Genomic DNA, 72,089 nt, shown 5'->3' on the forward strand with positions numbered 1-72,089 from the left:
TGTTTTCTTAATTTGCAGGTGTTTTTTCTATTTGCATGTGTTTTCTTCAGTTGCAGCGCATTGAGCTCTCTCGGCCACCGTATGATAGTGATGAATACATAGTTCCCACATGACGTCACAACATACGGGCATTTGCCGACCCGGCGCCATTTCTGTGGGCAGAACATTAGATGAAGAAGCTGAAACGAGTTAATTTCGTGATAAAAGTGAAAATGGTCATCTCCTGCTGGGTCAATGGATGTTCAGTTAAATTTGGATTTTACAGTATACCCGTCATTAGACTTCATGAATGTGACAAGACGAAGCTTTTGTCAGAACAACGATGGAGGTTATGGCTGGCGAGGATAAACAGGAAAGAAACTCCCTCAAAACACGCAAGAATTTGTTGTGTTTTATTGCGAGTGTACACAAATATAAGTTAACACTTTGCAGTTTGAATGATGTCCTGTATGTACAAAATGACGAGGTATTAAAAACATACAAAAACAACATTGTTTCCACTGTTCGATCGCGCCTGCGACTCTCTCTCTCACTCACACACACACATTACAGCCTTGCAATCTCAGATTATGTCCCTAAAGAACCCGCGTATAAAGTAGTTCCGCATTAACTGTTACATTAATTTGCACGCGAGTTTTATTTATTTTCATACCGTGTATATTCATATTCATGCACATATTTCCAGCCTCGGAATTGCTTACATGTGTTAAAACTCCTAGCCAATACCAGATAATGGTACACATGGATAATACTGTATCTGAGCCAAAGCTGCAAAATCAGTGCTCAGTTTAGCGCATACGGATCCACACACTGAAATTTTCGCATTGTACCTCTCTCTGTCTTGTGTTAATAGAGTGTCTTTATAATTTCTGTCACTTTGTCTCTTCATGATTTTCGTAACATTATAAATAGGAAGAAATCTTCGAAATTTGCTTGTAAAACTTTGTAAACACAGCAGCTTATGCCCTCAAAGATGGCGTCTCCGGGGAGGTCACGTGACATTAATTGGCCTGTGGGAACTATGTATAGGGTCCTTTTGTATCACATGATTGCAGTTGTTTTACAGGGTAGCCTTCATTTTTTCTTGTTAATGTGTTTCGGGCAACTAGTTCATAGGCTCAATGGATATTACCGGTAACTTGTATTGTTCAGCCCATGGCTGTCACATCGTTTCGTTTTTTTATGCTGCCAATAATCTAAAGGGGATCACACACCGTACGAGAAGCGCAGCGCCGCGTCGCGTCTATGACAACTCGAGGTATCACACACCGGACGCGCACTTTGTCAGTTTATGGCCAGCAATATTGTTATGTTTAAGGATATTATGGAATTAAGATCATGTCTGTACTATGTTATGATTGTACTGTACAATAAATACAATCGTTGCTTAGTCTGCAGTCTGAATTCACTTTACCTCAGAGCGTCCGTTAACTGAATGAATTGAGAATATCACCTGAAAATCCGATAACATCAGCAATTTTCATTCAAGCAGCTGATTTCTGTAAATGAGTGTAAAACTGAATGTATATTGGAGCACAGGGTAAAGTCAGTATATACATTAATGACGATTTGATACTATGTACACTTCGAATTTTAAAGACGTGGCACTGCGCTTCTCGTCTGGTGTGCGACCCCCTTTAGACATACGGAAATATAGTAGGCTAGGCTAATTCTTACATTAACAGATTTGTTAAACACAAACACAGATTTGGTAACCTCCTACTGTCATGCTTTCCGTCTATCAGCCTATCGGATCGTTATCTCTATGCCTACACTCAATGAACAACATCTCAACACTAAATTAAAGGCCTGTCTCATATAACTTAGACGCCTGTCTCAAATACAAGCCAGTAGCCTACAGTTCGGCGATTTTGGGAAAATAAAAGCCCGGGCTATTATTTGAAGTTTTACGGTAAAATGTTTTAAGACAAAACAAGTATTAAAATAAGATAAAACAGTTGTTCCCACAATCTTGGAAAGCCTAGATATATTAGGTGGTCTTAATTTTAAAAGTGTGATTTCTAGACCTGGAAAAATCATGTAAATTAATACAATTTTAAAACACCGTAGGCATTTTTGAATGAATATACATTTTTCTACTTTTTCCAAGCTACAGAATATTTTATTAGGTACAAACTGTGAGTAAAACATATTTTTAAAAGTCCTTATCCTGGATCCTGGACAACTGGAAAAATCCAGCAATTTTTTTGTTTAAAAAAAGAGTGGGAAATATCTTCTTTTATGTTTTACTGAAGAAATAAAGTCATACAGTATTGGAATGATTGAGAGTGAGCAAATGATAACAGAATTTAAATTTTTGGGGTGAACTGTCCATTTAAGGTTTGCCAGGTAGGTACAGAGGGCTTTATTCATGAAACAAATGTAGAACAAATTTCTGTCTATGTAAATGACTCATAAATTCAATCTTAAGTAAGCTGTCATGTTTCATGAATAATGCTTATGAATAATGCCCAGACACTGTTTCCTGGAGCACAGGAAAGGCCCTACATAAATATTAAACGTATTATTATGACACAGTAGGAGGAGTAAACGTCGCGGCTTTGGGTCAGATAGATGCACTTGGGGTTTCCACCCATTTTCACCCCCATTGTGAGTGATAATACCCATGCCAAGAAGGTACATTTGGACAGTTATTCAGCATAGCTAATCTCCTAATCTGTGTCTGATGGCGGGTGGTTCTTTAATGGTCGGCACACCTCTGAAAGAATGACTTGTTTGCCACTCTGTGGTTTTGAAGAACATATTTCATTACACAGGCTCAACCGCCGACAATGGAGTGCTATTATACAGATTTACAGAATACAGGTAACAGTATGTGTGTGCATGTTTGTGTGTACGCGTAGGTTGGCAGCCAGGCCATATCCTCAAACCGCTAACACTCAAAGTACCATCACAGCTGCAGGTTAATGCAATAACAACAAACACTCCACCCTCAGAACCACCACCGTCACACAACCTCTTTCTCTTCCAGATAACACAACACAAGCGACAGCTCTGAGAGCTTATGTCAGACTCTTGAGAACCAGTTTCTGTGTTCTCCATGTGCAGCATAACAATAATCATTGACATAAGAACAATAGAATATAGTGTGCAGCAAAAGTGAGTTTGCGTGCCTTAACACAGAACGATCTACCGCATCAAAGTCCAAACCTCAGAACAGTAAGTACTTCAGAAACTGACGACCTGAGAGCACATGCAGGGGCATATAGATGAATCTCAGATAGATCATGTGGAACAGGTCCATGAAGAGCTATTATCCTCACAATTATAACTAAAAGTTTTCGTAATTTAAGGGGTTTGTTGCAGCTTGGCCTTGGTCTTGACCAGATTCTGGAACAGCATTTTTAAAAGGAGGCAGGGACTTGCAGATATTGGCTTAAACATATTTCATATTTTTCTATCATATTTCTGTAACAAAACTACCAGTGTTTTTCCATAAATCTAATCAGGTGTAAAAACACATCTCTCTTTCTCTCTCTCCACGCAGCTATCAAGTTACTACATAAAATGTTGTGTATTTTCTGCACTGCAGCCCATGAGGTCTGGAGGGTTTGGAACATGGACTCGATTCATATTACATTCATCTAGCTCATTGTTATTGGAGTGAGTGAGGGAGAGAGAGAGAGGGAGGGGGCCATATTATGCATATACCATATTGTGTATGTAAATTTATCAGATTTTTATTCTATTGTATTTCTTTATTTTATTTCTACCTTGTCATTTTCTTTTATTTTCCCATCCTTTTCCATAATTTTCCATTCAAAATTAACAAAAGTAAAGATTAAAAATAATTAAATTTAAATTTAAAAAGCAGTCACACTCACAGAGAAAAAAGTCAATGAACAGTTAAATAAAAAGTACACATTGAAAATGATTAAAATTGACATAAAAATTAAATTGAAACAGAAAACAGCAGCTGATGTTGACTCAGAGAGAGAGAAAGAGAGGAGGGTGGGGATATGTGTCTATAATATCTCTTGTTAAGGACAATAATAGCATTACACACCTCAAACATACCTGACATTGTTCCTGACACAAGGGACAAAGGAACTTTATATGTCTTGTAATTAGAAGTCTCTCTCTTTTTAAGAAATGCATTACGTGGCCAATTTGGCTCTGTAAATCACATAAAAGAATTCAAAACACACACACATCTTATTCCATACAGGAGAGTGCAACACTCAAGAAACCAATGCATGTGCGTGTTCAAAGAAAAAGTTGTTTGAAGGCATACAGCACATATCTATGGTTTCGCCACACCTGGTTCATGTGTGTGTGTATGCTGTCTGTGCACATATGTGCTCTTTAACTACACAGAGCTCTCAGCAGGACTCAGGCGGCTGCAGGTGTCAAAGAGACTTTTCTCGAGTACTGGTGTCTGTCACAGCGGAGTGACAGCATGCAGAAGCTCACTCACACACTGATGAGGAGATAAACTCACAATGACGAGTACAACAGCCACAAACTCCAGATAAGCAGGCGGTGGAGTCATGCTTCAGTGTTGGGGGGGCGCGGGGGGTGGCGGGGGTGCACTGTATGTTTAATGGTTACAGTTATGAACTTGTACCTTTGTAGAGACATACAATGGTTATCTCAGTTCTAAGATAGCCCTTTAGCAGAAATACAGATGTCAAAAGGATGTAACTAAAAGTCATGACCCCTAACCGTGGTTGACTCATCACCAGACTGGTGGACACAGACGTGTAGGAGGCAGCAGTAACACGCTAAATCATCACCATCTGGTGATATGTCAACCTCTCCCAGAAAGTATATAGTAATGGCCATGATAAAGAGATAAAGATTTTCTCATCATGTTGTTTCATATCTGCAAGAACACAAGAGATGATATTGTGAAGAACTGTTTTTGTCCATATAATGAAAGGACCTCAGTGACTTTTCAATGTATGGACATTTAAAAAAAAAAAAAAAAAAAAAAGTTTTGATTTTTGTGCTTCAATGCTCCATGTTCTTGATGCACCTACGCGATCCACAGTCACATTGCCTCTGGACACTCAAAATATTATTTTGCCAATTTTATGTGCTTATTCAGTATTCACCATGAAGTCAATTTTTTTAATGGGACATTGCATTATTTATTATAAATGATTTATCTGTGCACATAAATATATTTTTTTATTTAAGAAGCTGTTTCACTCGGATATACATCACAATAGGGAAGAAAAGACTAATCACAAAGTCTGTTTAACGCCGACGTTAAAGCTAATTCTCAATAAATGTGCTATTGTTTCATAAAGTTATAGATTTCAGAAGAAAATCAAAAAGTGAACAGCTGTTGTTGTATTTTTCAGCCTAATTGGTGATGTTTGTTTGTTTGTCTCAGTTAGCTGTTAAAATTGAATCCACTGAACCACAAATTGCTGTAAGCAATGTTAGCTGTTTTGCTAACTTCCCCCAGACTTAGCCACTGATTTAGACCGCCTCCTCCCTCCAAAACCCCGCTCTTAAAGACGTGTCAACAAACACAGAGAAAACGACTGACAGACAGACAGCACATCAAAGACCTCCATATGGCTATTGTGTTCTGCTACATTTTTTGATGTTTACAAGAGTCTAGGGCTGTCACAGACTCAGGATACAAATTTCAGTGATACTGAAATATTTTCCATAAAAAATTATTTGTCACATCCTTAGTTTACCTATACTGTGTTAAAATGTTTTGTCAGGAAACCTAAAAATGTCAACATTTGATTTTATTCTAAGTCAAAGTCAAAAATACAATTTAAAGGGATCATTCACTAGTTCTTTTTCTCTTTCATCTATCAATGATTTCATTGTTTCAATGTAAATTTTACTGATAGTGAGTTTTAGAAAATGGTCTACACAATAAACCCTTACCTGTCCAACAAAAAAAGAATCAACAAAATCATTGCATCTTTCCTCCTTGTGAATGCTGTACTTAAGTTTACACTCGTTTATCGTCTTTGTCTGTCTTTCTGTCTTCTGGCTTCAGATCTTTTCTGCTTCTTCAGCCATACAGCCATACAGGTACTGATTCTCCGGCTGTCTCTGCTGGTAAAGCATTATAAAAACTATCTTCCATTGTCTAATTTTTGCTCTTCGCATCGCCAAACTACACTACGCTACTAATGTATATACAGAGACGGCTGCCAATGAATGTAAGTCATTTCAGCGTGACAAAATACATTGAGAGGGATGACACATACCAGACATTATTACAATGCATTAAACCCATGCATTAGGTTATACCAACAAATGTACATTTTAAGGGTCAGATTAGGTAGAAATAGCTCCTTAAGTGAACTTCTTACACTATGGGACACAATAATAGCAAGCATTATATCAGTATACCCATGTTCATTTAAAATCCACAGCTTAAAGCACCCTCCACATAAACTTTCCTATGTGCCTGTCGAAAATCGAACTACTTACGCTCTTGACAGATAACCAAATTGGAGAAGTGTTATATGACAAGAAAGTGTTTTTTGGCAGGCACTGAGTGACCTGACAGAAGGGATAGAATGGAGAGGAGAGGAGGCAGAGAAATTGCATACTTGCAGGAAAGAGGAAGAGCAAAAAAGGAGGGATCAAATTCAGTCGTGGGAAAGCCCATCTCAAAAGCTCAACACTAACTGCTCAAACACGAAAAGTGAAAGTCTGTTTCAGTTTCTCTAACGGTTCAAGCCTAAATATTTCTGGACACAGATTCAATTTCTAGAGGTTTTAATGTCTCAGAGCACCCTATTTACAAGAGGGAGCAAACAGAGAGAGGAGAAGAGCAGCATCACGGCATCTCCTGCTGAAAGAGACTAGTGTGAGAGAAGCTAGAGTTTCTTTTCTTTGGACGTTTAATGCACACCTCGCATCCAAACTGCACTCTCTCCCTCCCTTCTCTTTTTTTAGCTCTTATCTGCAAGTAATTGCTCTCATAGGTGAGTGGACACAAGGTCCAGTGTTTAGCTGCGCTAGTGTGTGTGTGTGTGTGTGTGTGTGTGTGTGTGTGTGTGTGTGTGTGTGTGTGATGTTTTGGGATGGGGAGGACAGAGGTGGGAGCAGACGGGTTCTTGTGCAGCTCTGGATCATGTGCATGTGCGTGTGCGTATGTGGGGGAGCAGCGTTATGGGATTTGGTTGACTCTGGCCGATTACGGTTGCTTTGTTTTGGCTGAATAGCAGCATTTTTGGAGGTTAACATGTGATTCCCCACGATAGTAGCTTTTCTAGATGCCAACTATAGAGGTTCCATCAGCCATTATAGAAATATATAAAAAACAAACTACTCTGGAATTAAAGGTTAACAGCATCCACCACACTCACACATACACACACACACACACACACAATCCCTTGGGTGTAGTAAATGGACTAAAAACAGACTGAATGATGACAGAACTGTATTCCACAAACAATGAGAATTATTTCGGCTGATAGCACTTGTCAGATTCATATATTTACTTACTATGACACACACTTACACACACATGCATGCTCCTTGTGTTACTGCTTTACATCCAATATTTCCTGGAGACTGGAAGACAAATGCTCTAAATGGAAGAGTAATATGAAGGTCTAGTGGAGTATTAATACAGCAGTCATTCATCATATAGGCGACCTGGTCCTGTCTTGGCTCAATGGGCCCTCACTAACTCATGCTGTTAACAACAGGACTCAAGAGCTCAGTTCACTTAAGACACACACACACACACACACACACACACTGTATATATATACTGTAGAATGGTAGAATTAGAATTATTTTTGTGAAGTTTAGGTCTCAAAATAAGTAGCAGTTGGGTAAACAAGTAAACACGGTAAAACCACACCAGCACATTCAGACAAAGGTCAACTACATAATGAAGATACATTTTAACTGAGATACTGAACCCTGGTCGCAGGTCTAAATCAGCTCTTTTTTCCTTCATTTTAATGTCAGGTTAGGGGAAAATTGTCACATTCAATTTAAATGTTAAATAATAAGTTAATTTATTAATTACAATATTTGTTTGCCAAAACAGCTATTTGAAATTTTGACGTATGTCACCTTTACCATTTAAAAGTCAGTAAAGAGAGTAAAGATATTAAAAGACAGTAAGAGGTTTGTTTTGTTTGTTTTTTTTGACAAAAATTAATACATCAAGGAAAATGCATTAAATTGATCAAAAGTGACAGTAAAGACATTTATAATGTTACAAAAGATTTCTGTTTCAAATAAATGCAGTTATTTTGAACTTTTTATTCATCAAAGAATCCAGAAATAAAATGTATCATGGTTTCCACAAAAATATCAAGCAGCATGACTGTTTTCAACATTGATAATAATTAAATGCTTCTTGAGCACCAGGATCATGTGACACTGAAGACTAGAGTATATACAATATCTTTTAAAAGTTATTTTAAGTTGCCTTGGTGAGCATAAGAGACTTTTTCAAAAACATTAAATAATCTTACTGACTCAAAACTTTTGTTAGTGTATATTTGCTGTTTTATGAATTGCTTCACAGTTTACATTTTATTGAAAAGCCTATAACGGACAAGTTCCATTATGACAAAATACCTCATGTAATGTGACAACATGCCCCACTACTAACATTCAATTTCCTTAAAAATAAAAAAATAAAAAATAAAAATCTAACAAATCAAGAACATCAATAGCTTGTTAATAAGCATTTACATAGGAATGCTGCTGGTCTTTGCTCAGTTTCCTGTAAATGAACCGTACTAATGTATGCTAAGATTTTGCATTAATTAGTGTAACTTAACATTGGAGATCCCCTTTGACACTGTTCATAATAACCTAAAAATTGTCCAGATTCCACAAGTGCCATGTTTTGGTGGTAGGGTGCCATGGAGAGAGGACTGAACATCATACACTATCACAGTATTTGTGTGTGTGTGTGTGTGTGTGTGTGTAGGCAGGAATGTGAGGGATTTGAGGGGGTGGAGTGTTTTAAGAGGTTTTAGGGGAGTGGCATGAGACCCACACACCCTGAGATGAGCCAACCAACAGGGTTAGCTGAGGAGAACCAACCGACTCTATCAATCACACAAATGCTCAAATACTCACACGGACATGAACACACTACAATCACAGTAAGGGAGAAAATACATATGGAAAAGAGAGATGATGAGAGAGAACGAGTATCAATAAGATGTTCTTTAGAATGTGTTTGTGTTTGCTGTGTGTTTGTGGTATTATGGTATTGACAATGAGAGATGGGGGATTATGGGAGTTTTCCTTCTCAACTATCATAAATCAAGGAGAATAAGACATGGCACCACACTGCCAACCAAAGCCCTAAACCGTAATCTCACACATGCACGCACATAAACACACACACACCACAGGGAGAAAGAGTGCTAACTGATGGAGCGATCAGTCTCAGTATTGCTCTCTCTGACACATGAACATTCAAACAGCCACAAACACTCCCACTCGTATCCTATTTTTCTTGAAATACACAAACATCCAAGACGTGATCTCACAGCGGTAACAGACCAGCTTCAAAAGGTCTGAGCCTATTGTCTTCATAATCCTCTAAATCTGCCGTGCAGCAGCCAGTCAGACCTGATCTTGGTGTCGGGACTGATTGCAGTTTCAGACGTTAACTGGAAACTCCATATGAATCAGCAAATTACATGACAATATTACATCAATAAGCAGTCATATACACATCAAGCACTGATTGGACAGAGAGCCAGTCGGGCAGCTCTCGTGTGTTGACCTGGATTTCGGTTTGTGTGACGGTGACGACAGCAATCGTTTCTGGGAATTTGGGGTGTGCAGAGAAGATATTACCTGTAAATGTATTGGTCAGAAGAAACAAAAAAGGGCAATTTTTAGAAAGTACTAAATTCTTTTGTTATATACTATACAATACTTTAAATGCTTCCATAATAGCAAATATTCCTTGTATATATCTTTTAAATTATTCATTCATTACAACCTTTATGTAAAATTAAGACAAAAAAAAGCTAAAAGAAAGAGATTGATCTTACTGGTCAAAAACTCATACACAGTAATCAGAATGCAAGCATGCTTGAGGATCAAGTCAGAGACAGAAGCAGAAGTATATCGATTTCAAAAAAATTTAAACAGAGACAATAAAAAAAAATCTATTATTTTTAAAGCCATTATTCACGCTTTTCCAAATAAGTTATTTAGCTTCAGGCACATCCATACAGGAAATTGTTTCTCTGTGCATGAGTGTGTGTGCGCTCACCACTGAGAATTCATCGCATGTCATGTTACTTGTATGACAGACTGGCTCTGAGCCTAGATTGCCCTTTTGAAGAATTATGATCTGTTGCCTGTCTTTTATTTCCATTAACCACCCCCCAAAACCCACGACTGTTTCTTTCTCTTTCTGTCTCTCTTTGTTTCTGTTCTGGTTTCCGCTCTGGTCTCAGCTGGTTGGTAGTGATAGCATCTCCAAGGCTCTGGACTTCCTCCTCTAAAGCCAATGCACTCAGAGAGTCTCTGTCTGGACGGTTGGTGGCTGTGACCAGAGCCTCATCTCAGCACTCCAGACATGCATTGATGAAGAAGGGAAAGTGGATTGGGGGAATGGTCTTATAATATAGAAGAATTCAATGTGTTTTTGACTAAATATAATGGTTAGTATGAGAAATGTGTTCGAGTATGTTCATGGGTAAATATGTCTTATTATGTCAAGGGATATGCCACAGACTCAGACAATTCAGACATTTCCACTCTCCTCCACTTTAATCTCTCTGTCGTTCTGTCTGTCTCTTTGTCCATTAGTTTCAGTCTGAGGTCTGTTGGCTTTTACAGAAGCAAGACTGTAGTCTGGCTTCAGTGGTAAGTCAGATTCTGATTCAACAAGTTTCGGTTTGATGAGTGAAGATGAAGATGAGTTCAGTTTCCTCTGTGGAGTAAAATAAAGCAGCCTGATCTCATTGTTAATACGTAGGTATAAATGCGTAATATTTTCAGGTGCAAAACGTACATTTTTGTACGTTTGGATAGATGCTGAAACGTACAATATTATTACGTATTTACAGCTAAAGAAACGCAAAATATTTTCAAATCTTTCAAAGATATTTGTATAACTGCCCTTTTACCACTTTTATAGATAAATTATATAGATTCCTTACCTCTACCCCAAACCCATTGTAAAGATGTGGATTACAGCTCACAAATTTTTATTATTACTTTTGTGAATTTATGACGCGTTTTTTGTGTGTGCGTAATTTATGGTTCTCAGTCACAGCATAGGACTATACTGAGAAAACGCAAACAAAATAAATATTGCATGATAAACAAGACTTAAATGATTGCAGAAATGCTATTCATTTTAAGGGTTTAAAGTGTAGTCTAGTCTTTCGAAACGAGTCTGCAGCAGAAGTCACAGAAGAGAGCTAAATGTTATGATGATTTCATATAAAGTAGATGAGTAAACCGCACTTAATAAATGCGACTGAAAACATAATGTGAAATTAATAATTTAATATGACAATTGAATACAATTGAATCAAAATATTAATACCATGATTTTAATACTGTCAATATTGTACGTTTCAGTGAAAACGTAAGTAAATGTACGTGTGGTAGAACCACACTTTATGTAAAAATACACACGATTACTTGTGAAGAATACAGTATCTGCTACACCATCCAGGTTCCGATAGCTAAAATAATCTGAATTTGAAATTTGTAAATGTTTCCATTTTAAAATCTTATAATAAATAGGCAACCATTGGTAAAAATAGGAATCACATCAAAATTTTGAGTGTGTGTGTGTGTGTGTGTGTGTGTGTGTGTGTGTGTGTGTGTGTGTGTGTGTGTGTGTGTGTGTGTGTGTGTGTGTCTTGTTCTACTGGCATGCAGCAGAATTCCTCAGCATGCTTTCCTGGCTGGCTGGGTGGACATTGACCACGGCTGCTAAGGATAAACTCCCACTCGACAGCAGAAGGACAAACACATTCTATTTTTCTTGGTTAGATTTAAACACTGTGTATAATGCTTCTTGTGTTAATGATTGAAAACATGAGCTCTCTTGGTCCACTCTGAGGTTGACCAGTACTGAAAAGTACACACAGAAATTCACACTTCCAGGCATACTCATATTGTCATTCACACATGCAGAGTTCAACAATATAAGCAGGAGGACTGCCTTAATAAGATAAAGCAGAAAAAAAAAACATTATGGCTGCGTTCACACTGCAGGGCTTAATGCTCAATTCCGATTTTTTGAAAAAAATCGATTTTTTTGCAAGGCCGTTCACATTTCCAATTAAATCTCCTGTGTGAACGTGAAATGACCATAAATGACCCAGAAGTGACCCGCATGCGCAGAAGAGTACTCAACGGTAAACGACGTCACTTGTTGTTTGCGGAAGTAGCTAAACTTCAACTAACTGTGATTCTCACACACACACACGAGCGCGCGCAGCGACCGTTACACAAGAGCCAGACAGCAGCTGCTGACCTATCTAATATCAGCACAAATAAGTGAACATAACGTTAGTCATATATAATGATGGTGGCCGTGGGCTTTTATTTATTTTTTTAATTAACGGGCTCGTCGAGGTCGATCCGTTCGGCAGATTTACCTCAGCTCGACGAATATGTAGTCCGTTTTCAAACCGACGACTACTTCAACGCAGAATTATGACGTTTTTCGCGTATCAATGACGTGCGGGTCGGATACATGCGACTTGGCCGTTCAGACTGAAGTCGCATTTCAAAAGATCGGATATGTATCGGATTTGGGACTACATACCCAAGTGGCCTGGGTCGCATTTCAAAAGATCGGATCTGTGTCGTTCAGACTGTCATGAAAAGATCAGATACAGGTCGCATAGGGGCAAAAAAATCGGAAATGGGTCGTTTCAGCCTGCAGTGTGAACGTAGCCTGACACACACACACACACACACACACACACACACACACACACACACACACATATATACACCTTGTTCCTGAGATACAAGACATGCATTATGATGTTATAATGGCAATGTTATAATGGCAAAGATAGAGTATAGAGTTATTCTGAAAACTAAACAGGCTGCATGTGAAATCACAGGTTTGGAGTGGTATGTCATCACACTGAAAAATTGACTGACTCACTAGAGAGTCTCATATTCTGGTCTTTTATTTTACTGTGTTCACTTCAGCTCCACTGAGGGCCTCGCCTGGCTCACGTCTCTAACCTGAGCTGTGCGAAAGTCTACTCGGAGCATAATCGATGTGTGAACAGAGGACTAAGCCTCAGCCAGCGCTGATCAAACAACTTGGCCGTGGAGGAATTGTCCTCACAAACAAAGGTTTTAAAGTCTGTTTTGATATTTGCAGCTCGGGACTTAATGTTTGGACTTTGGACCCCGTTGTTCCAAGCCCCCTTTTTGGGCTGCGTCAATTGTTATATAAACTAAGTTTGAAGTACACAGAAATGAGCAGTCTGTTCTTGGACTGAATGGCGTCTTTATGCACTTATGTAATGACTGGACAGCTTGAACAGCACAGACTAGGAAAAAAAAGAATGGGTTGTGGTGGAAGTTGGGTCACAGGCTGACACCAGTTCAGCTAAGGATGACCTTGTGCGCAGGTGAGGTCTATATGGCTCTGAAGGCACACACTACCTTATCTGTGAACTTTGCACAGCACAGTGGAAGGAGTTTATGGAAAAGAGAAGGAACAGAAAAAAATAGACAATGAATGAGAAAATGAATGAGTGTATGCATGAGAGAGAAAGAAAGAGAGGAAAGTGAAAGAATAACAGTTGCATGTGAAAGTATTGTCTGCACTAAGGGTGATCTTCAAAAGGGAAGCCAATGGTTTGGGTGGTTATATGAACTTATGTTGAGTTTGTTCATCATTAGTGATGTTTGCTCTGAAGGCGGTCCAGTAATGGGTATTAAAAGGTTGTTTGAAAGATCCTGGAGCAGAAGGAAAGTGTCTATATGCTGGGTTGAACTCACACAATGGACACAGTGACTGAGGCTCACATTCACCCAAACACCTTCGTGAAAACATGCCACCACATCCTAGAGACAGAAGACACGTAAACACTGAACATGGCCTAAGCTGCTAGCAGTGGGTTTGTCACCTTGGAGAAAATATCTTTGTAATTCTTTTAAGTAAAAATATTAAGACCAAATAAATAAATAAAAAACAGCTAGAAAATCAAATAATGAGGATCCACCAAAAGAAATTAATATATGATAAAAGACTGAGCAAAATGGGAAATGGTCACAATGCTTGCGTGATTGACTATGATTAGTGAGGTCGTCTAGTTTAATATATATATATATTTAAAGTTTTTATATTTTAGCAATGGTGCTGTAATCAGAGTTTTTGAATGCATTCCCTTTAGCACCTCAGTTACACTACCATTCTACCAAGTTTGGGGTCTGTATGATCTTTTTTTTTAAATATTATTTATTTTAATATTAAAGGGGACATATCATGCCAAATGCACTTTTTTAGCCCTTAAATGCATTTTGTTGTATATTTGGAGTGTTTAGAAGTACAGAAAATATGAAATTATTCTCTTCAGGTGCTTCGTTGATATCTTTATATTCTGTTTTGGTCATATTTTTCAACCTGTTCCGATTTTTCTGTTATCTATGACGTTTTTTGAACTATTACGTCACAGTATTTGCAGCGGAACTGCCAAATAAGGACATTGACTTCCAGCCCAACACTTCGAGCAATCCGCCATTTTTATTTCTCGCTGCAATTTTGTAGTCCAAGCTAAAGGATGCAGAAGTTACGAGAGGGTAAGTTAAAATGTTCGGTTGTTGGATGTAGTAACCCACACGCTTCATTACACCGTCTAATGTAGATGAACTGCCGCACTTGTGACAGGGCGCATGTTTAACTGAAAGAACGAGCAGAGAGAGAGACCCGGTCGCGCGCGCGCTCACTCTCTCTCTTCAGAGCCAGGCGAAAGTGTAAACAAGACATCATCGTCTCCAAACTAGACGCTGTCTTGCTCTCTCTCCCTCGCACATATTAATCAAAATAAATTAACACAGTGGTAAAAGGTCGGAAGACCAAAGTTTCATGTGCAAATACAGTACACACCATTGCGATACATCCATATGAAGACGTTGTTCTACAGGTTCGTCGTCTTCATTTTCATCTTGCTCCTGCTCCGACTCTGGCTCTGGCTCGAACATGTAAGGCTGGCTGGACAAGTCTTCCGTTGTTGACATTTTGTTAATAACGTGTGAATAAAAAGTTTCTGTGCCGCTAGATAATCGTATCTCTGCCATCAAACTACAAAAATGGCCGAACGGGGTGGAGTTGAACCGAGTGTGGGCGGGGTATGAAGTGTCTCAATTGAAGGGAGTCAATTGTATTTAAAGAGACCGCACCAAAACGAGTTGCTCTCAGACGCACATCAGAAAAGGGGCCTGTGGAGCTATAATAATGAGGAAATCAGACCCAAGCATTGCAGTTCCGTTTTATATAGACTACAAATGTATGATTTATATGTAAAAAGGAACAATTTAAAAGCATGATATGTCTCCTTTAAGGAAACATTGAATTGATCAATATTGACAGTAAAAAACATTTATAATGTTATCAAATATTTATATTTCAAATAAATGCTGTTCTAGACCTTTGTTTTCATCAAAGAATCCTGAAGCAAAATGTATCAGTTTCCACAAAAACATTAAGCAGCACAACTGTTTTCAATATTGATAATAATAAGAAATGTTTCTTGAGCAGCAAATCAGTATTAGAATGATTTCTAAAGGATCATGTGACTCTTAAAAACTGGAGTAATGCGTTCAAGTCATGTCGTAATTACAACAATTTGAAATTACAAACAATTTGAACTTGTAAAAAGCGTTCACGTCCTCGTAGAGGTCGTAATTACAGCATGTAAGATAGGAATTGTCTGAGAGCTCCTACTTTGTACCATGTGACCGCTGTACCACCTGACTACTGCAGTTTAATTTAGCCGTTGATAGTTGTGCCATAGAAACCCAGAATTCCCAGTCAGGACGTGAACGGCTCCGAATAGAATGTCACGTGTTGTCATCTTGAATGCAGCACAATGGCTGCTGAAAATACATCTTTGACGTCACAGGAATAAATTACATTTTAAAATGTAAAAATATTTCAATTTAATTAGGATCAATTTTGATCAAATAAATGTAGCCCTGCTGACATTGAAACATAAAAAGATATCGCCCCGACCCCTACATTTGAATAGTGCAGGAGATCATTTTGGCCATTGAATTACTGTTTTAGCACTGTGCACATGTCAAGTTAAATACATGTTTTAAAAACGCATCCCAAGACCTCATGCATTCTGGTCCATTATGTTAGATGTTTATGTTTCTTATATAAATGGCCCCCAGAGAAACGCATCTGATGGGTGTGAAGACAACCTGAAACAGCTTAATTACACAGGGCTTTTGGTCTGATTAGATGACAGTGTTTTTTTGCACATCCCTAAAAAGATATCACAACAATACCGGATTTCTTTTGAAGGTGTCTGTGTGTGTGGTCATCTTTGACTAATGATCTGTAGTCACACACTCACAGACCCACTTCCTGAGATATTTGAAAATGTATCATTTAAAAGTGTGTAAGATATAACACTGAGATCTGTGAAGATTTTCTAGTAGATGTATCTCAGAAGAAGTGTCTCTAAAGTCTGGGTTTAGAATGAGCACTACACTCTTAAAAATAAAGGTTCCAAAAGGGGGGCTCGCAGCAATGGCAGAAGGAGAACCACATTGGGCTCCCCAACGATCCCAGAGAAAAGTTCTAAAAAGAACCTCTTTTTCTTAGTGTGAAGAACATTTTAATATTTAAAAAAATATTTAAAAAAATAAAAAATGTCACTATAAAATAACTTTTGTGCAATGGAAAGGTTCCATGGATGTTAAAGGTTCTTAATGGAAGCATAAATGCCAATAAAGCACCTTTATTGTTAAAGCTGTATGGCCATTGTTATGATAATATACAGTGATTTACTACCTGCCTTTTAAATGCTGCACAGTCAGCCTAAATGCATTTACATGGGAATCAGAACTGCAGAAAACAACTTATCATGCATTTTTGCATTTGTTGAATGCTGTCCTGTCATCAGAACTTATTAGAATCGTGTAATCACTTCCCTCTTGCTTATGTCATGATATAATGATTAAAATGTTAAAACTCCAGAGCTATAACCATCCTTCGTTTACTGTAAATGACAAATCCTGAAAAACGGACAGATAATATTTCAGCAATGAAAATGATAAATAAAGAAAGCAGTATTTAAGAGGAGACTACATTTCCCAAAATAACATCACTGTCTCTCCATCAATGATAATAGGGGCTACTATTTGTGGGCGGGACCCTGTCTCATGCTCAGCAGGGGGCATCCGGGATTTGCGGTACACCACTAAGTAGAAGTTGTCAAATCAAATGATCACACTTTAAGCTATCATCCATCCTGCAGGAAAGAGTTTCTATACTGTAGTTCTCTATCTTAGTGACAGCTGCTTGGCTACTATATAGACATGCCCTTTAGTGACCCTCTTGAAAAACAAGATCTCTGACGGCATAATAAGATCCTTCCTTGCCATGTTGCTTGTAAATACAGTCTGCCTCTCAACGGAGCGTCCCAGACAGCGGAAAATAGGAGATCTGAAACAGGAACAGAGTTACACAAGATACACGCACACATCCATCTTGTAGCTCAAATAAAAAGATCCCAATTACCAGACACACTTTGAAGAGCACAGGCTCTTCAGCAGAAAAACAAATAAGACATCCAGAATCATGGCAGTCATTTATGCAGTATGCCTTCATGCTCAGCCAATCTTGCGTTTGCAGAGCATATTAATTCAGTAATTCAGTTCCATTTTAACAGACCACAGCATTTGCTGTGCGTCATGCTGAAATCAATAGAATATTCAATATAAATGCAATAAAATATTTATAATATAAGCTTTATGAAGCTAAATAAAATAATGTTAATATAATGTTAACAGTGGAATAACGCTAACTATTAACCACTTTTTGGCAAAATGATGTGAGGCTTACAATACCTTTCAAAAGTTTGGGGTCAGTAAGATTTTTTTTTTTTTTTTTTTTTTGAAAGAAATTAACACTTTTATTCAGCACTGATGCATTCGATTGCATTAACAGTGACAATAAAGACATTATAACTTTACAAAACATTACTATTTCAAATAAATGCTGTTCTTTATATTAATTACACAATCCTGAAAACAGTTCCACAACAGGTGTCAACATGTATAAGTAATGTTTCTTGAGCAGCAAATCAGCATATTAGAATGATTTCTGAAGGATCACGTGGCACTGAAGACTGGAGTAATGATGCTGAAATAGTTTTTCCATCACAGGAATAAATTATATTTTAAAATATATTAAAACAGTTACTGTTTTTATTTATTAATAAAAATAAATAATGTGCAGCCTTGGTGAGAAAAAGTGACTTCTTACTGACCCCAAACTACAAAACAGTAGTGTGTATGTTAGACTATTTTAGCAGTTCAGCTACAGAACACTTTTCAGGTAAATTAATTACTATTAATAGTTAAATGTGGTTTCCCTCATTTGAATTAGATTTCACAATCATCAAATTTGTAATAATTCTCGATGGTCACCACCTGATGACCATTTTATAATTTGCAGTGATTATTAAAATCTTGATCACTTGATTTTCTGTAAAAAGCCACACTTCAGTTACGCAGTAAAAATATAGGAGAATATTTCTGAAAACAAAATGTACACCTGCTATTGTGCTTAGGATGCATATGCTGGAATTATAACATAAAACATGCATCCACCACTGAAATGTCATATAGCTCTTTACATTTGGGGGGAGGGGGCAGGAGTGAGCTCTTTTCTTTAATTAAAACTGAGATGTGTCTATAAAAACTGTGCCTGTCTGTGGCATCAACAGTGTCATATATACCTGGCTTTCGGCCACAGATGCCTGAAGCAGTAAACAAATGAAGACATTCTTTAGCTTTTGCTCTGAAATGACACACGATACAACAACAACAAAAAAACTGCAAATTGAATGGCCTGAGTATCCTGCATCCAGAGGATGACCCCACATTCCCAACATCACAGACCTCCACCGTCTCTCACAGAAGTGAGATCCTAAATCATAAACCTGTGGGCGTTATCAAATGAGATCATCTCTCATATCTGCTGGTCTGTGGAGAGCAACAATAAATCATCCGTAACAGAAAAGCTCAGTACTGAGGCAAAAACATCTTTTATATACAGATCTGTGAGAACAAATGTGTGCACACACGCACATCACAAACACAGGTGTGCTTTAACACGTGCCTGCTTTCAGACCCGTAATTACACAAACTATATGATAGCTTGCCTGTGCTCTCCATATCGCCTTCTCATCTCTCTCCACCTTTTCTTACTACACAAATATAAATCAATAAATATATGGCAGTTGTTTTAAGTTCTTGAACCCTTTGGCTTTGGTCAGAAAGCATGTGTTTCTTTGTTTCTTTATTTATTAAAGCTCTCAAAAGATTTGGCTCAACAATTCTAATTAGCAACAATTACAGTGATATAATCCAATTTTTTCCCAAACGTTTGCTAGCAATTTCCTTTCTCTGCACTCTAAAGAGGGCCTCTCATATATCGGATATGCAAAGGTCTTGTATTACAGACACTCTTGATTAAAGGTTATAGGGTTACAGAGATGCAGAATGGGGCGCTATGACACAAAGCGTGCTAGTGATGTCAGCTCTGGTTCAACCTGAGTGTCCCATCATCCTCCGGGATGCTTTTTGGCAGGAAGTTGTACACGCGCAAGCAGTGTAAGTTCAAGCAGAGTTTATATGAGAGAATAAAACTCCCAGCATGCACGTCTCACATCCCACCTTTCTCTACACGCTGGCGAACGTCATTCACAAATACACAGGGAAACGTCATTTTATATGAGTTATCAGAGGCTAAATCACTGGCAATAACACAATAATAGCATCTAATATGTATTAGAACTCTACAATCTAATCCTAGCAATGAACAAACCGCAAGAAAAAACACACACCCTTCATTCAGGCCACAGTGATCCTGTCCTTATGTGCACCACAAGACTGTTACAGACTCCCGCAACACAGAATTTCATGCATTAATATTTTCTCTGAGGTGTGAGTGTCAGTTTTGTGTGTGTCAGATTTGAAAAGGCCAAGCGTACTAAGCATGCTAAGAAAACACCAAGAAAGTGGTCACAGTCAAGAACTATATTTCAATATTTCAAAGTCCAAGTTGTTAGTCAGCAGTGCAAAGAGCAGTGAACTGGTTTTAACCAGGGTTTAACTCTGAAATTATAATTTTGTGAAATGTATTTTTTACGTATTATGTGAAATATGACAGAATATTGAATGAGGGAAAGAAAAAACAGAGGGTGGTCTTGACTGAAGTCATCAGAGAAAGAATGCCATTTCAAATTTTGAGTAGAGAATTTGAAATGTTCTGGCCATTTCAATTTCTGTTGCCCAAAACAATAATTTGTTATTGTTGGATGTTAACTTTTCAATTTTTGCTGTCTAAATAATCAAATTTAAATTTAGATTATTCAAATCTAAATAATACATGGTTAAATGTTTAAAATGTTGTGGTAGATGCCTTTAGTAGAAATAAAGCCCCACTATTAGGTTATGTTGTCATATATTTTTCTAAAACAATAGCAATGAAATTTAAGTTGTTTACCTAAGGTATGTAGGGGATTCTGGAGCCTATCAGTGTCTTGGCCAAAGGCAGGGAAACACTGGATGGATGGCCGATCCATTGGAGCAACCGGAGGAAACCCACTGCAACATGGGAAGAATATGCAAACTTCACACAGAAAAGCCTCCTGGCTCAGTTGAAACTCAAACCTGGGAACTTTCCTTAAAAAATAAACAGAGTCTGATAAATACTTAATGAAGTAAACAGTAAGTATTTCTGCCTGGCGGTCTCCCCTTTATCTTTACTCTTATCACATCAGGCACAAGAATGAAGAAACACTTTACTGTTGCATTTACTTATAATCCTATAGTAATTAGTAACTCAAAATCTTCTTAATGACTTTTAGCAATTATTTAGTGAACATCTTAACACAACTTGAAATTTTGCCAGATAAGGTAGCCTATCAATTAACTTGTCCTCTGTTCTATAGACAAGCTGTAGGCAAAACTCGCATGGCAATTGAGAGCTTTACAACACAACACCATTCTGTTCAATTCCACATGGTGGTATAATTATTCGATTGAGAGGTTTTAACGAAGAGCGAGTTAAATCACTAGCACGAAGAGGCTCCGTCTTGTCGGGAGGTCACTGGGTTTTTTAACGTGGCAGGCTTGGCATAAATGGCCATCAATACAGGCACCAGGTCTATTCAACAGGATCTATCTTTAGCTTTACCACACGTCTAATTGGACAGAATAATATCTAAATGGCACCAAAGTGACCGCTGATTGGTCAGCGCTGGTTGTGGAGGCAGTGAGCACTGTAAATAGGGCTGAATAGAGAGGAAGGGAGGGAAAATGGGAGATTGTGTTAGTCAGACCGGCACCAGAGGGCCACAGAGAATGAGCACAGACACACAATGTTTATACTGTAAATTACACATGGGCAAAAGAGAGAGAGAGCGAGAGTGAGAAAGAAAGCGGGAGAGAGAGTGTTGCGGATGCTCTCAGGGGAAAGTGGTCCCCCGTGCTGTGTTATTATTTAGCCATTGCGGTTTTTCTTCCTGCTGAATGTTTCTCTTCTAGCGGTCCATAAAATCACAGAACCCCAAAAGCTCTTCTTTGTGTCTACGGGGGTGATTATATTCATAAACCTTAAAACCAAAAAACCCCAAACTCTTTTCACTCTCTCTCTCTGATGCCTTTTCCAGTTATAGCACATCTCTCTAACACCGTTACTGCCTATAGTCCTTCATCACTAACATTGAGTCAACATCATCAAAAGCATCATCATGTACGCGCACAGGCAAAATCTGATTCTCAGAGAACACACCAGGCCTGTAACTTTGTGAAAATACACACACATACATCATTATACAAACTGACAGACCTTGACACGGTAGTCACATCCAAGCAAAATACTAATTTCCAGAAGAACTCGAAGTTTCTTTGAGAAATGAAACAATAATTAGGGTATGCAGATCTGCACTATATATAAGCCCGAGTCCTGTAATATCTGCAGCTAAATCCAGTGCTATAGAGTCTTTCAACAAGCAAAAGTAAAAGACAAAGAAAGAGCGAGCTAAAGAGAGAAAGAGAACAGTGTTGTAACTGAGGCAGTTTGTGGACTGATGATGACAGGTTGTGGCTTAAGCATTACAGGAATTCATGTTTTTTGTCTCTGGGACAGTAGGTTGTCTGAATGTGTGTATATGTATGCATGGTCATGCCCAAACACGCATACATGTATTTGTTTGCATGCATGTATCTGTATGACACTAAATAACAGGCTGAGGACTGTTACCACACTGCCAGACAGTCCTCCTTTAAACAGTGGTATAATCCGTTGAATGGAGGCTGCATCAACATCTACCAAAGGAGACAATGTAAGACTATAAGGAAGTGGCAAAGAAAAAGACAATTGTATGCATTTAATGAAGGGGTTCTCAACTCTGGCCCTTTGATAAGGGTTGGAGCAAAACTCTGCTGGAAAGTGGACCTTAGGGCCAGAGTTGAGAACCTCTGGTTTAATGTTTTATCACGCAAGCAAAATTTGAGGACTGAAACTAAATTTAGTATAAAATAAGTTAAAGGACTACACTTATGCAAATGAATAGAACAGAAAATGGATCATAAACTAAAATATCAATTTCATTATTTTAATATAACATTTATTGTACTGTCTTTTATTATTTTTTAAAGGTGATATATGAAATACAGTTCATAAAGGAATGTTTTTTTGTGTGCAAAAAGTAATTTGCCAAACGTGTGTGTGTGTGTGTGTGTGTGTGTGTGTGTGTGTGTGTGTGTGTGTGTGTGTGTGTGTGTGTGTGTGTGTGTGTGTGTGTGTGTGTGTGTGTGTGTGTGTGTGTGTGTGTGTGTGTAATGTGAGAAACCCCTGATGTAGAATGACAAATCATGTTATCAGATCAGATACTTCAATGAAACATTGCCATTCTTAGAAAAAGTTTCCTTTGTAGTATGGCTGAAGAATATGGTGACAAAAATGCAAGTGGGGAAAAAAACCCTAAAAAGAGACTGTCATTCACATTTACCTTATTTATTTGCTTAACATGATGGGACCTAAAAATAGAAATCAGGTTCTAAAAGTAAATGAAGAGGGCCAATAAAAATGCAGTAGAAGTATAACTGCAGGACTATCAGTAGATCAAAACCAGCTCAGGATTGAGTAACACGTCACTGACACAGCAGCACTGGCAGCTCATGACTTACAGGAATGTTGAGACAGAGAAACATTTTGTACACTGACTCCATTACGTCTTTATGACATAATTTCCTCCTGCCCCCTCTTTTGGCAATGAGTGAGTGTGTGAGCTGCTTAAGAGGGGTGTGGTGCAGGATGAAAGGAGTACAGGTATACTGGACACATGCTCTTGACTCTGTAGTTCTCATCCTCAACAGAACAAATGATGAAAAGACATCGATGTGTAAACATCTCAGTGATTTGCAAACTATGTATGAATGCAAGAGCAGTGGAAAGAGAGAAAAATGAATCCAATCCATTTCAAATGTCTTAAAGGGGTGATGAACTGAGAAATCAAATTTTCCTTGAGCTTTTGACATATAAGAGGCCATCATACAATAAGAATATCCTGTAAGTTTCAGAACTGAAAACTTCCTTGTTAGTCCAATAAAAGCTGTTATTGACACCAGTAATATGTAAAACTGTTATCCAATCATAGCAGTGAGTGTTTACTTCCAAGTCTTCAATGCGGCATGCCCATAAAAACCGAGCTTTCAGGAGCTAGGCTCAAAACCAGGGTAAAAAAATAGCCTATTACTTATTAATTTATGTTTTTGAATGTAAAAACCAAGTGAACGTCATAAGTTGACCTCAGACAACAATATAAAAAAATTGCAAAAAGCCAGTTCATGACCCCTTTAATCCCATTACGCTCTGCCACAATGACTTCTTGACTTGACTTGACTTCTTTCTACTATGTTTATCCCATAAAAAGTCAAAGATAATTGACTAGTGTAAATACAAATTATTTACCCTTTATTTTATGGATATGACAGTTAAAACATATATGCCAGGTTTCACAGACAAGGCTTAAGCTAGTACCAGACTAAAATGCTTGTTTGAGCTGTTTTTGTTATGATGATGAGGAAGGAGAACCCAGGCGCAGACAAAGTACACCAAACACACGATTTATTGAAGGCAAAAAGGGGAAAATAAAGCCCACAATGGGGTAAAACAAGACAAGACTGAGGATAACTAACTAGACTATAAACTTGACAGAAGACTAGACACTAACTAACAGCAAATACACGAACAGGATCTTCACAGGACTCGTAACTAAGACAGGATACTCACAGGAACTATTTAGCAATGACTCACATGTAACAATAGCACAGGCAAGATTCACAGAGTGTAACATCACAGCAGGATTCACAATGAACCGACACAGGACAGAAAACATGAGGGGATGAAATAGGGAGAAACTAATCAGGAACAGGTGACACAGGTAAAGCAATGATCTAATCAGGAACACAGGTGAAAGCAACAATCTAATGATAACAAGATGAGATAACAAGGGGGCGGGGTACGGTGACAAGACAACGCAAGCACACAGCCAAAACAAATGGCCATGTGCTTACACATAAAACATGGGCCTGTCATGATCCTGCCTCAAGACCAGGGAAAATCAGAGACAAGAAGGCAGAATCATGACAGTTTTAACTGAAAGCAACTTGCACTGGTATATTTTAAAATATGTCACTGCCAATGTTTTGTCTCAAGATGCACACCAGTCATGTTTTTTTGTTTTTTTTCTAAGGCATGTTTATTACAGCTACTTAAATGTCCTAATTTAACAAAGGTCTACTCCTGGTTTAATCTAAGCCCTGTCTCTGAAACAGGTCTGAAACACTGTCTCTATAACATAAAGCTGATATACATGAAAATTAATGAATGACCAGCAAGAGATTGTGTAGAGACATGTATCTTTATGAGTATAAGACATTGCCAAAATTAAATTTGTGGCAATTTATCAACACTCAAAGATATAATCTCACTCTCCAGAGTTCTGTGGTTATATGGAAAAATAATCATGTTCTGCACTGAAATTTCCCCAGCTGGATCTTTGTGTTAATGACAAAAATCTGTTCACAATACAACAAGTCTCATAATATAAACTAGCTCTAAGCTCTTTTGAGAGAACCTGTCAACTAGAAATCTCAATCTATCTGTCCATCTGTCTAGCTAGCTATCCACTTATCTGTCTGTCTGTCTATCCCTCTGTTTGTCTATCAATTCATCTATCATATGTCTGTCTGTCTAGCTATCCATATGCCTGTCTGTCTGTCTGTCTGTCTATCTATAGCTATCCGTTTGTCTGTCTGTCTGGCTATCTATCAATCGTATGTCTGTCTGTCTAGCTATCCTTATCAATCCCTCTGTCTGCCTAGATATTCATATGCCTCTCTGTCTGTCTATCTATATCTATCTACCCTTATCAATCTGTCTGTCTGTCTGTCTAGCTATTTGTATGCCTGTCTTTCTGTCTGTCTGTCTCTCTAGGGGCTTATCTACAGTACTTGATAAATGATACGTCATAGATGTGAATGCATGCATCAACATGTAAACACACACAGTATGCACTAAAACAAACAACATTAATATCTGAGCTTTAAGGGCATGTCTACAAAATTGTATATACAAATGTATGAGTTCATAAAAGCACACTAATGGCTGAGATTGGATGTATGTGCATGTGTATGTTTGCACTAAATCTGGAGAGAACCAGGCCTAGGACAGATATCCGCAGCAGTGTACTGAAGCACAGTGACTGATTCGACTCTCAACATCTGGCAGCTATCAAAGCTACAGGACCAAGTGTGTGTGTGATCAGCAGTTTGTTGTGGAGGTGTTTGAGGGTCTGCAGAGAGCACTATGAACTCCAAGTGTGTGAGTTTACTGGCATTTGGATATGGCTGATAGCATCTCACTAAGATAACTGCAGCAAAACACAGCCCAACACTAATGTTCATTAATGAAGGTGTGTGTGTGATCCAAAGAGCTCCGTGCATGATTGTGAGTGTGTGTACTTGTGTACGTGTGATTAATCAAAGACTATACGTTCCAAAGAGTGCTTTCCTTACATCAGATTGTGACTAAATGGTTCAATCAACAAAACTATTAGCACTAAGGCTGTTTGAGGTGAGAGACACAAACACAACGAATACAGATTAACACAACAGGGTGTGTGTTGGTGGGTTTTTATGCATCTCAGTAGTCATGCTAAGCTCATGTTTGTGTGCATCCTAAAGTATGATATCCAGCCAGAATGAGTCGACACTGGAGGTTAAGGTGTGTCCTCCTCTTTCTCTATCCTCATCCCACCACACATACAAACACATACACACACAGACACACACACACACAAACGCACACACACTCATATACTCACTAACTGCCTCCATACCTGAAACCAGTCAATACCAGTGCTCTGAAAGGAGCGTTTACCCCTTCAGAACTGTTAAACTCAACCGTACCTGAAATATATGTGTTTGCTGGAGAGGGTGGACAGCCGGTCCAAAGGCACATTTAGTACTCTTCTAAAACATCTATACTACCTCTTTCACACTCCAACAGTCAGCATGACCTGGCATTTAAGTGTTTTAAGACAAAATTGGGCCAGGATGGATTTTACTGCATACTCTGACTCTTAACTGGGTATTAAGACTTAGCTGGGAATTAAATCTCTGACAGGATTTAGTCTAGAATCAGTTCCTTAACTCCCATTAGGTGAGAAATTATGTAATGTCTTGAAAAATATTCAGTTGAGCGGACAACTGGGTGGCTCAAGATCCTCTGAATCACTAACTATTGCACACAATAGCCAAACCAATATTACCACAACTTGTCCATAAGATTGACTTGTCTATCATTACCACACTTGTAATAAGATGTACAAAAACCCAAATATGAAGAGCCACAGTACTTTTACATCTCTATTTAAAAATATACATTAGCAGACGAGTTTATCCAAAGCAACTTACAAAACAGGAACAAAAGCAATTTGTCAGAGAGCCAACAATATCCGTAATGAACAATGCCATGTTTATTTGACAACTAGATTAGAAAGCAAGCTAAAGAAGAGGATAAATGCAGAAAAGAAATAGAAGGATTTTTTCAGTACAGAAGAGAAAAATGTTGAAACACGGTCAAACACACAGGGTCAAGAGCACAAGGGAGTCACAGGGAAGGTCTTGGCTACGGTACAGATCAAGTGTCATTGATGCTGTAACTAAGTCTTAAAACACCAGAACCCCAGGGCAGAACAGGTATCAAGCAGACATGGTGTCGAGAAAAAAGAGAGAAAGGATAAAGGTTTTAACTAACTAAACATAACTCTCAAACAAGATATGTAGAGAGCTACAGTGAGATCAAGCTGTTGGTAAGGGGTGGTGTTTAAGAAGTGCAAATAATTGCTTGATGATCCAAACAAGTCATATGATCCATACACCTCTTCCTGTCATCCCCCTTTGTTTGGAGATGCTAGTCACCCATAGAGTTTAAAGCCTAAAGCCCAGTTTTATAGGCTAAACATAGCAACAGCATTAATGCAGGAGTGTGTGTGTGTGTGTGTGTGTGTGTGTGTGTGTGTGTGTGTGTGTGTGTGTGTGTGTGTGTGTGTGTGTGTGTGTGTGTGTGTGTGTGTGTGTGTGTGTGTGTGTGTGTGTGTGTCAATCATATGTCTATGTATCAAGGAATTTCTAGAGCGAGTGGATGATGGAGCAGACACACACACAGATATTTACTACACAAACAGATATTACGTTTTTTTTTATATCATAAAACATGGCAAGTTAGATATATCAAGACTGAGACAAAAAACAAAACAAAATAGATAATCAGAGTGAGATAAAGAGAGCTTACAGAATATTATGAGGTCTCGAGACAGTCCTAAGTTTCAGTGTTAACACTTTTTTAATCACTGTGTTGGCTCGACAAAGATTATTTTGAAAGTTTTAAAAAATTATTTTTTTAAATATATTTTATAATATTAAATGTTTATATTAAATGCATTTCATCATAGTTAATAAACTAACCTTTGTGGACCAGGGTGGTAGAATCCAGAATCCATTACCTGTGTTGAATTTGAGTAGCATCAGTAAATTCAACATCCTGTGGGGTGTGACCAATTAGATTTAAATACATCTGAACTGAAAAGGAACCAGTTCTTCAATTCTGAAGTTTACACAACTCTGATTTTTTTTTTTTTTTTTTTGAAAGAATTCTCTTATCCACACCAAGGCTGCATTTATTTGATCACAAATAAAAACAGAAAGATTGTGAAATATTATTACAATTTATAGCCGTTTTCTACTTGCACATATTTTAAAATGTAATTTATTCCTGTGATGGCAAAGCTGAATTTTCAGCATCGTTACTCCTTTAGAAATCCTTTTAATATGCTGATTTGGTACTCAAGAAGCATTTCCTATTATCAATGTTGAAAAGTTGTGCTGCTTAATATTTTTGTGAAAACTGTAATACAAATGTCTCTCAGTATTCTTTGACGAATAGAACTTTAAAAGAACCTGAATTTATTTGAAAAATAATTTCTTTCTGAAACAGTATGTCTTTCTTAATGACCAGTCACTACTTGTGACCTTGATCAACACATTATGACCTTTCAACCCTACAACCCAGAGTTTGTCTCAGGCAAAGCCTGTGTGTGTTGATCGCATTTCCATGTGGTATGTCAGCACTGTTTTTTGGGTTTTTTTGCTCTCTTGAATATTTATGCCCTTCAGAAGGGGACAAAGGGACAGAACCTAAAACAGCTGAACAGCCCGCCACAGGCACACACACATTACAAATAAAGAAAGACAAAAAAAAAAAAAATGAACACAGGAAAATACACAAAGCAGCTAGACATTCTGTGGTCAGGCTGGAGTTATTTGTCTCTAGTCAGGCTTTGAAATATTTCATGTGTCATTTTATGAACAGTTCTTCAGAGATTAAGTAAACAGCGTGGACAGGGAATGTTGCTGTTTCTCTCTCTCCATTTCCTTTTGTTTGATTAGACAAACATAAAAACAGTGGGGTATGTAAACATGCGCTACACTCAACCAGAGGATGAGTTTACAAGACTCGAGAGGTGGGAAATGATGCTGATCAACTCTTTTCTGTAGGGATGAAGAGAGAGAGAGAGTGGGGGAGAGAACACACACATTGTCTCAGACATTGCTGAAAAGAAATGACACCTACAGATAGTCTGTATGGACTGTGGTGACCTGTGTGAAACCACTTTCTGAGTGAGATACATGAGGTTTCTCACACAGAACCTCTGCAGAACTTGTGACTCAGTGTGAAAGCCCCTCTGAACCACATGTGAAACAATGAGACTGTCCAGGTTTTTTTCTACTGGAAACAGATTAAAAACACAACAATATCAGCTTGCAAATATCAGCTATGACCCACTATGCACTGTGCACTTATACACTATTTACTTATGCACTATGTACTCATCCATGTTTGTGTATGAATTTTATAAGGTTATTTTGTCATTCAACATCGGAGTCTGATGCCCCTCTCTCTCCTCTACGTAATTAAAGTTGAGACACACTACTCGCACTTTTTATATTTAAAAATGTCATAGAATGGTGCACAAGTACACAAGTTGGGACGTACCTTGACACTTGGTAAGGAGTGTTGAGTAGCAGTTTTCCATGAGTAAGAATAGGACAGGATCTCTGTTCAATAAGTGACATGTTAACTCACCAAGTCCAACAATAACAAACATTGTTACTAGGGATGTGATTATTGATAAAATACAGATATTACAATTCAATACTAATGAATTGTTCTTTTTGTAGGCTTTTTCCACATTTGTAAGCTGCTTTGGATAAAAGTGTCTGCTAAATGAATAAATGTAAATGCAGCATGTTGAGAGGACAGAGAATTGCAGAGCTGAATCCCCAAAGCAATAAAAGATTGATGAGGTCATTAGAAAGAGAGGGTGAGAGAAAGAGAAAAACCAAGTCATAATTCCATATATCCATCATATAAAATGGACATTCCCTAAAATAACATACCTAGCTCCACAGAGAGTTATTTTCAGTATGTCCTTGGTGGCTAACACCCTGGACAAGCCTAACTGAAAAAGACCACCATCAGAGCTCTGTTGCATTCTGTTTTCCCAAAACATTCCAAGCAATGAAAAAAAAGAGAAGAGGAAAGAAAAGAATAATCAGAAGTACTGTGGTTTGTGTCAGCAAGGATGACCAGAACCTAAAACATCTTGTAAGAATAATAGTCGTAAACTAAAAAAAGGGAATGAAAAAGTGTTGGAATGGCTTTTGTTAGAACACTGTAAATTCCATACCCGGTTCTGAGCCACGGTGGTGAGATGCTATTCCCCTCTCTGTCGTCCTGGGGGTCTGACATGCACTTACACACACGAGAGACTGTAGGGAAAAGCAGAATCCAGATTGTACACGGCTATGTGGTTGTGGTCAGTATATGCTTGGACAGGATAATTCATAATTCCTTCACCTCTCTTTCTCCTTCTATCTTTATCTGTTTCTTGTTTTCACACACACACACTGGCACGCTCCAGAGTACATACACACACCAGCCTCAAACCAAAGGCAAACTGTGAAACACCAGCACCCGCAAAAACTTTCAGAGCAGGAAAAATCTGCATAACAGATTTCAACAGCTTTAATACTGAGTGAATAAACAAGATATGCTACATTTTGTCTTTTTTAATTTCTTGCTTACACCTCCCCTCCCCCTCCCCATTTTATTCTCCCTTGCTCTTCCCTTTAGAGACACAGAGGGGGAAAAAATAGGGAAAAAAAGAGCTGAAACAATGGTGAAGCGGTCCAAAACCTCCCTGGCTTAAAACAATACCATCAATCAAAGTAAGCAGAGAGAACAAACACACAAATTTATTAAGAGGAGCTCTCATGCGCTTGAGCGCTTCAACTCCTTACGGTCAGACACACACACAGGAAGTAGCTAATTACTTTATCTGCACATGCAGCAGGGAGAGAGCAGACGCATGACTTCTCACAACAGAGGAGATTAACATGAAGAACTGTGTTCAGTGTTCACCCAAGGCTCTGTTGATATCAGATCTTAGCCCAGGGCTCATCTTCATCTCAGCTCAAGGCAATGAGTGTCTCCAGCCTAGAGAAGAGAGAGACTTGCATGCATATATTAACCTAAATGGGCCTGCAGTGAGTTTAGCCCCGTCTGGCTGTGCTCCATGGCTGAGTATATGGCAACTTCATGTGCTTAGAATTACACAAAATAAGAGTAATAATACTATACAGATCAATATGAATAGTTGGCAGACATGCTCAGATAATGTCATATCTTTCAGTCTATTATTGAAATATATTGCAGATTTCTACCTGCCTACAAACATGCAGCTTTTTTAACTAGGCTACAGCTATCCTGTTGTGACAAAAAAAAAAAAAAAAAAAAAAATCAAACAAAAACACTGGAGTTTTATCAATTTGAGACTATTAAAATAAATAAAAAATAAATAATATTAAATAATAATAAAACTAATAATATTAATATGATTGTTTATTTATTTATTGCATTTTAATAAACAGATTTTTGGTCATTTAAGTTTTAAAAGTCAACTTTTGTACATTTTGTAAACATCTGTTCCAGTATGGTTTCCATAAAAACTGTAAACTGGACAGTGTCCCAACAAGGCAATAAACCAGTAAGAGAAATCCTCAGATCCTCAGATGTCTGTTATTGGCAGTTTACCATGGTGCATACTGATAAGAAGGACAATGCAAGGGCCAGAATCAACTTTAGTCAACAGTTCATCACCTTTATCATCAAGTAATCATCACGTCTGCCAGAGTCTACTTAAATAAACAAAAACTGGAGAGAAAGAGAGAGAATATATATACACAGTATATGTATGTATATGAATTATATTTAACTAAATAAAAATGAAATACTAAATTATGAATTAGATAAGAATAATCATGTGAACATTAAATTGTTTAAATATATTTATATAAATATTAATTATTTTTATTTTTCATTACTTTTTAATTAGTCTTTCAACAGCGACTTCAAAAAATTTGCCCACCCTGCAAGGTAAATGCTCTTCTACAGGATCACATACTAAAGGTATTCATCATACAGCCCACCTGGGTGGTTCTAGAAATTTGATTGTATCAAAATGCAAAAGTATTTCAACATCTGGTATGTTCCACTCACATACATATACAGTCTTTTCAAAGCAAAACTGCTGAAGTGATTTATCTTGATGATCTTTTCTCATTATTCGCTTTATTTTTTATGCCAAACAACTGTTAGTGTGTGGGTGGGTGCTAGTGTGTGTGTGTGTATGTGTTTTCAATTAACAACAACAAAAAAATTACTCCAAAAATCAACGAACACAGTATCGCCACTGTGAAGACCCAGAGGTTTCGGAGGTGAACTGAAAACATCTATGGTTAAGTGTTATAAAGAGCCCACAACTTCAAACTCCAGATATCAGAGCAAGAGCATAAAATCCCTGACCGCCTTGTTCTGCCTTTCCTCATAAATGAGAGTGAACCATGTAAGAGTACTGGGATGCAGTCCTTAACAGCATTCAGCATTCCCCTGCTCAAATTGAGCATGGCTTCTCTCTCTCCCCGCTTCCCTCTATCCATGCTGAGTGAAGCATGAGCAGGCATCCCGCTGCCCCCCTGCTGTGTACAGAGCACAGGGAACGGAGTACTCCAAACATCCACAACCCACGTGCTTCAGTTAGGATCCTGTTCAGATTATTAGTCCATAGTCCAAAACCCCTGAAATCCCAGAGGCTAAGTGCACAAAGCTACACGCAACCAGGGGCAGAATGTGGTCAGAAACGGGGCTGGCTAGGTTCGTTAAAAGCGATTATGTGTGAGGGGGCTCTGACACCTCTGTGTGCCTAAGAGGGGACCCTCTGGATGTATAGGATAGGAGGTGGGTTACGGTACAGTTTGATTTCTGAAAGTGAGGAGGCTTACCCACAGAGAAAGAAATGCTCTGTGCCTGCCAGGCACAAAAAAAGCTCAGGCTTAAAGAGCTACATGGCTTTGAAATATTCTCTTGAAATAAGTCTCAGTCCTCACAAATGCGAAATCCGAGCTCTCGCGGCAAAACTTCTGGATCTGAAGGCAACAGTTGGAAACGGCTATGTTGGCGCCATATGTGAAACTGTGTGCAGTTCATGTCAAGATTGACAACTTATCTTTTAATGACAAGTTCTCAAGCTATCGTCCAAATTATCCTAAACTCACATCTTAGCTTGACCATTTACAATTACTCTATTGAGGTATGCTATGCAAAAGGCCCTATCTGAAATACAATAAATGATTCTCAGAAATCCCTATATGCAATAAAGGCTTCACTTTAAAGGGGGTTTCATGTCTGATCTGGTTGTATAAATCTACATTGAACTGATTTCTCAGGAAAGTATGATAATATGAAACTGTTCTCTGGAAAAGTGAGAGAAAAGACACTGGAAATTACCTTTGTGTCCACTGATGGTCATAAACGTTATTATGAAAAAAAAGAAAAGGTTGTAATTGTGTCTGTGCCGTTGTTCATCCGGAGCACATGGCTGTCTTGTTTGTCCGACCATGTGTTTCGGCGTGTGGTGTTTGTGTTCGTTTGCCATGTTCTTCGGCACGTGTGGTTCTGTTGTGTTTGCCCGTCAGTTGTCGTCTGTTTTGATTCTGTTTTGGATTCTAAGTTTTTTCTGTTGTGCTTTTCTTTCGCTGTGTCTAGAGCTCCCGTTTGTTTTATCCAGTTAATTACTCTTTCCTGTCTCAACATTTTTCACGTGGCATAGTTAATAGTTTGTTTTTTCCCATTTATTTATTTTCCGTTTTATTTCATTTTATCTCCCGTGGCTCGCCTTCAGATCAGTTTTGTCTTGCCTTTTCCTTTTTTTTCCTCTGCAGTGTCCCCATCTCCCTGGCTGCTGGACTATGCTTATCATCCTGCCATCTCCGGCTTCTCCGCTGCTATCTCCTTTCCCCTTCTCCCCGCCTCACCTGCCACCACTGCCCATTGCTTCCTCTGTCTCATTCACCGTCATCCTAACCTCCCACTTGCTGGTTGGGCGTTAAGGCCCCGTATACTTCAAGCGAAATCGAAGAACGAACTGATGTGACGCAATTTCGAACAAGTTTGAAACAGCTTGCCAAAGCAAAACTATAGGAAAAGTTTGCTACGGCTGGTAAACACCTTGTACTACCATTGGTCCGTGGTGATTACGTAATAGGTAGGTGTGCGGTGAGGCTCCGCCTTGAATTTTTTTCTGGTTTATTTCTTCTGTTCAGACCGTAGAGTTTAAACGTTCGCGAGTGAAAGCATGAGCCGCTTTATAATAGAAAATTAAGTTGTATTTCTGATGAAATGAGACACTGTTCATGCAAGTTCATGCAAACATATCCACGTTGCTACGATCAGATGCTTTTTTTTAAATGCTTGCTGTTTTCTCAATTTTATAGAGTGTTTATTTTATTGAGAGGAAAGCGTGCAGCACATATTTACATATTCATCTAAACTTCGCTCTCAGCAGTGTGGGTGGCATCTGATGTTCGCTAACAGTAGTATATCACTGCTCATGTATTTCAAACTTCATTTTACTATCAGCAAAGAATGAAAAAGTACTTCGCCGTGAGTATATTGCGGCCCTTTACCATTCCATGGACTTTGTATGCTACCTGCGGCCATCATTGACTGTGGACCTTATCCAGTCTAGACCTTGCTTCTGTTTGTTACCCCTTGGACTCCTGTTTTCCCAATAAACTGTGCATTACCCAAATTGAATCCTCTTCTTTCTGAACCCCGAAAAATTCACACATACAGTGACTTGAATAGACGTCCTCTATGATTAGTGTTTTTAATTTCTCCCCCTGCTGTGACTTAAAAAAAGACTTTTTATGAAATTATGTTTATTTCCAATTTTTATGATATAATACCATTTAAAAGTTATTCTTTTTTTATTATTATTTTATTCAGCAAGGATGCATTAAATTGATCACAGCTGATAGTGAAGACAGATTTCTATTTCAAATTAATGCTTTCTATTCATTTCCCAAAAAAATATTAAGCATTACTATTAACATTAATAATATGAAGAAATGTTTCTTGAGCAGCAAATCGTCATATTAGAATGATTTCCATCACAGGAATAAATTACATTTTAAAATAGAAAAAATAGAAAACGGTTATTTTAAATTGCAAAAATATTTCACAATAAAGCCTTACAGCCTCCAAATTTGGGTACACTCATGAATGTATTCAAGGTTTCAGGAAAATATGTCACAACATTTCACTTGATGTCACACATGACATTTTGATTTTCATGAAGAAGAATTGTATTCTTCATTAAATTGAAACTTGAAAATGGTACAAAACCATATGAAACCAACATGTTTTAAACTAGAAGAAATATTTAAAAGATTCATTTTCTTTCCTTTTGAACAATCTTATACATCATTGACCTTAAAATATGTGAACGCTGAAGGCAAATCACCCTTTCGAACCAAAATGGAAAAGAAAAAATGAAGATAGCTGCCACTTTAAGCTAGTAAATCTTCGAAAGTCACATTAAGCTACTAAATCTCTTTTGCAAGTGAACTGAAGTCACTCTATTGACCTCATTCAGATGAAATTCTAATTTGTATCTGATTATAACGGGCTGCCCTGAGGGACAGCTCTGTTTTCAGTCCAAAACAGCAGAATCCACAATGACCGCAAAAATCTCATCAGATCATTTCACTCAGAAAAGACATGTGGAACTCCTCAGCCATCATCCTCAATCTTATAGACCCCCCAGGTACACTCACATAAAAAACACACAGATAACACATAGACAGAGAGCGGGTGAGAGAGAAAGAGTGGGGAATCCAAACCACATGTCAATTTAGTGCAACTGTGAAGGCTGTGAAAAGACCTATAATTCATGTACGAGTAACACTGTGGAACCACTCAAATACGCGAATCCTGGGAGGAACAATGATTCATATCATATGTCCGTCCAACACTTGACAACACTTTGAGTTCAGTAATAATAAACTATCGTGAAAATCTCAAATTCTTCAGTCAGTCACACATATTGAAGGCATGGCAGCAATGACTCAATAAACTGTAACGGCATTTTGGCATCAGAAACGCCACTATAGATTAGAACTTTACCTATCAGAAAAAGCAATCAGCCATTGGAAACTACCCTCATATCCAAACAAGTATGTGACTTTGGCAGTCTTTTATCTTTTGGCTCCTGCCAGCTAACCCACACATATTAAATGCTTTTCCTATAGTTCAAATAATTAACACTATTTGTACGTTATTCATTTTTGTATGGTCTTTGAAACTCCCCAGACAAAACCTATACTGCAACTGAGATAATTACCACTCAAACCATGCACATGACTGTGTGAGAAAAAGAGACAAATATTGTGTTAACTTTTGTATGAATCAGATAAAATGTTTCAAAGTATTAGAAAAAAGCCAGTGAAAAAAAAACACTCACTCACACACACCAGCAGTACCACAAGAGCTCCAGTGCGTATCTTTCTATCGGGCTGCAGACCTGAACAACAGGGCAGGACATGAAAGCAGTTCCACACAGCCATGATACATGTCACAGCCAAGAGAATGCGTTTAAAAAGCCATCCACTGAAAACCACAAGAGATGCTATCACGTCTGCACACAGCACTTTACCGTGAAAGGAACAAAAAGTAGAGTTACAAAACAAAACAAAAATCACTCTGCATTATACTGTGGCATTCAGCACTATCAGGCATATGCATATCAACAATATCCAATATGTAACTTTGAAATACACACTGAGATTAATGCGACCATATATTTAATTCACTGTTTTACACCAGTAGACTTATGTCTCGTCTAAACAGGATGCTGGTAAACTTAGATTTTATGCACTTGTATAAATATTCTGGCATATAGCCTACTGATAAACGTAAGATTATGGCCAATAACAAACAAAAAAATGCTGTTATTAAAATTCGATACAAAAAAAAAAAAAAAAAAAAAAATCTACAAGTGAATTTAGGCATTATAAAATTATAATCAAAAGCATGGAAAATAAATTCGATCTGCTAAAGATTGAATGCATTATAGTAAATCTGCTTTGAAGCAATCTGTTTTGTATTAGCACAAGTAAACTTGACTAAAGATTACATTTAACAGTGTTATTAAATTATGGGTGTTATTATTAGTTCACTTTAAATAAGTGTTACATAATGGCCAAAGTAATCTAAATCAGGATCTCTGAAGTTTGTATGAAGGTAAATGTATGACTTTAAGTCATTTTAAGTCCAAGTAAAGAACATTTAAGGGATAAATTGAAGAGAACACAATACGTCAGTATGTTCTCTAAATTGAAATGTCTAGGGAGAAACGCAATTATTTTATAGCAACACCTCAAAGTTCGAAAATACAACTTCCAACAGATATTCATTACTTTGTAAATCATTTTACAAAAAAGTAGCTTGAATCCCAACCACTAAATAACTTGTACCTTCCGATCACACAGCACAAACATGATGTTCTTTCTCAGTATTTTTGTCTTTTTTTTCAATGCAATTCTTCAATCAATATACATTTACTTGCAAACATTGAAAAATGACATAAAATATGAAGTATTGTTATCTGGGAAATTGGTCAAAAAGGGAGTTTATGATTAAAACAAGAACAAATATCTGCAATGGGCTCAGAACAATCAATTTAATTCAAAGGGAGGTTTTTCATAACTCATTAACAGATATTTGTTCTTGTTTTAGGTATAAACTCACTTAATTTTGTCCAGTTTTCAGGACACTTTTTACATTTTCATCTCAAGTAAATGTATATTGGTTTAAAGATGCTTAGATATTTGTTTTGGCAAACAGGACAAGCAATGCATGCAACATTTATTACCATAACTTTATTAATTTAAGACTGTCTGCTTTGATTTAAGACCTTTTTAAGGCCTTAATTTGTGTAAGGGCAAATAAAGATATTTTAAGACCTTTTTAAAACCAGAAGAAAAAAAATATAAAATGACTATGTATGTACAATTACACATCAGCTGAAATACCAATCAATAGTTGAGGTCAGTAAAAAGAAAAATAATTTGAAAGAAATTAACTTTTATTCAGCAAGGACGCATTAGTAAATGTAAAAATCAGTAAAAAAAAATATATATATATATTTTTTTTTTTATTGCATACAGAATCCTTCAAATCAAGGTTTCCACAAAATATTAAGTTGAAGCACAAATATTTTCAACATCATAATATTATTATTGCTGTTTGTTTTCACTGTATTTTTGATTCAGTAAATGCAGCCTTGTGCAGACTTATTTCCCAAAAGAAATCATACTAACTTTTGAATGGTAATGTGCATATTCAATACCGACTAATAAACTGCTGACAAAACTGTGCATTTTTAAAATAACTCAAAAACATATTTAACATTTTATACAGTCTCTGCCACCAATCTAAAGAGCATTTGAAGTGCTTCAAAAGAAATGATTGGTGATATTTTGTTCTGCTCTTGATAATCACATCACCAGTATTGGAGGCTTCAGAAGACAATCTAATCTGAACCCAGTTCAAAAGATCCCTCAATTTCAGCTGTTGTTGTGGAAAATTACACTGTTCTAACAAGTCTGTATGCTTAGGGGGTATGTGATGGTCTGACGCAGATGAGATGCTATATGAATGGAGAAGAGAGGGCGGAGGCTGGCAGAATATAACAAGCCAAACGCACAGGTGGAAAATAAACAGCCAATTTTCATTTTGTGATATGAGAGAAAGTAAAAGAGAAACAGAGGGAGACAGAAGCAGTGAGACAGGCAAAGATAAGCAGGTACTGAGAGAGGCACAGAGAGTGAAGTGGTGTCTTGATTTAAATGATATGCTGCAGTCATGCACTGCAACTTAAAATGTATAACACCCTTCTGAAAAAAGAATGTGTAACCATTAAAAACACAAATATTTCCTCACTTGAAAAACAAGCACACACAAATGCACTAAAATAGTTTATCATTGTCCTGGAATTAATGCCCGAAATAATTGAATTAAATAAGCTGAAAATATCTTATATAAAGTAAAAAGTACTTTAATACATATAAATTCAGTGCAAAATAAATAAATAAATTACATCAGGCAACACATTTTCCTATTCCTCTTATCAAAATTAAAAAAGGTTTTGTTCTGGCCAATTCATTGTTTTCTTTAAACCCAAACCATTATAAAGTTGATTCTTGGATTCATTCAAGAGCATTTCATAGTACTTAAGGTTTTAGGCTGATGAAATGTAAAATATTATTCATAAAAACAAATCATCTAAAATAAACAGTAAACTGAATTTGTTTTACACTTACTATTGTTTTGACAGCAATTTCTAATCATGTGACCTGCTAAAACAAGCAAAAATGGATGTAATGATTGAGTAATGACTAGTAGGATAAAGATAATTATTCATAATGGAGATCTCATAGCTAGGGCCGGACCACAGTCCCACAAGGGCCCTGGCCATCTGCATGCCAAATTACAGAAATCTTTCCTTGTCCTCAAACTGCCAGTTTTATTTAGTTATGCACTGTATTGGAAGCCAAACGCTCAGTGTGACAAAGCTGTTCTACCCATTGGGTAGATTTTAAAGGTTTTCTAAACATCTTGCCGAAGGACTGCAGTTGAAAATTAGCCCGTAGGCTAATACTGGCACATTTACAGTAATGTTGATCAATGTGCGCTGTCCTTATAAATAAATAAAATACAAAATACAAATACATTGGCTTAGAGCAGATCATTATACATGCACAACCCCAAAAGTGAAGCCCAGACCAGTTTCTATACCATGCAACAAAAATCAGTTGTTCAAAACATCACTTTTATTGTGCCATCCAATGTGTTGCATTGTGCGGTTCAGTTGGGACAGTGCTATATTAGACATTGCATTTTAGACTGCTCATTATAGAATAGAATAGAATAGAATAGAATAGAATAGAATAGAATAGAATAGAATAGAATAGAATAGAATAGAATAGAATAGAATAGAATAGAATAGAATAATGAACTGGGCACCAAGGGGTCAGTTCACACTATATGCTTCCCATAGCAGTCTGAGAGATCACGTAAACACTGGCAGTGAGAGATTGATAGAGAGTGAGGTATGGATCAAAAATAAGAGTTGGTGGAGCTCCTGAACAGGGCAAGAAAACAAGCCAGGCGTAAATGAGACGTAAAGCAAAACAGCAAATGAGAGCTTGCTGAAAAATCTTACCCAATTAACTTAAGAATGCATCAATTCCTGTTTTTCTGCAATTAATCTTCATCTTGAATATTCTCGCAGCAAAGAGCTAAAGCATTTACTTACTTCACTGAGACCAAGACACAGAGCAGTGTGTGATTTTTCTGTGCGGTTTAACCTCTTCTTGGTTGTCTTGGCAATCATCAAGTCCAGGTTCCAGCCTTCTAACGACCATCCCTAAGCAAACAAACAGTGATATACTTCCTTCTATTGCACTGGGCTCAGGTTTTTTTAGGGTATATTTATTATTGGGCCCAAAGAGAAAATTCTGGGCCTGCTGGCAGCTGGTGAAAGCACTGGACAGGGAGTTTTAAATCATATTGATACTGAAGGGATTTGTACTATACCAGACCCTCAAACTCAAATGTGAGTATACGCATATCTCACTTGAAGGAGAGAGAGTCTGGAGTGTGGAGAGACCGAGACAAGTTTCTGGCTTTTGAAGTTTCACTCAAAGGTCTGGTTAAACTTTTGTCAGACGACAAATAAGAAAGAGTGTATTATCAAATAACGTGGTTAAACACACTGACTTGCATGCACACTTACGCACACATATTCATTTGTATTGGATTTATCATATTGTTGGTTTTCACGTATTTCTTTAGCAAATGATAAGATACTGAATTTGTTTGGTGGAATACTAAGCTTTTGGCAAATTAGCTCCTATACTTCTTTTCACTTTGCTCTTCTAATTTACACTTGATATCATCTCAGACATTCTCAAGGTGTTTGACCAGAGTTAAAAACAACACACCCCAGCAAAGGAATTTGCAATAACGAAACAAAGCGAACATGAAACACAGCTGCACACAACTACACATTAAGTTCACATCAAGTCCAGTTAGATTTGGCTTTTCTCAAACATGTCAAATGTTGGACAGAGAGAAGACAAAATTCAATCATTGGAGAATTCTCGCAGCTATAGAGGAAATAAGATGGCAAAGGAAGCATCCAGGTTTTAGCTTGATGCTTTAATGTATTCCATTCAGGGAGGAGAGAAGCCATCTACTCGCCCAATAACATTTTTCCCACACGTTTCCTGACCAGAACTAGGTTCTGTTGCACAATATGCACAATAGCTTTTTTATCCAGATTTCACAGATTAAATATACAATATATGGCTCTTGATATGACTGGTAAGAGAAAAAATGTAAGCGCTCAGAAAGCACTTATATTCAATGTAAAGGAGGTCCTGCTGCAATAGACTCTAAAGGCCTGTTCACACCGAGAAAGACAATTATTGGCATCTTAAAGGATGATAATGTTCTATTTCTCATAAACAAACATTGCAGTTAAGTCATTGGCCAGTTTCAATGCTCAAGCTCTTTAAAATTGGGTTGATTCTGATTGGCTCTCAATATTTTTATCGTTCATCAGCTGGAAAAAAAATATTGAATCCTCTGTGTTGTTATCGTTATAGATATGGTATAGAGTAGACTACCCTATTCTCACAGAATTGGATTATTAAATCTGTATAGCTATCATTATTGTCATCGTCCTTTGTACTGATCAGCATTAAGGCAGGCTAATTTACAATTATTTAATTACAGAAAGTTGCATTAGCAAAATGGCTGATTATCCTTTTTTTTTTTCAACAAAAAAATTATCAAAATCATAACTAAAAACAATAATGTAAAAATGTGCTTTTTATTCTTGAATAATTCATAATTAATAACAATTTATAAATATTCTACAATTAACTTGTCGCTCAGACTCCATTATGGTGTATTTTGTCTGGTCGTGCTATTTTGCCATAAAGTTTGGAAAAGTCTCGGAAACATCAGCACATTACCAGACTTTCCCCATTTAAGTTTCATTCAATTCAGAATTAATATTATTAATCTAGAATAATGGAAGTGTACGGAAACTTCTCTCTGACTTATGATAGAAACAGAGCGAGACGAAGCAGATCATTCACAGGTGAAGCTGAATGAGGAAAAAGAGCTGGCCACAGAACAGAGCTGGCAGGCAAGTACAAGTGAGACTGAAAATGTTGGCTTAACAACTATGCTTGAACCTGGCTGAGACAGATTCTGTGTGTGCCATCATTCTATCTGCAACAGAGGTTTAGAAAGGGGTTTGATTTATTGATTCAATCATTCCACAGCTGATAATGTAAAAACATGTCAATTGACAACAATGGAGTGTAACACGTCTCCACAGGTCAGAAAGAGCCTGTCTCTCTTTCTCTATGAAAAGTATACTCAAGAGAAATAAAGACATCAGTAGCACTCTACATTATCTAATGTAAGGATAATTTGATCAATTCAGAGCTGAGGGCTGAGGCATTAATCAATGAAAGTGGTACTCACAAGTCATTATCAGTGACCCTGATCTATTACTGACAATGTGTTCAATGTGAACTCTATTAAAAGTGCAACAACTCACTGTAAATATTTAGCGCTGTGAATGTCTGTTGAGTGAAAGTTAACAGTGGAGCTCAAAGACCCTGCATGAGTTGAAGGGATCCTTCTGGAAACGCCTTATCGTATTCACGTAAAAGACAAATGATGTGGAAGCTATCATTTAAACTATAAACAAAGTTATTCTACAAGTATTATTCCAGTTATTTCTGGTTTCCAGTTTTACTCACACGTGTTTCAAAAATATGTATGTGCATGTTGGACTTAAACGACTTTCGAGCGCCACCTATCGGTGTCGAGCGAATTGTATGTGTCAACTAAACACTCTTGGACTGATGCTACACAGAGTAACAAAAGAAATCACACAACAGTGAGGGAATTATACTAGACACGAGCGCGACAAACTAAGAAACGAAGTAAGGTGAATTACAAATACGCATAGCTACATAGCTATAAACAAACACATATTAAGTTGCAAAACTGCTCAAAATGAGAAGGCAATGGATGAGACATATGTAAGACAATGTTTTAATTCATCATTTTAGCATATATATATATTTATATTTATATATAATGTTCATTTTAAAACTGAAACATATTAAACATTCGTATAACATTTGCAATATGCCGTTTGTAAAAAAAAAAAGAAGAAAAAAAGAAAGAAAAAGTGCTTCCTTTTCCTTGCTGTGTATTTCTGTCCAAGTTCTGTCAGAGATGACGATAAAGACAAAACTCAAAAGGCACTGAAACCGGTCTCTGCTCGAGTGTTGATGTACAAAAAAAAGAAAGAAAAAGTTCACATGAAATGCACACACTTACAGAGCAAGACAGGACTTCACTGCAAAACCAGTGAGAAAGCACACGGTGATCGTCCACCGGAATTATTCTCATGACAGCAACAGACATTGCATAGAGATATGCACCCTTTCACATTTTTTTATCAATCATATTGCATAAATACAAAGCGTTTACTCTACAAGCGTATACTGACAGGCGTTTTACAAATCAGTACCCGAATCATGGAAAACATGTTCACACTGCGCTTCAACAGGTCGCGTCTGGACGACATAGTGCATACAGTCTGCGTTATGAATGACAGATAGTCTACCACAGTAAAAACCTATGAGTTCCAGTCCTATGCTTTGGCATTTTGTCTATTGCCGTCCATGAAACAAACCCACCCCCTGCAAAAAAAGTATTAAATCAACAATATCATACAGTGAATGTTGTGCAGCAGCAGGTGTGGTGGAAAAACAGCCTGCTATGGCAGGAAAGTTTTTTGTCGCTTTAGGTTTGTATGTAACCCAAGGAGGCAAGGGGGGAGTAGGAAAGCTGGTAACTTAACATAAAAGGTACATTGACAGGGTGAAATCATGCCCATTAGCTGCACTGATATATTTCGCGTAGCTAACACATTCTAACAAGACTACACCTACAACAAGCTAGTCCAAATGTATGAAGAGATGAGCTTATCGTTTGTTTGTTTTTGTCTCTTTTTTGTACAAAAGGCACATGTAGGCTATACCGCAGCTGCCTGGCTCCTATAGAAACACTTTCAGAATGTGTCAGCGTTTATCCAGCAGACGTAAAAATCACGCAAAAGTTACTTCAAAAGTTCAGCCCGCTCCGTTAGGCGCAGTTACCCATGGCTTTGACAAACGAGCCGTCTGGGAGCTGCCTGAAGATGCCCCGTAACGTCTCCAGTTCTCGCGTGAGGTGTTCCACCCTCTTGCGCAGTCTTTCGTTATCCGTCGACAACTCGATCACTTTTTGTTGCGTCTCCACATTGCGCATTTTCGCCTTGTCCCGGCTCTTGCGCACGGCTACGTTGTTGCGCTCCCTCCTCATACGATACTCGACGCTGCTCTTGTCGATCTGTTTCTTGGATTTCCCTCGATCGCCCATCTTCATGGAGCCCCCCGGCAGGTGGCTGTGTTGGTGGTGCGGGCTGGGTACGGGCGTCGGGGGAGGTGTGGGATGGCCCGGCTGGAGGTGCATGGTGGTTTGCGCGCAGTGCGCGATCTGGTGCTGAAGGTAGGATAGATGCGGTGCGTGGTGCTGAGAGTGGTGGTATGTGGGTGGCATCGAGTGGCTGAGCTCATCTTCCTCCCGGGGCTCTTGTTTGATGGCCACGGGTCTCATTCGTGCATGGCTGTCGTAGATGGGTTCCAGTTTGGAGGAATCCATGTAGCTGTTCAGACAGCCATACATCTGCGGGGCCCCCGGTGTGCCATTGGCACCGTGGGGGTACTCGTAGTCTCCGCTCGCCAGTTTGAGCTTTTCTTGCTTGGAGCTGTTGTGGAATAAATCGGCCAGGAACTCGTCGTTGAAGGCAGAGGGGTCAATGTAGGCGCTGATGTCGATGGAGTTCTCGTTCTCGCAGATCTCGCTCAGGTCTCCAGCGGTGTCTTTGTAGATATAAGGGTTTTGCTGATTCTGTACAAGGCTGGTCATCAGTGGCCGTGGGGCGACCTCGTAGAGGTTTGCTTGCTCCATGGGGTATCTAAAACCTGCCAGACATGGTGAAGAGCTCCGGGAATCCAGCTTGTTCGCAGTACCGGAGAAAGCCGTGCTGGCTCCAAGTTGTCGGGACAGGCGAGCGCGCAGCCTGTCGTGGCTGTGTACTTGGCCGTAAAGTGAATGAAAGCTTAAAGGCTGAAACGCCACTCAGGATCTCCTTTAATATGACACTTACACCATCAGCGTGTGAGCTTCACATCTGTCAAATACTTTCTCAGTCCACTTATATACGCTTTGGAGTTTGGAGGGCGGGCGTGCTCTGGGTCCTAATGCTTCACTGCGTGATCTCTGCGCGAGAGCTCGACGCACGCACTGATATCGACCTGGTCCTTCAGAAATGTCATTGTTATTGAATTATAGGTAAAATAATATGAGTTTCAAATAATTAATAATAATTCAAAAAATTAAATATGCATCTTTATGTTGTTGTTTTTTACATTGTAAATTTAAATTAATTTAGATTTTGATGCTCGATAGGTCTAGTATTGTAGCAGCCTTTTCAAAAAAATGAAAAGAGAGAGAAAGAAAAAAATTATAAAAGAGTAAATGAAAAAGAAAACTGCGGTTGCCTTAAAACTCACTTCTTGAAACATATTAAACGCACCATGTAGGCCTATATGCCATATGAAATTGTTTTGATAAATTAAAAGTCAAATGAATCGCCTCCACATTAAATCTCACCAAAAAAAACAAAAAAAAAACAGCCATCCCATTGAATAATTGCTTTTATCTTATATTTTCCGCAGGCCGTATTGTGCTATCCATTATTTTCTTAGCGCTTGGGAGAATCTTTTGGGAACAATAATAACTACGTAGGCTATACTTTGCCAAAACTAACAGTGCACCAGCACACGTCTCACCTACATGAGCGAGAGAAGCAGGAGAGCACACAGCAACCTGACAATTGCATGCGCTGACTGAAAGTGAGCAGTCTGGGAGCTCCCTCTATTGTTACAGCGCGAGCCTGGCACATAATTAAAAGAGGCCAGCAACAGATGTGTTATAATTACGTTTTTCTGTTGATTTATTTTGGTCTGCTTTAATTTACCTTATTTCAGATTTAGAAATTACCATGCTGTATTGGAGCCATATAGCCAATGATAACATATCAGGTTATGTTACATGTCCTGCATTAAAAAAATAAAATAAAAAAGGTCCTTTCGTTGGATTCAAAAGTACATGTTTTATATAAATAACACGCCATCAAAAAAACTGGGGGGGTAAATTAAAGATGGAACTGAAATAGCCTATTTTCGAGGGCAAGAAGATCATAGGGAAATGTGTGGCTTTAGGTAATGCGTCTCGCATCCAAACACAAGACTATAGCCTACATTAACATGACAATATTTTATCTGACTTGATATGTTTCATTTGTTGTTGGTGGAGTGTCAATCAGAATAAATTCCAGAAGTCGAAAATGCAAGAATTGACCTGACTACAGGCTAAGTCCAAGATAGGCTAACCACGCAAAATTATAAACTGGAGTATTACCAATAATAACTTTATTTAGCTTGGCTCTCGCTTCTATGAATCTTTAAAAATACTTCCTTTTAATAATTCTAAATTTCACCAGCTTTATGAAACGAGAGCTATAGTCTACTGTTAACTTGTTTAGTATTCTTGACAGATCTAATGTTTTACCGCATGGAAACTCCCCAAACCGAGAAATGCAGCCTGATTGGTTTAGGGACATGTCATTCAAAGAGTGTATTTCGTCGTCTCCCAACCCTCTGATTTGATTGGTTGCGAGAGCAGATTTCCCTACATGGTCACAAGATTTCGCAATACTCCCAAGCGCCGCTTTACCAAACAATAACACCTCAACCTGTGCTTATTTTTCCGTGAACAAAGAGGACATTATTCTTTATTAACTCGAGTGGGTGACTTGAAAGCCTGGGACGTTTTGAAGGTAAGTTTTTGCGGGGATATTGTAAGATAGCAATACAGACTGTCGAATGTTTTTTTTTTTTTTTTCAATTAACCGTTGGCTCGCTAACAGGATCCGTGCCGCTCACTCGATTGCAAAATAGCTTCAACTCCCGGATCTTAAGGCCAGCTAGAGCTTCATAACCGACGATTAAACATGATCGCGATCGACTGCGAATCGTTATTTTTCGTTCACGTAACTTTTTATGTAGAAAGCAGCCTGTGTGAGCTCTCGGTTCATTGTTAGAGGCCTGACGTCATGGTTAGGAATGTGCCAACTATTAGCCAACCTGCTAACCTGCCGTTGATCCCACTGGCTACGGACGCACGTACGTTAGCCCTAAAGTGACATGTGTCAACATTGTGGTGTTGTATAGGGTTCAACGCTATAGAATTCAATACTGATTTACTGGATCTGCTGCCATTTTTTAATGTAAGTTAGGCTACTGTTGTTGAAAGCTAGTCAGCGGTATTCCCCTTCATTCCCACAGTTCCGTGTATGATGTAACCAGCCTGTCATGACTCAAAACAACATACAAAACACAGTCTGGCTTTAAAATGTTCACTAATAAACTTTAATTTTCTTTACCGTATCGTCACTACTCTGATGTTTGTTTAAAATGTTAACTTAAGCTCGGCATAGTTCAGCATGACTATGGAGTTTCCCTTCTCCCGTGTAAAAAATGAGCGGGTGGGAGCGCGAGCGATGATGCAACCGCGGGCAACACTTGAGCTCGCGCTCATTTGAGAGAAAGAAAATTTGCCACATATGCACATTGACATGGCACGGTCGGATTACAACAACATAATGCTAACGGATAAGCACAAGCGGTTGACCCGACTTTCAGGTGTTGCAGCATTTTGCTGAAATAATGCGTTTTGCGTAAAGCATCTGTTCAGGTGGGAATTGTGTGCCAACAAAATATGTAAAAGTGTAATGGAGAATGATGCTGATGTGTGCAGAGTACCTTGTATAACTTCTTTCTCTCCACTCTGTCTGGTTTTCAGGCACACGGCTGCATTTTGTGGCATCCAGCTTCACACAATACCGGCTAACACCAACTTCAGCTCTGCGAAGCCCGACAACATAGGTCGGAGAGGCTGAGAGAAAGACAGTGGAAGTGGATCCAAATGAACAAGCAGTTGCAACAGAAGATATCCAGCACAGATCAGAACGGTGTCAGTGTTATACAGAATCAGCCTCATAACAGTGCATTTAACCCCGCAGGAGCTGCAGGACTACAGCAGGTACACACATCAACAAGCTTATCTATTCACCCATGCATTAATGAATATAAATGACTCTGCAAAACCAAGATCAGAGCATTGCATTGTGTCAGTTTGCAGTGCTTAAACCATGGTATGATTTAGGGCTGCACTATATATCAAAAATTCGCAGATGTACATATATCACAAGGTCTTGTGATAACTGCATGATTTTCATACTCCAAAAGATTACAAAAAGTACAAGTTTTAGGTCATCGGAGACAGCAAAGAGTAGACACATGACTATTTCATATGTGTGACATGCTTAATGTTTAAATTAAATTAAATGCAATGAGCGAAGTAGGAAGAGCCTCTCGGAAACCATGTGATCCCGAAATCAGTTCTCTTCTGTAGCTTACGTGGCCAAATACACACAAAATTATGTCAAATTGCCCATCTTGGTGAGTATTCATCCAAAAAAAATAAATTCATACTCCACATTCCATACCAGATGGGGGCAGTATACCTCCAGAAAGTGAGTTGGTCTACTCTAGAGTAACAACCGAGAAACGGCATAGTCTCTATGCTCCGCCCCTACCTTCACAGTGATTTTGAAATATTCAATTCAATTCAAATTTATTTGTATAGCGCTTTTCACAATACATATTGTTTCAAAGCAGCTTTACAGAAAGTGCATTTCAGAAATGTACATAGAAAAATACAGTTAGTTAATCATGTATTAATTTAGGGCATAAACATATCGCCAGCGTCGAGTCGTCTCTTCACAGGCTTCGAGTCGTCTCTGCACGGGTGTTGGGGCATCTGTAGTTTCCATGGGAGGCTGGATACAAACTGGAGCTGACGATCTGTATTTACCTTGGGACTAGCGTCCCAAGATAACAACAGAAAAGCAGATGGGAAATAATTAGCGTAGCTGCTGTTCATAATATTAATGCATTCAATCTGATTCAACTGTAGTAGGCTATAAAAGGTAAAATATGACATCTTCAAGCTACTTCACCTTTACCAGTGAATATGTTCATATTCGTTTTGTTCATATTACATTTTTATTGTTAGTTTGAATTACATTAATTTGACAGACAGCATTCGCTGATGTTGACCAAGCTAGCGCCAACATAACCAGATCTGCCAACTCTCACGCATTCACCGTGAGACACACGCAATTGACACTTCACACGCTCTCACGCCACACATCAATTTTCTCACGCACAGAAAAATCGCGAAGCAAAGAGGACACGGAGACCAACAGACTAGACAGAGCAGGGGTGCGTTTCCCGAAAGCATCGTTAGCCAACTATGGTCGCAAGTTCCCTCGTTACCAATAGAGTTCAATGGACATTGCGATGAACTTGCGACCATAGTTGGCCAACGATGCTTTCGGGAAACGCACCCCAGGTTAGTTATGATATAAAAAAATCTCAGCTCTCAGATTCTGTAAATTTTATTACGTTTTGGCGCTTGTAAATGTTACACGACAGATCCCTAGCGCACGTGAACCGATCATCTCTACTAATAGTAAAAAAACACGAACACTTTTGAAAGATACAGTAGGCTACGACTTACCAAAATGTATTCCTCATACATAATATCGACCAATCAGTGTTTTTTATCAGCGTGAAGAGGTCAATAACATAGCTGGAGAACAATTGTCAGATTTACCTCAGGAAAGCCATTTAATAAACATAATATAGGTCACGTAGTTGGCAAGAAAAAAAGAGCTATAGAGATTGTGCTATATATGTGTACTATTACAATGCTATATTTATGTACGTTATATATACGTTTATCGAACAGCCTTCGATACATTTCTATGTTATAACTTCCCGAAAAAACTACACAAACATATAAAACAAACTTCTAACGAAATACTAACAGCATCTTACTTACCAATCCAAAAGAAATGTTGCAAGTTCGGAGTCGAACCTCATTTCTTTCATGTCCATTAGTTGTCTCCAGCGATGGAAAGCAGTGCCAATGTTTACTCTGGTTCTGTTCCTTTTTTCATCAGATTTTATTTGAATGTAGTAGTGGGCTGTACTTTCCACACGATTGACATCAGGTTCAAGTACGCCCACAAGCCGTGCGAGTTATTCGTGTATTGCATGTTTGACTGGTGGTTATGTTGCCCGCATACCGCCTCCCATGGCCGAAACTGGTATTACGACACCTGTCGGGCCGTGGCTAGTAATGCTAATGCTAATTCAGGTTGATATCTCTGCAGCACTATAACTTGTCATTTTTTTAATGACATCATCGCCCTTATTTCTTCTCATTCTTTTGATGCGTGTAGCTCATTTTTTGGATATTTTTACCTCAATTCTGACACATGGCACCTTTTAAGGCCCCGATATACTCGCGGCAAAGTTTTTTTTTTTTCGTTCTTGGCTTGGGGTAAAAAGAAGTTCGAATTAGGCTACGTGACCTGCGATATACTGTTAGTGAACATCCAACAACCGCCCACACTGCTGAGAGTTACTGTAAGACGAATATGTAAATATGTGCTGCGTACTTTTCTCTCTCAATAACAAAATAAACAAAAATGAGAAAACGGCAAGCATTTTTTTAAAGAAAGTATAAGAAAAGCATCTGATCTAACTCAAAGCGACGTGGATATTTGCACAAGCTCTCCAGGAAAATCATGTTATGTTTATTTATATAGTACTTAATACAATAGATTGCTTAAAAGCATGCAGCTTTACAGTATTAAACATGAAAAGCAGTTCTTTTCATTTTCTACTACAAAGCGACTCTCCACTGTGCTAGCGTTTTTACCCGCGAATGTCTGACCTCAATGGACTCAACAGAAGAAATAAACCAGAGAAGAGTTCTATGTGAAAGAAGGCGGACGGTCGCCGACCCTTAGCGCATACCTACCTATTACGTAATCGCCATGGACCAATGGGAGTTTACCAGCCGGAGCAAACTTTTCCAGAAAGTTTTCGAACTCCTGAAATGAACACAAATGAACTTTGATTTGGCCTGATTTTGTTTGAAATGAAGTCATATCAGTTCGTTCTTCAATTTCGCTTGAAGTATATCAGGACCTTTAAAGGGACAGCAGCCTAATAAACCTGCTTCCGTCTGTGTGCTTAATGTTAATCAAACAACAAGAGACAAAGAGAAAATCACTCACTGTTCTTGACTGAATAACTTCATTAGCTTTAAATCAGTGATTTAAATAAGAATCAGTGTATATTTAATTCATACAGTGAAGACTAAGCAACGTTTTATTTTTATATTTGATTATTCAATTTCTGTTGTTAAACCTAATGTAGGCCTACCTGAAACCCTAAACTCCTCTGGTTTACACTGACGTTAAAATGACACTCACTTTTTATGTAATTCTACAGTAAAACACTGCGGTTCACTTTGTAGGGATGCTTCCTTCTCACAAAAAGAATGTGAAACATGTACGTTGGTTATATAATTTTCAGTTTTTAAATATTAACATATAAATTTACTTTACACACTTAAAGCATTATCGTAACGCATATTGAATATTGCATTTAACAAGTTATTGCATATAGCATTTTTCTTCAATATCATGCATTCATAATATGTATTCATAAAGTGCATCCACCCTTCCAGTTTCTTGTAGTCTTGAAGAAAATTGTTTATAGAAGACTTGGAATGTAAATGTCAAAGCCACAAATTAGCCATATACTGGATATGCTGTTGCTTATCATCATTACTATGTGTGACATTATTATAATTCTGACAGGTTCCTCAATTAGTTCCAGTGAGTCCCGGAGGTGGGGGTAAGGCTAAACCACCCAGCAAGATGAAAAAGAATAGTATGGATAAAGATAGCGACGAGTACCGCCAACGGAGAGAACGCAACAACCTGGCCGTAAAGAAGAGCCGCATGCGCAGCAAGCAGAAGGCACAGGACACCCAACAGCGCGTCAATGAGCTGAAGGAGGAGAACGAGAGACTGGAGGCCAAAATCAAATTGCTTAGCAAAGAACTGAGTGTGCTCAAAGACCTGTTTCTAGAGCATGCTCACAATCTCGCAGACAACCCTGCTTCTGGTGGAGGCCCCGGAGACATCTGCAACAACAACAACAACAACAACAACAACAGCAGTAACGGCAGCCAGTGAGGGCCTGATGTTGGTTTGCAGTGTGCTATGCTGTGGGCTGTGTGGAGGCTCTCTAGGCAAATCATTTTACTTAATCGTATTATGCTTTCTTCCCCTCCTGGTCCTGGAATGTGTACTGTCCGCAGTGCTTAACTTGTTAACTTCTGTTTGTACACTCAAATTCAGTTTCTTTTTCACTCGTATTGTATCTCGTGCAGAATGTTACGACATCGTGGCCATAGCAACCGCAGAAAGTCCAACCCACGCTCTGATTTGATGTGCTGGAGATAACTTTTATAACTTTCAATTGTAAAGCACCATGTTTCAATGACTTGAAACTTTGCAATATCTTAAGAGGACCGTGAAAGCTTCTCGGTAGACAATTTTGTGAAATCCAGCCAAAGCTGGTCACAAAGATTTGACTGTAAATAATAGTAAACGTGTTCAATCACTCCACTCTAATGTCTGACGATACGATTCAAAAACTGAGCTAATAGACAGTACCACAGTCTGTTAACATTATTCATTATGACTTGGAATTAGGGCTACCAAATTTTTTGATCAAGTAAGGACGTCTCCAAATGCAAAGAGTAGCTGTTTCGTATTCCTGCTTTTTTGCCTGTCAGCTTGGATTGATTCAAACTCTTTACTTGTTGACCATGTCTTATTATAGCAATTACACTGTTGTATCTATGGTAACAGACTGTAGGCAGACAAAACATATTGCATCAGACTCCAGACAGTGTCCCCATTACCAGTAGTCCTTAAATCCCTACAGTTAAGCTTCCAATTTGACAAGGGTGGAGAAGGAAAGATAGAGTAGAATATTAGCTCTAGCCTGTATGTTAGGATGTTGGTAGCTAAATTAACACAAACTTATTTCATAACAGCAACTTTTGTGTCTGTGTAAATACTGTTGATGATGCAGATAATATAGGATTTAGAATGACTGGTGCTGAACATTTCAAGTCATCAATCACCTGACGTGCCCCAAATTTATTTATATTGAAAAGTTACTTATCCGAAGAAGCTTTTTATCTGACTACATCAAATATTGGCTATTTTGTTTCCCTGACCAGTCTCAGAGAAATATGTTTGACTGTACATATGCAGGAGGTGTTACTAAAAGTTAATCGAATAGCCGCGTGACCTTTGCCCTCATTGATTCTCATAGAGCTGTGTGTTCTTGGAGTCGCTGTAGATAGACTTTTGTACCTCAGGCTATATGTCATAGCCTCACCAGACAGCCTTTAAGATGTATATTCCCGTTTAAGAGAAGATTAAAAAGGGGAGGATAAGAAAAGACAAGGCAATCTCGTTAAGATGTCTGAAGCATCTTTAATTAATGTATATTTTCATTTTCTATACCTGAAGTTTTAAACATTTAAAAAAAGCATGAAAGGCTATGCATGATTAGAACCATTTAAACAACTAATTAAAAATGATGCTCTATAGAGTAATAGAGAATCGGCGACTGCATACTTTTGTATTGTTGTATCAGGTTGGGCTAAAATAAAGCTATTGTGTAAAACTTCTTAAAAATGAGACTAAAGTCAATATTTCATGAATATTTGATTGGCATATTTTGCTTAAGTATGAGGGTTGCTGGGCAACTTGCTTTTTTACATAATGTATACTGGGTTTTTGTGCATTGTAAATTAAAATTGAATACAAAATACATTCCTTGTGTTTCAAATTACATTCCTTGTGTTTGTACTAACTGTGAGGAGGGGCAAAAAACGTAGACATTCATTTACCAAGTCGGTAGAGGTGCCAGCAGTGCACAGTGTCCTGCTGCAGTCAGTGGAACTGGACATAGGCCTAAATCGTGGTATGCTTTTCAACACCTCTCAACCTGAACTCAATTCAAACTTAAGAGCTACTGCTATTTGAGCAAAATACATTCCATCTGAGGTCCTTATCACACACACACAAAAAAAAAAACATTTTATAATCACAAAAATCGCGGAATTAATGTTACATTTACAACATTTAATTGACGTTGTAAATGCCAGACTTAGCAGTTTACACAACTCCGTTTTCAACTAAAAACGTTTTGGCCTTTCATTTACACGAAAATGCTGTTGCCAGACAACATTGGACCCCATTGACTTTCAATCTGCTGAGAAAAAAAAAATAAAAATTACAGGCTTGGAATGACAAGAGGGTTTCATTAAGTAAATTATGAAAGAATTTCATAAGTCATTGCAAAAAAAAAAATACTGACAAAGAGTGGAGGCAAATAAATTGAATAAGACTGAAGATTGATGTTCTGAATGACATAGAGAAGGTGAGTCATTCTGTACTGGGACTCTGGACTGTTATAGGTGTGTGCATGTGAGTGCATACCCTGTTCAGTGAGATAAGATGTATGATGTGTATTGGAACACAGGCACAGTGTCCCAATATAGAGGAAGGACGCAGAACACCAAGTCCTACTCGCGCCTTTGTTCTTCCCCTTTTTTATTTTTCCTATAAACTTTTATTTTTCTCTCTCTAGTGTATATTTCTCTTGAGATGAACATAGTGATAGGAATTTTAGGCATTAAGTTATCTTTATAGCTCTGTAATTCCAGCGGAAGTACATATTTTCCATTGCACTGCATTTCTAGGCCTTAAAGCTCACCGTAAAGCCAACAGGTTACTCGGTACAATAAAATGGCTTTCAAGATGCTGATGCATTTGGTGTCCCAGTTTAAGCGTACAAGGCCACAGACACTATGTCACTCCAGCTGGCAAATGGCTAGAGACAAGAGATAGTAAAATGCTGATTCAAAAGTGTGGTACATTTACATTGCTGAGGTTACTGTAATAATCTACAGCCCATTCGTTAGTTAATCTATAACCGACTGACATCAGCATCATCTGACAGATATCAAGTTAAGTGAGTATATTGTTGGACTGATTCCAATTTGGATATGCTGATAAGTTTGAGAGTAAAGTAGCAAGCTCTCGGGGGCACTGAAACCTCAAGCTCCTCATGCTTGTGTCTACATTTTTTAACTCAAAATGTGCTCACACGTCACACCCTTATAAATTTTAACATCTGCTTCTTCTTTTTTTAACACCATTAGATAAATATAAAGTCTAATATTATACAGGGGGCGATAGACATGAATGAATGTGCCACATAAACTACACTGCTCAAAAAAATAAAGGGAACACTTTTTAATCAGAGAATAGCATCAAGTCAGTTAAACTCCTGGGATATTGATCTGGTCAGTTAAGTAACAGAGGGGGTTGGTAATCAGTTTCAGCTGCTTTAGTGTTAATGAAATTAACAGGTGCACTAGATGGGCAACAGTGAGACAACCCCCAAAACAGGAATGGTTTTACAGGTGGAGGCCACTGACATTTTTTCCCTACTCATCTTTTCAGACTGTTTTTCACCAGTTTTGCATTTGGCTAGGGTCAGTGTCACTACTGGCTGCATGAGGCAATACCTGGACCCTACAGAGGTTGCGCAGGCAGTCCAGCTCCTTCAGGATGGCTCATCAATACGTGTCATTGCCAGAAGGTTTGCTGTGTCTCCCAGCACAGTCTCAAGAGCATGGAGGAGATTCCAGGAAGACAGACAGCTACTCTAGGAGAGCTGGACAGGGCGGTAGAAGGTCCTTAACCCATCAGCAGGACCGGTATCTGCTCCTTTGTGCGAGGAGGAACATGATGAGCACTGCCAGAACCCTACAAAATGACCTCCAGCAGGCCACTGGTGTGAATGTCTCTGACCAAACAATCAGAAACAGACTTCATGAGGGTGGCCTGAGGGCCCGACGTCTTCTAGTGGGCCCTGTGCTCACTGCCCAGCACCAGGGAGCTCGATTGGCATTTCCCATTGAACACCAGAATTGGCAGGTCCGCCACTGGTGCCCTGTGGTTTTCACAAATGAGAGCAGGTTCACCCTGAGCACGTGACAGACAGGAAAGGGTCTGGAGAAGCCGTGGAGAATGTTATGCTGCCTGTAACATCGTTCAGCATGACCGGTTTGGTGGTGGGTCAGTGAGGGTCTGGGGAGGCATATCCATGGAGGGACGCACAGACCTCTGCAGGCTAGACAATGGCACCCTGACTGCCATTAGGTATCGGGATGAAATCCTTGGATCCATTGTCAGACCCTATGCTGGTGCAGTGGGTCCTGGGTTCCTCCTGGTGCACAACAATGCCCGGCCTCATGTGGCGAGAGCATGCAGGCAGTTCCTCGAGGATGAAGGAATGATACCATTGAAGGGCCACCACGCTCACCTGACCTACATCCAATAGAACACCTCTGGGACATTGTGTTTCGGTCCATCTGACATCACCTGGTTGCACCTCAGACTGTCCAGGAGCTCAGTGATGCGCTGGTCCAGATCTGGGAGGAAATACCCCAGGACACCATCCGTCGTCTCAGTAGGAGCATGTCCCTACGTTGTCAGGCATGCATACAAGCACGTGGGGGCCATACAAACTACTGAGAACCATTTTGAGTTGCTGCAATAAAATTTCAGCAAAATTGACAAGCCTGCTGCATCATTTTTTCACTTAGATTTCCGGGGTGTCTTTGAATTCAATCCTCTGTAGGTTGATTATTTTCATTTCCATCAAACGATGTGGCATCCTTTTGTTCATAACACATTTCCCAGTTCATATTAGTATAGATATCCAGCATGATATTTTTCCCCATTGAGATCTGATGTGTTTTCAAAGTGTTCCTTTAATTTTTTTGAGCAGTGTATAATTACAGCAAACATCTTTGGGCGGTTTACCTCACTACAAACAGAGAAGTTGTTAGTTTAACTGCTTGCCATATAACATTACTATTTATTTTCCAGCACTTTGTTAACAAATAGCCTATGTCTGATCCCCGCCGTTTTTTGTCGGCCGTTGCTATTAAATCGGCGGGGATCAGACATGGGCTATTTGTCTGATTCGCATAGGAATCGCCCTTTTGAGTCAGTTCTTTACACTTAAGCGGTCACATCATGGGCTGCTTTTAGACATAGGGCCTACACACTTCTTTTAGCTAAATTTAACATTCATGAATGTAAATATGGAGGAAATAAGCCCTTGTTTTTAATTTTAAAATCAGAAGTTCAGCAATACCTAAATGTTATGTTTAAAAAAATAAGAAAGCTGTAAATTTCCATTAGTAAACATTTTCATATTTTTATTTAACTTGTAAGTTTGTCACTGTCTTTTATGTATTTGTTTTATTTTTTGTTTATTCGATGACTGTAGCTGTAGCTAAGTCTTTAAAACCAATTAAACAAAAAAACAAAACAAAAACTTTTAGACACTTCCCTAAGCACTTCCCTTGAGGGAATTAATACCCAACACCACTCTGAAGTGTGTTCAACTTTGTCAAGTGAACGAGGGAAGGGAAGTTTATTTGGACAGACCCTCGACCCTTGAACTCTCATGGAAACTATGTATAAACCTTAATTAAACAATTTAACAATCAATTAAAATGGAATTTACCTGTATGATATTACACTGTAGCCACATTGGACCAGCGGTTGGGAAAATTAATGGATGGATGATTCAGCTGTGGGCGCTCTCTTCTGGCGAGACGCGGGAATTCACTCGGCAGGCACCACCCTCACAGTACATTATGGGTATCCTCTAGTTGTTGCTGAGTGTGTATATATATAAACTGTGTCCCAATCCAGAGGCTGCATCCTTTGAAGGCCGCGTCCATCTAAGTGCGCGGCCGACGCGGCCTAGAAGATACACCGAGACTTGTTTAAAGGGGAAAGTATAGCCGATTGCGTCATCGCGACGCGACGAAAGCCGTCCCAATTCGAAGGTCCTTCGAAGTTTCTCCTTAAAAAGGAGAAGGCTCCTTCAAAATGCGGCCTGCAAATGCGTCCTTCTTTTCCCGTGAATGCAGGATACATCAGAAGGATCCTTAGCAGTCTTTCCTACCCCAGAATTCATTGCGCGCCGGAGACGAAATTGCCAGATTACACCTTTAAATGTAAGTATTGGGTTTCAATTTAATCGAGTAATCAGATGTATTTAATGATAAAAGTGAAAGAAAAAAATACAGTAAAGGTTCAAATGATGACTTATATGTTACCAGTATTTGATTTGATAGAGGTTAGTTTATACTCTTTAGACTTTATTATGCACTTAAATTGACCATGGTGAACATTTTAGACAATCTAGAACATTTCAACCCCGTTTTGTTTTTATAATAGAAACACTAAAAATATGTATTATAGATCAAGGATAGGCAACGTTCGTCCTGGAGGGCTGCTGTCCTGTAGATTTTAGCTCATAGAACGGTTTTGCATGTTAAAATATTTTATTGTTTGATTTTTGAGTATGTGAGTTAATTATTCTTAATTTTTCTTCCCTCTTTCTGAGAAATCTCAGTGACATGGCAGCCCACTCCTGAGTCAGCCCTACAATGTTGGTGGACAGTGGAAATATGCATGTGCCAGCAGCCATATCACCCTGTAGCCCAAGACTGGTTGCCCACTGAAGCTAAGCATGGCTGAGCCTGGTTAGTACCTGGATGGGAGATCTCCTGAGAAAAAACCAGGTTGCTGCTGGAAGAGGTGTTAGTGAGGCCAGTAGGGGGTGCTCAACCTGTGGTCTGTGTGGGTCCTAACACCCCAGTGTAGTGATGGGGACACTATACTGTCAAAGAGCACCGTCCTTCGGATGAGACGTTAAACCGAGGTCCTGACTCTCTGTGGTCATTAAAAATCCCAGGATGTCCTTCGAAAAAGAGTAGGAGTGTAACCCTGGCATCCTGGCCAAATTTGCCCATTGGCCTCTGTCCATCATGGCCTCCTAATCATCCCCATACATACTGATTGGCTTCATCACTGTCTCCCCTCAACCGATAAGCTGGTGTGTGGTGGGCGTTCTGGTGCAATATGGCTGCCGTCGCATCATCCAGGTGGATGCTGTACATTGGTGGAGGTTGAGGAGATTCCCCCCTTCCATATGTAAAGCGCTTTGAGTACCCAGAAAAGCGCTATATAAATGTAACAAATAATTATTATTATTATTCATCCCAGATGATGACAGTGGAAATATGCACTCATCCCAGATGATGCACCACCAGGATCTCCTGCTCAGCTCAATAAAAGTCTACAGAAAAATGTTTTCTTCCAATCTGTTTTAACTTCAACTTTTATTTTGTTTTTGTTATCTTAAACGTAAATTATCTTGTAAATAGTTGTAAAAAGTACTGTAAGTAAAAATATATAGAACAATTTATTTTGTATCAAATGTACTAATTAATTGACATGACAAAAATAAATGTACAGAATTATTTCTTTATTACATTTACAAGTTATAACTTGAATTTCAAAAATATAAGGACACAATATCGCTCCATTATGGACAAAAAGATGGAATAAAATATAAGATAAGATGACAAATAGATAAATAAGAACAGGATCGCACTGTCTGTTTGCACATGTGCATCAATCGTGTCTGGTACATGTAAACAGTGAGAGATCTTGAGGCAGGCGCGACGCTAAGGACGAGAAAGCTTTTTACAAGTTGAAACCTCGAAATTACTGTAATTTCAACATGGCCTGAAAGCATCTCAATTTACACCCACCCCACACAACTCTAGTGTATGATATTGGAGTTATTTTGACATTTAACCGCATTTATTACTTGTAGCTACCTTAAGCTGGCTGTTTTTTTTAAACAGTTATAGTTTATTGTGTAAACAAAATCATAAGGGGGAAAAAATTATAAATAATAAATCAGCTCCATTGTGAATTCCAATTGATGCAGGGTGTTACATTTCAACACATCGCAAGGGTTCTGCCAGTAATGGGCACTCGTGCAATGTAAGAAATTGTGGCTGTTTACTCCACTAATAGGCCTCTTGAAGGAGTGATGAAAACAAGTGAGTGAAATTGGACATTGAGTGCGCCGGAAGGGCTGCCGCTTTTTCATAGTTTGTGCTCGCTGTTTAAAAATCATTTGAAACTTAGCAAACTGGCAGCACCAGCAATGAAAATATTTATCTTGAATTCCGTCATGGAAAGTAGCATAAATATTAATTAAACAATTTAATAATCAATTAAAAAAAGGAATTTATACCTGTATGATATTACGCTGATAGCGCCACACCATACCTTCATCAGGATGGATGATTCTACGGGCGCCATCTTCGGATCAAACGCAGGTAAATTCGGTACAAAGTTCATTCGGCGCACGACTCTCAAGGTGCATTATGGGTATTCTCTAGTCGTTAAGCCTAAATCGGTTGTGCGCTCGTTATCGCGGTGCATTGTGGGATTGAATCATTGCATTCGATAACGACCACTGTGCTTTTCGGACACCACAATTGGCTGTCCCCTCAAATAGTGCCCTATTTAAGCGTATGGGGGCGATTTCGAACACAGACGTAAAAAAATGGACTTAAACACAGCCAGGAATTAGTGAAGCAGAATCAATTCGTGATTCAGTCTAAATGATTTAAAGGACTGTCCAAAATTGTCCCCTTTACCCTATAGGGACAGCCATTTGTAGTTAAGTACAAAATCATACTGGACATTATCGAGTGCACTCATTCAATCCCAAAATGCACCGCAATAAGGAGTGTACAACTATACACTCAACGGCTAAAGAAAACCCATAATGCACTGTGAGAGTCGCGTCGAATGAATTCCTGTGTCTTGCAAGAAGATAGCGCCCGCAGCTGTATCATCTATCCATACTGGTCCAATGTGGCAACAGCGTAATATCATACAGGTAAATTCCTTTTTAACTGATTATTTAACTATTTAATTAAGGAGTTCAAGATAAATATTTTCATTACTACTAGAGCTGACAGTTTGCTACATTTCAAAAAATTATTACAGCAAGCACAAATATGCAAAAGCTTCAGTGTCCGAATATACTCGCTCATTATCATTCACTCCTTCAAGTGGACTATTAGTGGAGTAATGGGATATAGAGGGCGATTTCAAAGACAGCTGCTGAATCATTTGGTGTGGTTTGTCACTCCATAAAACTAAGAATTGAAATGTACCAAACAATGACGTAGCATTACTATTGAACAAATTCTATGGAAATAATTGATGATGATGTTTATCAAATAAGCTATATTGTACCACCACAGTAGCCTTTTGAAAGGCAACTTTGAAAAACTTAACCATTGTATTTGGTTTGAAATCTGGGTTTGATCGTTATGATCATGATCAAATTGACCCTAGTTGTATTCGGTACAATTCACTTTTTTTTTGCAATCTTAAGTTTATACTGACTTTTCCTGAGATATAAACTCGTAATTGTGAGTTATAATAAGTTACAAAAAGACTGGCTTTTTTTCTCAGAATTGTGAGTTTTACTACTTTAGTTTACCTTAGTTTCCACATAGCCTAGTAGGCTATAATTGGGAACTTTCTCTATACAACAGCTGTCAGCTTATCTTAAATAATGATTTTGTTGGTAGCTTAGCTTGCCCAACACTGCCAGCCAACACATGTAACCTGGGCTGCATTTCTCAAAATTATACTGAGCTAAGTTGATCCATTTGTGGAAATGGTTCTGCGATCTTCATGGGAAATGCATCTCTGTTTAGTTAATCCAAATTCAATGCAAATCAAATGGGTCTGTTTAAATTAGACTTAGCTCAACTTAACATTGCCATTTTGCTTAACTGCACTCAGTCCAGTCCAACTGAACTGAGCAGAACCATGATGAACTTGGCTCAACTCCACTGCACTCAACAAAACTGATATTAAGTAATGTTTATTCATCCTCATGGACTGTTTGCATCCATCACACAGACTGGGATAGATGAACTTTAAGTTAGCTGTCAACCGTTGAAACACGTGCCATGTGCTTAAAGTACTCTGTCACACCACAAAGGCAGTTCCTAAGGGTTAATGAAAAAAGAAGTGGGTGTTTTAAGGTTAGAGTCAGAAGTCATAAATTTATGGCTCAATATTTCATTCTAGGGTATTTTTTCCTCTCTGAACAGTGTTGATTTCTTGAACTATGAATGAGTGCAGATCTTAATCCCTGTAAAAGACTGCAGATGATTTGTAAAAGGGAGGCAGAGAACAAATAGGGCTGGAGCTGCACTGTTCTGATTCATGTAGAGGAGTGGAATTCAGTGGGTTTACTCTAGGAATTTCAGCTATGCTGAGACTGTTTACTCTGTTGCTTCTCTCTCCATCTCCTGTTTTAATATGCTCATTAATATCACCCACCACATCCTCCAACCAACAGGCTTGACTTTATCTGACACTCTGGACTGACACCGTTATCTCCCTGTTTACTGCTTCACAGCATTCACCCATCGCTATACAACAAATTAATCCGTCAGTCTCATTACCTCACGCTCTTATTTACATTCTGTAGCTTAAAATTGTTTCAATTCCATGTTGCCAAACAGGAGCTTTTCTGTAGTTGAGGGTGTTTAGTGTAAACTCTGATTCAACAGTTTGTTTGTTTATTTATTTATTTAATAATTTCAATATATTAGGAGCTGTTGTGAGGTTTTAATTTGTTGTCCTTATACATTTTTGTGTTTTGAATGCCTAACAAAGAAACTGCATTTAATTTTTTTTTCATGCTATATGGTAGTTATTTTTGTCCTTTGAAACCACTTTGTTTATGACATACATAAATGTGCAAATGTTCTTGATAATATTTATTCATTTACTTATTTATTTTTAAATGCGGTAAAATCCATGTATAATTCATTTATTTTGCTTCACTCTTTTGTTAAATGTGTTAATTGGAAATTGATACACAACCTTGTGTGTAGGATGGCTTGTTGGCTATTAATTATCTGTATGGAAAAGTTCATTGGCTGGTTCAGGCTGGTCAACAAAAGGTCATTGGCTGTTGGCCCCTGTCGGACGATGTTATTGGCTGTTAGCCCGCGTGGGAGAAGGTCATTGGCTGGCCATGGTGTTTTGGTTGCCAGGTGTCTCTGGCAGAATCCTCCCCCTGATAAACAAGCATATCAGATTCCTATTCAATCTTCTGCATATCACACAACTGTGTTCAAACACCACTTAACACTTTAAAGCACCTCATCAGTGCTCAGGGAACCTCATTTAGCTATTCAATTCCTCTAGCCTAATATTAAGACTGGGATTTCTTTGATTTACTTGCATTGTTAGTAAAAAGCACATGTTCTGCTTTGACAATCGTTAATGGCCCCATATGTCACAATTATGGTCTGGACTGCAGTTTAAACAGCCTTTGGTATTCATAAATGAATGACAGTGGTTTCCGCATACAAGTTTTAATGGAAAGAAGACAGCACAAGAGTAGTTATGATCATAATACAAATTTTCCACGGCAGAAAAGGATCAAATATATTTTTCCCACAAACTGCAAAACTTGACATTATGTTTCACTTCATGTTGCACGTTTCCTAACAGATGGACGGTTGAAAGCATCCAAAACCTCCACATAAAAATGAGCGATGAACCTTTTGTAAAATCACCCTCCTTTCCCTTGCTGAGCACGCCAAGATACGTTTGTTTAAAGTAAACCTCCTCAGAGAACTTGGCGAGAAACGTCCTGCAGCAGCACATCTGGAAAACATGCCCTATAGAGAGAGATTTTATTGTGTGTCTTTTAAGAACCAAAGCCCCCTAATGGTTTTTATAATTTAGCATAAAGTAAGGGATATTAGTTTCAATAATCTCTTATTCATACAATCTCCCCATAAAACACAGAGCCACGGAGATGTCAGCTGTGACTGAGCACACACATGCGCCAAGAACATTCAGCCTCATTACAACAGGTCAGATAAGGCGAGAGAGAGAGAGAGCGGGAAAACATTTTTGTGCCTTTTCACTTTTCCAGATTTTATGTCATCACACGCGATACAGAGTTTTGATGCAGCCTTCCATATTTCCTGAGGGTGTGTGTGTAATGGAGGGAGAGACCTTGTGTATATGTGTATTGTGTATGTGTATATGTATTGTTTAAGGCTAGTATTCTCACTATGCTACTTTTTCTTCCAATGGCTTTACTGGTTTATGTGCACATGTGTTCTGTCGGCTCCAGCCCCTGAGCACAGTCCAGTGTCGCCTCCAGCCCCTGAGCACAGTCCAGTGTCGGCTCCAGCCCCTGAGCACAGACCAGTGTCGGCTCCAGCCCCTGAGCACAGTCCAGTGTCGGCTCCAGCCCCTGAGCACAGACCAGTGTCGGCTCCAGCCCCTGAGCACAGTCCAGTGTCGGCTCCAGCCCCTGAGCACAGTCCAGTGTCGGCTCCATTCCCTGAGCACAGACCAGTGTCGGCTCCAGCCCCTGAGCACAGACCAGTGTCGGCTCCAGCCCCTGAGCACAGACCAGTGTCGGCTCCAGCCACTGAGCACAGTCCAGTGTCGGCTCCAGCCCCTGAGCACAGACCAGTGTCGGCTCCAGCCCCTGAGCACAGACCAGTGTCGGCTCCAGCCCCTGAGCACAGTCCAGTGTTGGCTCCAGCCCCTGAGCACAGACCAGTGTCGGCTCCAGCCACTGAGCACAGTCCAGTGTCGGCTCCAGCCCCTGAGCACAGACCAGTGTCGGCTCCAGCCCCTGAGCACAGTCCAGTGTCGGCTCCAGCCCCTGAGCACAGACCAGTGTCGGCTCCAGCCCCTGAGCACAGACCAGTGTCGGCTCCAGCCACTGAGCACAGTCCAGTGTCGGCTCCAGCCCCTGAGCACAGACCAGTGTCGGCTCCAGCCCCTGAGCACAGACCAGTGTCGGCTTCAGCCACTGAGCACAGTCCAGTGTCCAGCCACGCTCAAACGAGCCCCAGAGCTTAGTCAAGAGTGCGCTCCAGAGGCTGCTCCAGCTCATGAGCTCCGTTCACAATCTTCCACAACCTCCAGATATCGCGATATGACACTATTTTATCATGTAAAAATGTATACCAGTGTTATCGTGGACGGTATGATATGGCACACCCCTACTGGTCAGCCGGCACTCCAGACTCTCCTTGCTCCACTGGCATCCCACAAGATCACCAGTCCTCCAAGTTGGCTACCAGATCCGCAAATTCCACCCTGGATCATAGAGATGTCTGTGTTCCCGCTTATTTGTTGTTATGGTGATTCTTAGTTTCATTAATTAGAGCACACCTGTTTGTATTTGAGTTTGTTATCTTGTGTTTATAGTGCCCTCAGTCTCCTCAGTTATTTGTCTGGTGTTGTTTGTGTTTCCATACACACTGTGTACGCTCGTTTAGATTCTTGTATCTTGTATTCTTCTCTTTTGTTTTGTATAATAAAGTTATGTAAGACTGGAAGTACTGGAAGAGAGGGCAACTCTCTGAGAAAACAGAGGAAATTAACATTTGAACTCTCTCTTGTGAAGTTAGCATCACCATTTGAGACGCAAGTCTCACCTCTGTATCATCCTAATTTACATCTCTTTCCCTCTTCCCCTATTCCTTCTCTCTCTCTCATGCTGAGATCACCAAAATTCACCCAAAAATGTACATGGTTTAATGTGAATAATTATCATACAGTATTATACATGTTTGGTATCATTTGAAATGTCTCAGTGCGACTGGTACAAATGTCTCATTCACAAAGAAGTAAACTAAAAGGTAATCAAGTTCTTAAGAGTTTAGAGATAACTTGCACACAGAGGAGGGTGTGACTTCCAGGCAAATGGCATCCTGCCCAAAAGCAAAGGTGTAAACTCTGAAAGCAAATTCCCATTGATAGCAAATGTTTCCATGTGAAAGAAGCTTCTGTCTATATAAAGAAATGCAACGAGAGGCTCAGGGCGATTTGTAGCTCAAATTAGCCCGTGATGCGGAGTGTGGGCAAGACACTCAGCATCATGTATTTTTTAATGTCAGGTTCGCATCTTTCTCTTTATTCCAGAGCATTTGATGTTTTGTATTTATTATCTTTGAACTGATTATGAAATTGGCATGATACATATACCTGACAAAATAAATTGTAAACATTTGATTTTATTCTGACTGACTCTGAAATTGTTTTCCCAAGTAGATTAAACGGATTCATATGTTACCGGAAGTCTGCGTCAGATTAGTGACGACTAATATTTGGCACTAATTCAAGAGTACTTGGTTCGCAAAGACAATAAGTGAATTTCTGTTTAGAACAGCAAAAATGCTGCTTGACCAATCTAAATTTGGGTATGTCTTACCTCTGTTTTAAAAGCTATTATGAGCTATATATGACTATGAGAGAAGTAATGTTGGTCTACTTATATCTGTAGTAGTGACCATACCTCTGCCTGAAGTAAACATTACTTTAAATTCAAGTGTATGCAAAACCATGGGGGCTATACCAAAGTATCTTTGATTGTGTAAGTGTGAATGCGACCATATAGCCAGTTACCTCTGTTTAGTGACCAAAACTGAAATTTGTTCGTATATGTTTTATGTTATGTATCAGATGTGATACATCAGGCTTTTATGGGTCATATAGTATGATATATAATGAGAATATGGTGCTCACACTCGAGGAGGAAAAAACCACATCAGTTTTATTCAGAGACCCAAACTGAGCATGTAATTATGCAATTTGGTGCAGATGGTATTTAAATGGCCGAAAAGTATGAAATTCTGATAGCTTGTAATGTAAACCAATGAGTTTTGAAGAATAAGAGACTACTTGCATAAAATGAAATTTAAAGGTACACTGTGTAGGAATTTCTCCCATCTAGCGGTGAAATTGTATTTTGCATTCAAACGAATACGTGTTGCAACTACGGTAGCCGTTATGTACCAAGAAGCTATGACAACATGTCTTCCAATAGCACTTCATCGAGTTTAACTATACATGTTCTACTTTTATGCTGCCTATATAATGAATTACACAACCAAGCAATGAAAAAAGCTTGTAATTTAGACTGTAACATTGACTTACCTGTCAAGAAGAAAGCAGGCAACTTCAGCGTCCCTTTCAGAGGCTTTCTCCTTCATTAGCGGCGACGATGATTCCTTCTCTTGTGGCTCGGCATAAGTACCGTGCAGTGCAGCCTTTCAAATTTGCCGGGGCAGTGACAAGCGCCTCTCACTGATCTCCTTGTCCGTTTCAGCTGGTTTCAGTCACGTGATGCTGGCTCTGAACGAAAACGCGTTGTGGAAACGCGTTGAGGTAGGCTAGTGCTTTTTGTCCCTCTCTGCTATTATAGTTTTTCAAAATGGCGGAACGACATGGAAGCCTCCTTGGACTTACCCGTCCAATGTAAATAAAGATAATAAATTCTCCGCTTACGAGGATAAGTCAGATCATTGGCAGAGGTAATTTTACACCAATCAGGACATATTTATGAATAAAGACATTGATTTTAGCTAATAAAATACTTAGTGCAACTACACAGTGTACCTTTAAACGCTTGAATATGATATAGTAGAATTAAGGTTAAATCTTTTACCCATTGATCGCAAGTATAGCCTGTCCATAAAAACTGGCCAATATCGCATATAGACGGTGCACAGGGCAATATTCTCGCCAAAAAACTTTAAATAATGTAATGTAATGCAAAACACCCTAACATACATGAACAGTAACAAAGATAACGAACAAAATTAATAACGTTAGCCTCATAGCATAATTGCCCAAGTCATTTTTTTTTAAAATATGACTTAGGCAATTATGTAGTATGAGGCTAACGATAATATAAAATATTATCATGTGTCATGTAGGGACAACTGAGAATGTCCTTTTACTGTTCGTTTTTTTCACCGTAAATTATTCCCTGCAGCATCAGGCAGTAAAAAAATAAATAAAAATCTTCTGGTTCTAATCTTCTTTAGAGTGCTGTAATGTTCATTTCTCCAAGATAAATGTTGGTCGTTGTTGATGTACTGTACGCTCTGGAAGATCACAAATCTTTATAGTTTATTTTAAAAAGTTTATTTTGAAAACAAAAAAGTTTGTGTAAATAAGTGTGGGACTAATAGGGCTACAATTATAAGAGCGGTCCAGGTTTCTCATGGCAGTGGTCCTGACTTAGCCTGGGAAAACCCAGACAACTTCCAGCAAATTCAGATTTGCTCGAGAAGTAGTCTGGCAAAGAGCTCATTCAAACCCATTTCCATGCCGTCGAAATCGCGGCACCAATCAGAAACTTTGAGGCGGGCTTTAAAAAATGACGATCGCTCTGATTGGTTTTAAGTCTATCCAATTGCGCCCAGAGGCATTTGAGCGTTGTCCGTTCAACTTTTAAAGGTATTGTAGGTAGGATTTTTATAAAAAACTTATTTTCCAAATTTGTTTAAACTTTATTTATATAGCCTATCAAAACATAATTAAAATGTAAGTACTCTGAAAAAGAAATAATAAAAATCGAGTGTCTGTAGACCTCTCAGGACTGTTTTAAAGACAGCTCATTATTTCCATTTACTCCACCCCCTCCCTTCTGGGCTCCTTCCAAAGCCACGCCCCCAAAACACATAAACGCGCGACGCCGACCGCTGAGCTGAAGACGCATTATTTACCTGAGACGAGCGGAGAGGAAGGAGCACAGTGCATGTAGTGACATCATGTCAGAATCACATGTAATAAAAAAAATCTAACTTTATCATTATGAAGATAAACAAATAAGATGTATTTTAGTACTCACTATCAAGCTAGCATATTGATATTGGTAAAGTTTAAAATATATATTTTTTGATTCGCTAACGAGCTAGTTATCTATAAGGCAAAGCTAAAAACAGGTTGCATGATACACGTTTTTCCATTATCATCATTTACACTGTGATGAAGATGAATTTCGTGTAAGATTCATAACATATATGGTGTTCTGCATGTAAGAGTTTCCATGATGAAAGCATTGTTGACTCTGATGAGGACTACACTCCAGAGACAAGTACCGCATCGTCAGCTCGAGGACAGGTCCGGGGTCGAGGGCGAAGCAGAGGAGGTCGTGCAAGAGGCCGTGCAATAGGGTCCGAGGATATTGACACGCGTTTTATTCAAAGACTTTTTGTTCATTACCTTTTCTAGTACTGTCTTCCTTTTTTGCCTTGTTTGCCTTCGCTAACTGCATATGCCGGTAATGTGAATTTTTGATTGCTCTTTCTCTGCCATTGTTTTGCTATTCCTAGGTTCCGTGCCTCTTGAATTCCTCAAATCAAACGGGTGCGTGCGCATATGGGCAGATCCTGTGTGGTAAAAGGGTGGTTGCCATGGTTGCGAGAGAGTGACAGTCGCCTAAGCCAATCCTTTGTTTCGTCCCGAATGGAAATAATGAGCTGTGTTTAATACAGATTAAACGGTCTAGAGTCACTCGATTTTTATACTCTTTTTATCAGAGTACTTACATTTTAATTATGCATTGATATATATAAAAAGTTTAAACAAATTTGGAAAAAAAGTTTTTTATAACAATCCTACCTACACTACCTTTAAATGCATTATATTCAAATTGCAAACACATGAGGACAGTCTCCATAAAAGACCCACTGGCAGATGAACGTGCTACTACATTTCTCTCCGAAACGGTAGGAAATTAAATTAGATTTAATAGAGGATTTTTTAACTGTGACACGATGATTGACAGGGCAGTTTAAGTGACAGGATGCACGCGACAGATCCGTCCGAAAAATATGACGAAGTAGTATGTCCTAAAGCTTGCCTACTTTTTTGCTACACATTCAAAAGTAAATACCTTTTCTTCACAAAAAGAGTAGGCTACATACTTTTATGGCGTAGTGTAACTTAGGCAAATTGGGACGCAGCATACCGCTTTACACGATGACGATCGCTCTGATTGGATTTAGGTCTATCCAACTGCGCCCAGAGGCATTTGAGCGACGTCCGTTGGTGACGCCCCTTTGGAAATGATTTGTCTATGGAGCTTTGCCAGACCATAACTCAGTTACTACTGAGAATGGTCTGGTTTTAACCAGGCTAGTCCTGACTGATCTCTCAAAATCGAGAGAGAGAGAGAGAGAGAGAGAGAGAGAGAGAGAGAGAGAGAGAGAGAGAGAATCCTATTTCAGTATAGTTCTTTGTCATTTTTGTGTGTGATGCTGACACTTTAGTGCCACAAACACTCTCTAGCCATTAGCACGAAGGACAAGATAAATGAGTGTAGTGTCCTTTAAAACAAAAGTTTGCTCTCAAAAATGAGTTACAGTATTGACATCATATGTAAAGTCTCCTCTGTGGTCCAGAAGTGAACACAGAGGAGAGGCCAGAAAAAGTGAGAATTTAGGAAAGGTAAAAACATTATAAAGGAGTCATGACCAACAAAACACAAAAACTAACTGGAATTGAATACAAGATTGACTTCTTGTTTTTTGTTGTTGTTGTAGTATTAAGCCAAAGACCACTGGGATGAATAAGAGCTGGTACAGTATCATGACAAATCCTATGTTTTCAGTTAGATTCGGTAAGCAATTTAACCAATTATAATGTCTCTGATTGTTTCATCCACAAATGGCAAAATACCATAAATAATGGCAAATCATGTACCAGCATACTCTTATATCTGTAATTTATGGCAAAAATAGTCAAGATTATTATGCTAGTATATGGCAGTATGTGCTACTATATGGTATATGATCATATATGACTGAAAAATGAAGAAGTAAATGACTGATATGCTATATGTGGCAGAAATAGTATGCTATTCTGAATTAATTCATATTCTATGCACTTTTCATTAATTTGTGTCTCGTGAGTTCTTTCACAAAATTAAAGCAAATCTTCGTAGAGGGTGTTTTGATCAGGCATTACAAATGACTACTCCTTACTGTTGAGCAGGATTTTTGACATGAGGTTGGATTTTGCATGACACTACTGAAACAAACAAAAACTTACTGAGAGAACCTTGAACATATACCTCTATTTTTTTTAGAATGAATACAGTGAGATAGATAGCCAAATGTTTTGTGTTAGTGTCATATACCTTGGGGTAATGGACTTCTAATCCTTAACCCCCATTCTAGAGCTCAGTCAAAGTTTATTTTGGCTGCACTCTGTATGCACACCCCCCAATGGATGAACACACATCTAAGCACACATTAGCACTGATAATCCTACCATCTCATGACTACTTGTGCAGTTTTTCCAGAACAGAACCACTCCCAGAACAGAAAAACCCAGTGGCAGAAAACAACCAAATATCCAGCTACACTATAGTCTTACACACGCACACACATAAGCGAACACGTTAAAAATAAAATATATTCATGCACATTTAGCTCACACCTCACACACAACATGCATGATGTTCTCCCACACCCTGTGGTTGTGCACATGCGAGTATAATTAGAGATGTACTCTGGAGATTTGAATGTTCCAGAGATAGCTAGATTTACTGTTTGAAGAGTATTTGGCCAAATCTAAGCTCTTAACCCCCCTAAGAGAGAAAGAGCGAGGATCTAGAGATGTGGGGGGAGGGGGACTTTGGCCGCATCAGCCAAATCGCATCACTACTCGACGTTCTCCGCTCTTTTGTGTATGCATGTCCACAGGACGGACCAATCTGGAACCTAGCTAACCCCGGCGACTGTCCAAGTGTCTGTAAGCAATCACAGCTGACTTGATTGACATGCCAGAGCAAAACAATTCATGCTGATTGTCAGAGTGAATTAC

At 38.6% G+C, this 72,089-nt stretch overlaps 2 protein-coding genes and 1 long non-coding RNA gene across 4 annotated transcripts; 1 reads left to right on the top strand and 2 right to left on the bottom strand.

The window, feature by feature from the left end:
• Nucleotides 1-15,742: 15,742 nt before the first annotated feature.
• Nucleotides 15,743-22,217, bottom strand: LOC311080495. Its single transcript, XR_014605614.1, has 3 exons — nucleotides 22,037-22,217; nucleotides 20,690-20,868; nucleotides 15,743-17,620 (listed from the first exon to the last, which is right to left on the bottom strand). It is a non-coding gene; the product is annotated as an uncharacterized lncRNA (long non-coding RNA).
• Nucleotides 22,218-43,346: 21,129 nt separating this feature from the next.
• cebpa (CCAAT enhancer binding protein alpha) lies at nucleotides 43,347-45,848 on the bottom strand. The gene has a single exon (XM_084110479.1). The coding sequence runs from the start codon at nucleotides 45,326-45,328 to the stop codon at nucleotides 44,462-44,464; it is 867 nt and encodes a 288-aa protein (XP_083966605.1). The 5' UTR covers nucleotides 45,329-45,848; the 3' UTR covers nucleotides 43,347-44,461.
• A 1,253-nt stretch (nucleotides 45,849-47,101) lies between these two features.
• Nucleotides 47,102-54,264, top strand: cebpg (CCAAT enhancer binding protein gamma). Of its 2 annotated transcripts, none has more exons than XM_084110480.1 (3): nucleotides 47,102-47,261; nucleotides 48,287-48,526; nucleotides 52,227-54,264. In XM_084110480.1, the coding sequence occupies exons 2-3, from the start codon at nucleotides 48,410-48,412 to the stop codon at nucleotides 52,605-52,607; spliced, it is 498 nt and encodes a 165-aa protein (XP_083966606.1). In that variant the 5' UTR covers nucleotides 47,102-47,261; nucleotides 48,287-48,409; the 3' UTR covers nucleotides 52,608-54,264. The 2 variants fall into 2 exon arrangements, with proteins under 2 accessions (XP_083966606.1, XP_083966607.1); XM_084110481.1 differs by lacking the exon at nucleotides 47,102-47,261 and adding an exon at nucleotides 47,326-48,178.
• The last annotated feature ends 17,825 nt before the right edge of the window (nucleotides 54,265-72,089 follow it).

Source organism: Abramis brama (assembly GCF_963993115.1).
Source record: "Abramis brama genome assembly, chromosome: 3".
In the NCBI taxonomy this organism is placed as follows: Eukaryota; Metazoa; Chordata; class Actinopteri; order Cypriniformes; family Leuciscidae; genus Abramis; species Abramis brama.

Excerpts from the sequence above, each read along its gene's own strand:
- cebpg (XM_084110480.1), top strand. The coding sequence starts at position 48,410 with ATGAACAAGCAGTTGCAACAGAAGATATCCAGCACAGATCAGAACGGT. Across the intron at positions 48,527-52,226 it reads GAGCTGCAGGACTACAGCAG|GTTCCTCAATTAGTTCCAGT; the intron begins GTACACACATCA and ends TAATTCTGACAG.
- cebpa (XM_084110479.1), bottom strand. The coding sequence starts at position 45,328 with ATGGAGCAAGCAAACCTCTACGAGGTCGCCCCACGGCCACTGATGACC.